Source organism: Scomber scombrus, chromosome 15 (assembly GCF_963691925.1).
Source record: "Scomber scombrus chromosome 15, fScoSco1.1, whole genome shotgun sequence".
Classification (NCBI taxonomy): Eukaryota; Metazoa; Chordata; class Actinopteri; order Scombriformes; family Scombridae; genus Scomber; species Scomber scombrus.
In genome coordinates this window covers 5,045,185-5,117,273 of record NC_084984.1, presented here as the reverse complement: position 1 = coordinate 5,117,273, position 72,089 = coordinate 5,045,185, and the positions used below count along the sequence as shown (strand labels likewise).

The 72,089-nt window shown below is 39.6% G+C and overlaps 1 protein-coding gene across 1 annotated transcript; it reads right to left on the bottom strand.

Moving 5' to 3' along the window:
* Window positions 1–48,109: 48,109 nt before the first annotated feature.
* fgf10a (fibroblast growth factor 10a) lies at window positions 48,110–66,321 on the bottom strand. Its single transcript, XM_062434747.1, has 3 exons — window positions 65,541–66,321; window positions 51,032–51,135; window positions 48,110–48,415 (listed from the first exon to the last, which is right to left on the bottom strand). The coding sequence occupies exons 1-3, from the start codon at window positions 65,989–65,991 to the stop codon at window positions 48,215–48,217; spliced, it is 756 nt and encodes a 251-aa protein (XP_062290731.1). The 5' UTR covers window positions 65,992–66,321; the 3' UTR covers window positions 48,110–48,214.
* Window positions 66,322–72,089: the final 5,768 nt, after the last annotated feature.

The window sequence follows — 72,089 nt, the reverse complement described above, 5'->3', positions numbered from 1 at the left end:
GCAAGACTAATGATATTCCCATCAGCCTCAGCTGCACTTTGTTTGTTGCTAATTAATAAATGTTAACTGGCAAACATGCTAAACTAATATGTTGAACAAGGTATACATTCTCTCAGCATGCTGACTGTAGCATGTAGCTCAAAGCACTGCTCTACAGCCTTACAGAGCGGTTAGCATGGCTGTAGACGGATTATCATAATAGTTTTCCTGCCGATAGACATTACTTGACAGATTCATCTGATTACAATACGATTATTCTGTTACGATTGGGTACAATAACCACTCCAGGGAAATGTAGAAAGCAGCAACTTGTTTTTGTGTGTCAGGTGTAGAAATGATTGAGTTCTGCTTTAGATGCAGAGAGGGGCACAGATGGTCCAGCTTTAAAACAGATGCACTTAAGCCTTATAAAATACAACCTTAACATTTGTGTCTTGATATGCTGAGAAAACCAGACAGTGAAGCATGTGAATCCACACCTTACCATACCCAGATGCCTAAAAAGTCTTTTCAATCTTTTCCAGGCTTTTGGAGTTGTTCCTGAGAGGGGGAATATTGTTCTAGCTCAATAAGTGTGCATTTGAGTTTGATTTTGAGTGCGGTTTGTCTCGGTGCCTGATAAAATATGCACTGAATCATGGAATTCTCTCCAGTGTCTTTCCTGGTGATAGACTGAACCCAGAGACCGCAATCATGTCTTTTTGGTCTGAAGATATTCTTCAGACCAAAGCTACAGTTACACTTGTCTTTTTAGTGTGACTTTTGAGAGGCATGGAAATCAGATTTAGTATAAATAGCTATTGAATCTACAAAACCAGATGCGGAAGTGGTCAGTCTTGCATTCAACAGTCTGCATGCAAACCACCCACAACGCACACAGCAAACAATACAAAAGAGATGGAGAATGTGGAAAAAAACGTCTGCAGACACAGTTATAGATACATGTTGTTACATGAATGGCATTACAGTCATGTTGATTCAAAGTGTGAATGTATAGTAATGTAGGGCCTTTTCACACCTTCCTCATTTGTTCCAGACTTTCGAAACAAAATTACAGTTGTGAAAACCTCTGCCTGACCATGGTATAGACCAAACAGTTGAATCTTTGTCAGGTGAAAAGAGGTGGTCTCTGTCCAGATCAACCTGAACTATGGTTCGGTTTATGTGACGGACGAGTTCAGTAATAAACTAGTCATATCATCTTCTCATAGGGAGCATTTTTAGAGCTTTCAGCCACATCTTTTGGCCTCCATCAGTGGATAAAGTTTGGTCAGACAGCTGATGTCTGTTTCTAGTATTCATTCAGCCTCTTGTTCAGGGTTCTTGCTGTCACATATGATGTCGTGACATCACCAGCAGAGATGTTAAGCTGTTGAATGGTTTGTGTTAAGTGCTGACTATGGTTCAGGAACTTCAGGGCTCTGGTTTGATGTTCTGACAGTTCAGCCATATAAGAGTCCCCAGGGACTAAGAACCTGTTGAGGAACTCAGTTCCTTGACCTGCTTTTCCACCAGAGGGAACAGGTTCTAAATTATATTGTTTTGCCCCCCCAAAGTCCCTGCTGTGGGGGTAGTACTTACCAAAAGTACAGGAACTTTGGGGGTGGGGTTTTCAGGGATGACCATTGCTGATTAGTCAAACAGACACAACTTGAGCACTGCTTCATTCACAAAACAAGGAAGTAGAGATGTACTGATCGATTGGCCACCAATTAAAAATGCATGTGTAGCTGCTGTTAATACTGCTGCAGAATTTGTTTATATTTAATTTAATTTAACATTAACTGACACACTGACATGAATCATGCCGTGTGCTTCAATATGTAGGAAAAAATATAAAATTAAGTTTCGGTTAACACAGCTGAGAAACGTTATTAATGTAGATAGGATGACCAAATAAGTAGAACAGAGTGCTATAAATTACTATTAAATCAAAGTGAGAATTGATATTTTTTATGTTTTATATGAACAATGTTTTATTATGAATATGACAATTGAATTTTCCATAAAGAAAAGACACAACAATTTTGTGTATTTGTTGTGTAAAAGCTACAACAATTTTTGTGTATGCTATGAATTATAATTTATAGAAAGAAAGAAAATTGTAAACAGCCAAAATCAGGTCAGACTTTCACATAAGTGGAAATTGCAATCGGTGCGTCACCACAAGGAAATACTCTAGTACAGATTTAGGACCAGTTTGTGACAAGGAGAGGACATTTCTCTTTGTTTGGTAACAACTTTGTTGTCGAGGAGAGGGAGTGGCAGTAGCAAGAACAAAGCTGGTGAATGAGAGAAATAAAATGTTATTTTCTGATTGTTTCACAGCAGTTACCTCCTGAAGCACAAATAGATAACCATCAAACACTCAACAGATGATTTACTATGGAAACATGCACTATTAGTTTCCTTTTCCTTCTCTGCATTCCTCCTTTTCATTCATTCATTCATTGGATAAAACTAATGCGGCAGTAAATACAAAGGCAAATAGGACAAATCTGTGTTGTTTTGAATTTGGATTTATCTACCTGGGCAGGCTTATGTATGGGGAACGCTGCCCAAAAGTGCTGATGACTTGAGCAGTAGGGTTTGATTCTTTAAACAGGAAAATTCAAACCAAAACATGTGTTATTGCTAGGATTTCAGATCTGTCAAAATGAGCAAAAGCTAGACACAAAATAGGCTTGAATCTGTTTATAATATTTTTAGGAGACAGATAGAGGACTTGTGCAACAAATAGGAATATGATATTACACTGTATGTGATCACAGATTTGATATACAGTATGAAGACTGACAAAGCCAAAATATGATGAGGACTGTACGAACTCCAAGTCTTTGAAAATCACAATTTTTCATCTAAATTAAGAGTGCAGTAAAAGAAAAGTTTGGCCATACTGTACAACGCTTAGTTTGAAATGTCCAAACAAATGTTTTGGTTTACAAAATGCATTCAGCTATTTGTAACGATTAGAGACATCAGTCAAGTCTAATAACTAATACACAGGCCCGATGTTTACGATTTACTGCCAAATAATTTTTCCATCATCTACTCGCATTATTTCCGAAATTATCCAAACACCTGGAATTCAATTTAAAAAAAATACAAATGTTTTTCTAGTGCAGATGTCTGTGTGTGTGTGTGCATGTGTATGTGTGTGCGCCCCAGTAAGTGTACTTCATCTTCGTTTTTGAGAAGAGTTGGTGGCGGTGTGTTTTGAAATGGTATCCCTCACACCCCTAACTTCACGTGGATCTCTCCACATGCCAGCTCATCACTAGGTAGGGAGAGAGTGTGTGTGTGTGTGTGTGTGTGTGTGTGCGTGTGCGTGCGTGCGTGCACTGATGTGTGGGTGTTCCTTGATTACAATGTAGTCTATGGAGGTATAAGGTTAATTACCAGTGCAGAATTGGCTGAAAGACTACCCAGGAAAGTGCATCATCATCATCAAAACTGAGCTGATGACTTCATGATGACAGTAATATGAAATACTGACTTTTTGCTTTCATCTGTTTCTTAGTTCTATTAAAAGAACAGAAAATATGTAAAAAACGGAACAGTTGTTTAATCTTTCCACCAACCCATCATCAATATATATATATATATATATATATATATATATATATATATATATATATATATATATTAATAACAAACATTGTACTTTATTATGTGGGAATTCTCAAATCTCTTGGTGAATAAAATGTTATTATTACCATTAGGACTGATGGCCAAAACCACCAAAATGATTTACTCATGTACGGGCCAGGGCGTTTACTTACCTCAACTGCAGAGGGTACTAGGCTTATATAAGAGAGAGGTCTTTTCTCTATAATCCCATATGTTTGATAAGTATATTTGCTCATAATTTAAAAAAAAAAAAAAAAAAAAAAAAAAAAAGACAGGCACCTTTATTGAGTAGTAGACAGACAGGAAACATGGGAGAGAGAGGTGGGTGTGACATGCAGCAAAGGACCTCCGGCTGGGACTCGAACCGGGGTCGGCTGCGTACGTGGCTCGACCACCTGCGTGCCATTTGCTCATATTTTAGTACAAAGCCTCCTCATTTTCTAGTGTGCTTCTGTTTGCTCTGTTATATTTTTGTTAATACTTTACTGGTAATCCATTCAATCCATCATAGCGCTGTAAGTTATCACGCTCATGGATGTATGCTCACTGGTTCAGCCAAATTACCCATGCTCTGTAGTGTTGCTGCTGTCATTATTATTAAAATAAGCGATGTTATCCCCGTATTTAAACGATATTGCATTCTTCTGGATCGCCCTCCCCTCTCTGTGAGGGTCAGCTGGAAGGCTTTGCATGTGCTCATACTGTAGAACTGAAGTTACATCAAGGTAACTGCACTGAACAAAAATATAACAACACTTTTGTTTTTGCTCCCATTTTTCATGAGCTGAACTCAAAGATCTAAAACATTGTCTATATACACAAAAGACCTATTTCTCTCAAATATTGTTCACAAATCTGTCTAAATCTGTGTTAGTGAGCACTTCTCCTTTTTCTTTGGCGAGGTAATCCATCCCACCTCTCAGGTGTTCATTAGGCAGGCCACAATAAAAGGCCACTCTGAAATGTGCAGTTTTGCTTTATTGTGGGGGTCTGGGGGGGTCAGAAAACCAGTCAGTATCTGGTGTGACCACCATTTGCCTAACCCTAACCCTACTAACCCATTTCCTTCTCATAGAGTTGATCAGGTTGTTGAATGTGGCCTGAGGAATGTTGGTCCACTCCTCTTCAATGGCTGTGCGAAGTTGCTGGATATTGTTAACTGGCTACAATCAACAACCTGATCAACTCTATGCGAAGGAGATGTGTTGCACTGTGTGAGGCAAATGGTGGTCACACCAGATACTGACTGGTTTTCTGACCCCCCCAGACAATATTCATGCTGTCTCATCAGCATCTTGATATGCCACACCTGTGAGGTGGGATGGATTATCTCGGCAGAGGAGAAGTGCTCACTAACACAGATTTAGACAGATTTGTGAACAATATTTGAGAGTAATAGGCCTTTTGTGTATATAGACAATGTTTTAGATCTTTGAGTTCAGCTCATGAAAAATGGGAGCAAAAACAAAAGTGTTGCGTTTATATTTTTGTTCAGTGTATATTTATGTTCAACTGGTGTATATGTCATTATGTACCATGCACCAGCAGTTTATCCACCTTTTGTTTTTTCCACGTTTTGTTTTGTGACCAGCCTTTATTTGTTTGTGTTGACCACACCCCCGGCCATTGTCAGAGACCCGGCTTATAGTTGACAACCGTCTCTTATTGAGGAATTACGGTAATAAAGAATGATTCTGTTTAAAAAACAAAAACAGAATTATCCTTTTAATCCTTTAATTGTATTTCCGAGCTTCACATTGCTTGCCTGTCAGATCCAAAAAAGCTTCACAAGACAGAATGGACTAACGCTTCAGAGGAAACAAGTCCTCGAGGTTCAAGCACCAGCTGTCCCCCGATTTAATATCTGAGATCTGAAGATAAAGAGAGAAATGCTGCAAGAAGAAGAAGAAAGAAAAAAAACTGCGAAGAAATGCTTGAGTGTTTTACTAACGTCAGACTGTGTTACTACATTTCCTCCTTCCATTAAGCAATGTGTGTGCATGTACAGTATGTGTGTATGTGTGTGTTTCCCTGAACAGTCCTACAGCGTCCCAACTCTCAAACAAATACAACCGGAGGTCACGGTTAAAGATGGGCCAAGAGAGACACCACAAGGAGAAGGAGAGAGAGAGAGAAAATGTCAAATAAACTCGCTGCCTCCAACATCTTGTTTATCTATCAGAGTTTACTTGTGACTCACTCTTAATATATTTTTGTAGCTTGCCTGTGTATGTGTTTGCATCTGTGTGTAAGCTCAAGCTCACGACTGCTTGTGTGACACGTGTACCTTTTGTACAATATGTACATTTGCAGTATATGGTTATATTCGTGCATTTTGTCTATGTTGCCAGTGGGTGTCCTCAAATGGAAGTGTTACACTGTGTACACGTGCAACATATCTGTGGTTAACCTGGGGTGGCCTATCTGCCAGTACTGGTATATATTTCAAAGTGTATGTTTAGTTTTGTTTTCTTGCTTCAGCTACTGCTGCTGCTTGACTTGCGGTCACAAAAGAATGTGTTGCTGATGCATTGTGGGCAGTCACCAATCTTGTCCTAAGGAGAATAGTAATGTCACATAGACCTCCAAAAATCTGCCTGGATAATGTTATTAAACATCCATTTTCTGTTTAATGTTGAAAAGTGGTGGACTGGACTCCTAATCCAACATACATTAATACATTATTTCATTATTAGGCAGTAAAATACCACAAACATCACTTTGATTAACTGACAAGTGATAACTGACTATAAAAAAACTATACTAGAATAATGCCTTAAAATAAAGCTTTTTGCATCACTCTTTATTCAACCAAAGAACCCCCCCCCCCCCCCCCCCATCGCCATGTATTATTATATATGATACACTTATCCAGTACTTAACAAGAAAAACAACAAAGGTTTGCTTTAATGATTTGGATACAACATACAGTAGAGGTGATAGCCAAGGGGGCAAAGTTGAATGAGGATTACTGTAAGATTTGAATATTATATTGTCACTATTAGTCAATATAAGTACAGTAACATTTGAGTCAATTAGTCAAGTCGAGTTACAATTTGTTCAATTCCAGTTATTTAAACCTGGTCTGCTCATCCCAGATGTATGAACTATAATATCTGTAATGCTTAAAATGGCTTAAAATGAGTAGAATTAGTTATAGTTCAACAGTTATTGCTTGTCAGTATTAATATGGATCATGTAACGATAATGATTGATAGAAATGTTCCACTCATGTTAAAAAGTTCATCTAGGCTCAATCATAGCCACACACCCACACACACACACACACACACACACACACACACACACACACACACACACACACACACACACACACACACGCAGGTATACACCCCTTTTCTGCAACTGTCCAGCTAAATCTCTTCCGTCTTTGATTTACATTATAAAGCCTATTTTCAAAGGTCAAGTTCTTCAGTGTACCAAACAAGTTTGGGACACTTTGGGCTCATTACTCATGAGCATGTGTTTCTGAGTGGTACAGAGTTACTTTGGGGTGATTGTGTTAACAAAGGGTGAATCATCCCACTCCTGGCTGGATGTCTCCCCACCAGGGACTATTGTAAATATTTGAGAGGAACTGTTGACATGAAGATAGCACTGACTAATGGATATACAAGCCCGGACTCAGAAAAGCACTGATGGGTCTGTGGGAGTGATGGAGAACGGGATGGGTGGAAGAGATATTGGAAGGGAGATGGAGATAGAAGAGGAAGAGATGAACATGTAGTAAAACACAAAAAGTGGAGAAATACAAGAGGAAGGGGAGTGAAAGATGTGGAGCGGAGAAGAGTGTCATAAATAGGGAAAGTTGTGAAAAACAGATGTGATGAAAAAAGAGGTGACAAGGAAAATGCAGGTGGGAGAAAGAAAGATGGGAACTGATACACTGACGAGTATAATTTGGTACTTAGTGGTGCCTAATTCCTAAATCCAAAAAACAAAGAAAAATGAAATGAATACTGTAGTCTTCCCAATAATATGACATTGAACCGTTTTAGTTCTTCCAATAAAATCACATTAAATTAACAATAAAAACTGAATATACTGTATTTTTTGTCTCATTTCTTTCTAAAGTCTTGCCCTTTCACATGTGCGCCACAGTTTCATTTTGACGAGTGGAAAGGAAGAAGCAAAGGGATAAAGAGAGACTGGAAGGGGAAAAATGTTCCATTCCTGCCCTGCTGTTTAGTTTGAGATTATATCAATATTGATAAAACTGTCTGTAACACTGATTTCAGGCAGATTACCTTCTGAGAACTGAATAATCAGAGAGGAGGTGACTGCTGCTATCTAATACACAACTTAATACCAAGCCGGACTAGAGTCACTGTCTCCGGGAATACAATACAGAGTGTTAGAGATGTGGGGATTTATAATTGACATGATAATGATTACAATGACTTCCATTAACAAAAGAAAGGTCAGAGCACAATTTATCCCTGAGATTAAATCGAACACAAACAAATCCTTACTTCACTCACTTCACTTAACGCAAGTCTGTGCTTTTTTTCTTTGCAAAATGTTGGTGTCAGCAATATATTTTATTTGGAGTCTGTGTATGTGAAATGTTTAGTCAGGGAGTCAGTCTGGAGTCAGAGGTCAGGATAAATTCCTAAAAAGCACAGAGATGACAACATGATAATGTATTTCTGCTGCTGCATGCACACACATTCACACGCTCCATGTTGGACCCCATACATACTATCATAGTCAGGCAACAGCTTATATGGAGTATTACTCTGCTGAAAGCAAACAAGCCGGTAGTGCTGTGAAATCAATTAAAACATTTCTCTCCAGGGAAGGTTCAGTGAGTTCAGTTCTGGCCAGAAAGCGAGCGAGGAGTGTGCTTTGTCAGCCTTCAGCTACAGTTATTAGCATTTCCTTCAGAGAGGCTTTAACACTCAGCCCAGAGGATGGTAAAATCCCTCACAATGACTCATCCTCTGCTATAGATGTGAAGTGGGGGGACTGCTGGTACCAGAGGGGTTTTTACCCATTCTGTATCCCCATTTCAATGTTTTCTTTAACAATATCCTCATTATCATTTAACATAGAAAATCAGGACCTGTGTAATGTAACAATAAGCTGATATTATCAGCCGATACTGGCCTATCATATATTGGTATTGGCATATATATTATCCAATATGTATGTTTTTTTCCGCACAGCAGTTTGTGAAATTCACTGTTTCAGTGCACTGCTGTCATTTTATTTAAAGTATAAAATATCTTTATATATATATAAGATTATTTATTTATATATAAGATATAACATATCTTTGTCACTAGTGTTTGATAACCATATTTGAGTTATAATTGCATAAAATGTGTGTTTATTTATATATTCTGTATATTTATACGTTTATCGACCAATATGTCTATCAGTATTTTTCTACTCACTAATACCGGTATCAGCATCAGCTTAAAAAAATCAGTATTGGTCGGGTTACAAATCTAGTAACAATCTTATAGGCTTATATTATGACTGCCAGTTTAAATTAAGTTTTGGAGTAAAACAAACTATTGTCCGTTAGCTTCACATTTGGCTGCCAAAGTGCACCTTGGGAGTCGTAGTGTCTTTTACAACAAACTTTTCATGTACACTGTGGACACTTTGATTTTTTATCAAACAACTGGATATTTTCTGATGCAGTCATTCATCTTTCATACTGATGACTTAACCGTGAGAATTTCAAGCTGTAGAAGGGCTCAAATTGTAAGTCATGTGATGTCTATAGGAAAAATGAATGGGATTTTAACCTGCCCGAAATAGCTCCTCCCACTTTGCAACTCTATTTCAGTGTTGCAATAAACATGAGGCCTACCTGTATATGAGGAAGAAACTTGTTGAGCTGTCCTCGCTTCCCATTTTCAAAGTGGAAAAACATTGTGAAGGAATGAGAAGCTAGCCAGTTACCGGATCACCTCATCAATAAAACCATTTCCCTGGAGTTTGCTGATTCATGCAGCTTTCAGCTCAATAGATTTTATGTGGATGTTCTCCAGATTGATATTTCATAACAAAACTTGAGCTCATGAGATTTGGGACGGCTTCTGCAAGACCAAACAGCAAAGCAGAGTAATTATGTAGTCGCGAGCATGCACAGAAAGCAGCAAAAAGAAGAGTCAAACTTTTGCCCTTAAAAGGAGGAAAACATACTTAAGGTCTATGCAAAGCCCTGTTTCCTTGAATCCAAGACTAATATGCGTGACATTTAGAGGATGGTGGCTCTCTGCTCTGCATATTTGCATTCTTTATGGTGCTGTTTCTGTTCTGGCCTGTTTGTGATCCTTAATGTCACTGCGTATAGCTTTGACTATATCCAGGCCCAGACAGGCCGTTTGTCTGCTTAGTATAATGCTATACATATGCTTTTCCCCCCATATCTGTACGTTGCCTTATAGTTCTTTCTTGCACCTTTGTGCCCTTTTTTTGCATCCGTTTTAGATCTGCTCTGTTTGTTTGCAACTTATCTGGTTAAACAAGTAATCATCTCATCCTCCAATCAGTAACAAGATGGAACATCAGAAGAAAGAGGAAAATCAGAGCAGTGGGCTGCACATATATGACTATTTTTTAAATTCGTACTAGCCACTGAATTATCTGAACAACCGTTAGATTGAAAGACATTTGGAAGAGATTTACGGGTCCTGCTCAGGGTAAAATGTAATAACTTTGATTCCTTAACTTTTCATCCAGGCCCGTCATCATATCGAAATTGTATTTGGAAAAACTTGTGATATTCTCATTTTCTCAAGCTGTCTATCTTTCAATAATGTACAACATGATCAGAATCAAAGAGAGTAAGCTAGCTGCAAGGCGGCCTTAATAACTTCAAATTAAAATTGAATAAATTTACATTCCTGCCCTTACTTAAAATGAGGAAAACACACAAAATATTTTTTTTGTGATTAGATTTTGTGCCAAACTAAGTTCACAACAAGCACTCATTGCCTCTCTATAACAATGGAAAATACAATCATTCTCCAGTGCTCCAACCATGAAAAGAGCATGTTAAGAATTCTGACTATGAGCAGTGCCAAGGTTCAGTCAAATAACCGTCATGGCAAAAGAAAACCACAATGCAAGACATGGAATCTCAACAAGCCATGAAAAATGTACGAAAGTAAGACTGTAAAAAAAGTAGACAAAAAGTCTAGAGGGAGAAGGAAGGAATCTTCAGAAGAGGTCTGGAGGGCACTCTGCACCATTTTATACTAAAGATTCAACACACATGTTGGTTTAACAAACTTTTGAGGACATTGCGTCGATTTGGAACATGGGAATTACCCTGTAACCAAAATAATACCCCAACCCACAATTTTTAAATTGTGCTGAATGAAAAGTGAGACTTTTGTAAAGAAAAACATTCTTTTGAATGATTAGATTAATTTTTATTTCATAATAAAGTAAACCTGGAAACACCCAAGTACTACATGATGCTCCAGCGATGCTCCAACCAGTGATTCATTACAAATGTGAAAAACTATGCTCGCCTCTTCACAGTTTCAAATAAACAAAGCCTTTTGGCATGACTTAGAAATCATCAGCTCAAGTTCCTGTCAAAGATAACTTTGGCGCGTAATTTATTTCACCATGAAATTAAGAATTTTTTATGCTTTCTTGATGATCAAATTTCATTAAAATCAAAGCAACATTCACGTAATTCCCAGTGATTTAGGGGGAGATGGGGGGTGAGTGTGTCACTTATTGAATGCAGCGTTTGAGCTGTTGCCCAACTTGTTGTCAGTAAAGGGTCCATGTCTAGTTAAGTGTGTGTGTGTTTGTGTGTCTGTGTGTGTGTGTGTGTGAGTGTCTGTGTGTGCATATGTGTGCTCATGCATGTGCAATGTTAAGTGTTCCAGGAATCAAAGTGAAATGAGAGGGAAAAAAAGCTGGAGCTCCAAAGGACCTTAACGATGCCCTGCAGGGCAAGCACCCCTCCATTTACACACACATACACATACACACACACACACACACACACACTCTCTCACTCACACTCACACTCACTCACACACATGCGCAACATAACAACCTGTAGCCCATAGGTGAACCCCAGAAACCCCAGAATAAGGAGAGAACAGAGCAACCAGCTGCCCGTAAAGCCTGACTGAAAAAGTGACTTCAAACAAGATGCCCCATGTGAAAAAATGTCTCAGAAATGTCCGCCCTGTGTTAGTGGCAGATTGCTGTTTAAGGTATTAGTGAGACAACGATATGAAGTTATAGATTAATGCATTTAAAGGCTTATCAGATGCCAAAACACCACACAGCCGTTTGTAATAATCACAGTGGCAAAACTTTTTTTTCTGTTGAGATGGTTGTGATGTAAACAGTTGAATATGAGGTTTACATTACAGTATAATACGCTGAAATGTGCACTTGCTGGATGTCCACTGCAGTGTTTTGCAGAGTCCTCTGTAGTTGCACTCCTACTGCATCAATACACTGCGAGGGCATTATTTCATGCAGAGTTAATGTTAGTGTGAACTAGGGGTGTCACTTCCGTTAATTTAGCTTTCAATAGATCGATGCTCATTAACTGGTAACTAACCGGTTAATTTTTAAGAAAAGTTGTCAAGTAAGTATTCATATGTAAGAGCTGCCCAGTAGTTGGTGGTCAGAGCTAGTTTGTGTGCCCTGGTTCTTCTCCTCAAAGTGTTCTCGATAGCATAGCATAGCATACTCAGGCTTGAGGTACCAAACTAGCTCTTTCAATCCTTCGCCCTCTACCACACTGACTGGCGTACTGGCATAATACCTGTGTTTTTATTACAGATAGACAGTAGGATTAGCATGCCAAGCTAACAGTCTGTCTGTTAAACCAGAGAAACCGCAGCTACCAATAGTTTTTATACAATGTATGGGGTACACCCAGCATGGCACGGCTATGCTAACAATACTAGCCATGCTAGTTAACTGCTATCGGCCATGCAGGTTGGTCAAACATATCCGTCATGTCTCTTTGTATCTGCGGGTTGGTGCTCCTGTTAGTGAGACACTTTGGTGTGTTTTTAAAGCTAATTTAAGCCTCAGTCTTAGTCCCACAAGATACTGAAATTTGGCACTGATTCAATAACGTGAACAAGTGCAGGACTCAACACACAGATTCAGTGATTAACTCTGATTAACCATTGACATCATTAGCGTGAACGCCACTTTACAGTGTGTTTCATTCACACCGTTGTACCCAAATAATTTTAAAATAGTTTTTAATTAAATGTTTTATTAAATGTTTTTTCTGTAACATCAAAGCATTAAAATAGTGGGTGACATAAGGTCCTTATAAGGTTGTTTGATCTGAGATGCCTCAAAGGTTTTTAACATTGTGCAGTCACTAATGTGTGTTTGAATGTGCATGTGTGCAAATGCATTTGTGTGGTGTGTGTGTGTGTGTGACTGACTGTGTGTGTGTGTGTGTGTGTCTTTTGGTCAAGGTAGGAGTGTGTGAGTCATGCTGTGTGCAGCTGTGGTCCAGATGAAGGAGGCCACCTGCTCCCTCCCTTTCCTTCATTTTCTTCTTACCTCCATCATTTACACGTTCTCCCAGACATACAAACAACCTCCAATTAGGCCAACCTTGACTCACTCTACGCCTGCACTTAACACACATACATGCACACGTACACACACACACACACACACACACACACACACACACACATACAGTTTGCCACTTTATATTGGTTACATACTCATGTTTATGCAGTTTGTGTCTTTGTGAGACCTTTGATTTATTTCATTGTAAGAGCCACATTTAATTCAGGCTTTAATCTGTGCTTCATTGTGTTATTTGACAGATATTAAACACAGGGCTTCAGAGGTGATACTACCCAAACTGAAATCCCAGACATAATTCTCCAAAAAATCCTCCACACCACCCCGGCTGACACCATTGTGGTTTTTGGCAGGGATGGGACTTAAACTTGTGATCCAAGTCATATTAGTGCAAACATGCCAAATAGTGGGATATCCAACTTGGCAAGGCAGTTGTTTGACTGAACTGCCTAAAGAGACCTTGTATTTCCAAAAAGTCTGGAACAAAAAAAAAAAAAAAAAAACTTTTAGAAAATGAAAAAGTTGCTGTTTTTTTCACATGAATATCCTTGCATTTGATATATCTTTAAAGTATTTTGGATGAATGTGTGTGTACAGTTTTACTACAGTATGTAGAAATAAATTTACGTGCTTACTGCCCCCTGTGATAAATTTGTGCTCACATACGTTACGCATTCTACCAAATCAAACTTTTACATGAATATTTTCTCAGTCAGGAATGACTGAATGCTTGTGGTTTGTGTGTTTGTGTCTCATTCAGTCACGGTGGTCGTTGGTCGGACCACACTAGGTGTGTGTATGTTTCTGTGTGTGTGTGTGTGTGTGTGTGTGTGTGTGTGTGTGTGTGTGTGTGTGAGTGTGTGTGTGTGTATGTGTGTGAGTTAGAGAAAGATATACTGTATTGGTGTTTGTGTGTGTTGTAGAGGCATACAGCTTGCATGCTTACTTGTATTTTTGTGTGTGTGTGTGTGTGTGTGTGTGTGTGTGCGCTTTGTGTAGTAGAGTCCATATCAACCAGCTATATCAAATCTGAGGATAAATAATAGGCATTGCTTTGCCTAATTTCACCCAGTCAACCAACCAATCAACCCAAGTTCAGTCTCTGTCCTGATTGGTGGAGGAGATGTGATCTGATTTCCTGTAGGTAATGCTAATTACCCAGCATGCAGTTCTACTTATGTTTCATCATAGAATTAGTGTTACTAGATCAGGTCTGCATTTCGATCACTTGTCCATTACTGTGGCAGTTTCAGTAACATTTTACACAAGCTGATGGCAACTACGTTAAGTGCATTAAAAGTTCAAGTGCAAAAAACCCAAAAAGTGTCATTTATCAAACCACCTGCTCCAAAAGCATAAACATGTAGAAAAGCAATATTTTATTTGCTTTGCCTGCAGTCTCCATCCACTGCTGACATGTTTTACATAAGAACGAGCCTTTTTAAGCTATTAGCAAAGTGTTGCAAACTAGCTACAAACAAAAGCTATGTGTATGTTACTTGACTGTTTAGCTAAGTTTGTCACATATCTTAAAAATATGGCACATTTTTGTAAAGTTCGCTACAGGCTGAGACAAACCAGCCTGCAGCAGTGACTGACAGCAGCAGCAGAGGGAGGACGACTGAGGACAGGATCAATGATCAATCCATTTTATAGTTGTTAATTAATTAATTTTTTTTAATGATTTAAAAAAAAAAATTTAGTAATGAAAAAGAACTGAGTGTTTATAATGTCTTATTGATAAGAGTCGTAATATATAAAATCCTAATGATAACCATCTGTAATCTTAAAACAGGCATATTCAAATATTCACTGTTTTCCACATTATCTAAGCCCACTTTCTTTTGGCATGGTCTGTGTTCAAAAAGAAAAAAAAGTAAATTAATCAGAATGATCCATGTTTTATAGTATTTACAGCATTGCTCATACTGTTCTTGTATCTAACCTTCCACACACTGTATGTCATCAAAACGTCCATAACGAATGAATTACAAAAAAACAATGCTGTCATATACAAACTATGATTTGTTTCACTTGTTTTGTACCTTTTGCTTTCATTCATTTCTGGATTTGATTCTTTTAATATTTTATAATATGCTTATTCTTACTGAGTATGTGATGCTATCATAAATTCCTACTAACAAAGTAATACAAACCTGTATGCAATCACTCATCAGCTGTGCCACGAACAATACAGTGTTCCTTTGATTATCTGCTTATTTTTTCTTTTCAATTAATTTAACAACTGGAAGGATAAATTACAGATAGCTGCCGATTAAATTTGCAGGATTGTACAAAAGCGAGAGTGGGAGAAAAACCCCATGTTTCAGAGATCAATGAAAGCCATTGAGAAAGCCACAGTATAATGAAAAAGAACGGCTGGTCTTTAAGTCTCTCTCCTGTGGACTCAAAGTTTTTATAAAAGCATATCAAAACGTCTGGTCTATAAATGGTATTTCTGTGTTTATCCCTGTTCTCCATTTCAGCCTCCATACATTCCAGTCAAATGAGCCCTCCCATCGGACCCAGTCAGTAATCAGCCCACTGGCTGACTGCTGCTGTTCTGTAATAATATTCTAATAAGCACTGACTGCTGCTTTGATGAAGGCCTGCTACTCCTACTGCTGATCTACTGATCTACTGAACTTACTCCTACTTGGGTAATTAAATATAGCTGAAAACAAGGAAATGGACCACCAGCTGTCCTGGTTTCTGCTCTGTCCCTCCCTTTCTTTCTCTCACATTTTGGTGCTTTAAATGTACGCTTCTATGTACTTTTTCGTCATGCGTCACCCATTTCCAGTTCTTTCTTCTCTCGTCTCTTGTTTTTTTTTCCTCTCTCATCCCCTTAATTTCGTATTTGTTATTGTTTCTCCAGTCTGATAGAAGCCTAGTGCTAAACTGCTGCTCTGATCTCACTCCTACCCAGGCAATTAAATCAAGAGAGGGAACAGTGGGATCATGGACCACCAGTGGGAGGATGGAGACACAGATTTCTTGTCACGTTTTTTTATTCCCTCCTTTTTTGTTTGTTATCTTTCATAGTTTATCTAAGACAACTTATTTTCTATAATTTTCTCTAGAATACACTCATCTTTTATCTTCTGGTATCCTGGTCTCCTGTGTTCACTGTTCCACCCTCTCTCTGTATGTCTCTGTCTCACTTCCCCCTCAATCTCTTGATTGACTTGAGTGGGTGAAACAGGCCAATTTGTTCCCCCAGGGTCTAAAATTACCTGCCTGTCTGTTTGGATGTGGAGCAGCAGGATGATTTCTACTCTCCCATCAGTGACCACGGCTCATGTCGTTCAAATAAAATCAAAATCAGCATTGTTTGTATAGCTCTTTACACAAGGTCTCTGCCTCAAGAAAGCCTGAGAACTGAAGGGGTTACTTCTTGAAATGATATCAAAGTTGTTTGCATTAACTTTTTAACCTGAAGTACAAAATGGAGCCCCAGTTGTTAGCATAAGAATTACAAAAAACTGATTACATAGACACCAAAATACAAAGGATACAGAAATATAATTTTTTGTAAATTTGTGTTTCCACGGAGGTCGAACCTTGATGATATCCAAAAAACAATTCGGCCAAATATTTATACTGGAAGAGTCATTTAATACTTCATAAAATCAATGACAAGAAATTCATTAAAATGTTTTGCATGTGGATTTAATGTGATATTGGAAGTTACTGACATAAATACAGGTGTGATTTATTACAGCTTATTGTATTTTAATAATCATCATTAAGGTGCTTTCAGACAGTGAATAGTTGTGTCTACTTGGCAACTCGGCTACAGCACAATCAGCCACGTCCAGTCCTACTAACAACTTTTACCATACGCAACAAACTGCTCATATCCACCTACTCAATCTCTACACGTAGCTAAATAAACACTGTGTATTGACCCAGATTGAGTAATCAAACTTTGAAGCTGTTGTTGCTCCAAAACCATTTTATCTTCATTGCTGGTGGAGAGGTGTATAATTCAGGGAACTTGGCCACCAGTAAAATTACCTCCTCTTTCGATTCCCTTGCTGTGGTTTCTGCAGTTACAGGGGGCAAGTTGAAAATGTTAAACCATCATCAAGTCAAATGGTAGCAGCAGATAACCGCCCGCTCTCTCTTTGCCCCCTGCATGTGCCACCAACCTCGGCATGGAATAATCCGGCCGGTCAAATCACAGGTATTGTCTGTAGTAACGATGTCAGCTTCAGTTTATTTAGCTTTTGACAGACTGGCATCCATTAACCAGTAACTAACAGGTTAATTAAGAACATTCGTGATGTAGCTTTCATTTGTGAGAGTTGTCCAGCAGTCAGTGGTCAGAGCTAGCTTGTTATGCCCTTGCTAGCTTTACTTTTAGCTTGTTTTTTAATGTCTTTAGTCACAGTGGCTCTCAATGGCATAATGTACTCAGGCTTGAGGTACCAAACTAGCTCTTTCAATCCCTTGCCCTTTACCACACTGATTGGTAGCATATTGGTCTCAGTCTTTTGGTACACAAACTGAGTGATGGGCCTGAACCAGCACACATCGCCCTTTTCACTCTGGCTAGCAGCGACATGATCTTTGGCTGCGACTGCAAGCCAACCTTCGACATGGCAACTGGGTGCTTTCGCTAAATGTGGAAGCATAGGGCTGGTACTACTACTTAACTCAGTAGTAGCATCACATACTTTACCTTTGATTTGTTGATTTTCTGGAAGAATTGGTCCATCAGTGAGCTTCGTTTCACACCTGCTTCATTTTTTACCTTTAGACTGTTTCACCAGCAGTGAAGCCCTTAGACTGCCACGTATAACCCATCAAAAAATTATATGTGGTTAAATGATTAATGTTTAATTGTTGACATCCCTTGTCTGTAGCTTTTTGATTGATTGGATTACTCAAAAATATCTGTGGCTCGGACATCATGAGTCTCTTTTGGCCTTCACGCACACCTTCCCAAATCTGTGTTTTTAGATTAGGAGACAGTGGTCAAAAGAAAAATTAATTAATTGGACGTCAGCTGCAAAGTTTATACCAACTGATATCCAATCACACATCCCAAGACCCATGATATCACTCCACCAGCTACTAAGACCCACAAGCAGTGTTGGGGAGTACTTATGTTACTCGTTACATTAAAAAAGTAATCCAACGCGTTAGGTCCGCAATTTAAGTACTCAGTTGTTTATTTACATTTTCTAAAAGGTAATCCGTTATTTTTTAACCCACTACTCCTGTACCTCTTGCCACAAGAAAAGAAAATCTGCCACAAATTTGCACCATTACTACTTTTTTGGCAGTGACCTGGCTACCTGCTATGGTTATATCACTGCGTGCGTGTACGGCAGCTCAGAAGGGACAGCGTTCGATTTGTGGAAATATTCGCATTATTTTGAATTTGTGGGAAGAAATAAAGACAAGAACATTACAATAACATGCAAGTTGTGCCAGGGTAACAAGAGCCTGTTGCAAGTGATGTAGGTATGTGTTTAAATATCCTGGATATAGTTTTATAACTTGTATGTGGGCATACGTTTGAGAAGCCACTTAAACACTTAGTATAATAACGATCTGTAAATGAGACATCGTGTCTGTTATTCCTGCTATTAGTGTATAGATTTACAGATTATGGGACAGACTGGGCTGTGTGATGATGGTAGAGTCATTATATCTTAAAGTAGGTCTTGACTAAAACATGTGTGAGGAATTACGAAGTTTTCAATTGGGGTAATGCAAAGGTACTTTAACAAGTTACTTTTCTCAGAGTGTAATGTTGTAAAGTAATTAGTTACTTTTTAATGGCAGTAATTTTGTAATGTAATTAGTTACCTTTAAAAGTAACGTCCCCCAACACTGCCCAATCTAACAATCAAGGGAATTCGTTTATGATGAGAGGGGTTAGCTGGTTGCTCCAAATCCCATTTGACTAGATAAATGTGTTTGTACCCCACCTGAGTGCAGAATGAATAATCAATAATTGTTTTACACAAAGATGAAACAAGGGATTTTTTACATATTTGCATTGGACCTACTGTAAGTGTGATGAGCTTACTTTGATCTATATTTGATATTTGCGTCATCAGTGCTGTGATTTCTGTCTGATCTCTTGTGAAATGGCAAATCTTATAAAGAACATACATTTTACAATAGTGTCTGATTTTGTAGTGGTTGCTAGTTAATTCATCTTTTCAAATATTGTCTCTTGTGTAAATGCTCTGTTCTTTAGTGCAAGGTACCACGAGGAAACCTTAAGATGACCTTCTTTAGTGTCGACCCACCCTAAGTTCAATGATCTGTTGAAGAAAGCTATGCTGAGAGATGGTTTCAAGATCGCTGTAAATATGACAGATGGAAGTGCACCTCAGCGGAGGCTTAGGAAGGTGTGAGTGAGTACTTTTTGGTCTCATTCCTGCCTGTGTCTGGCCCTCGTTCAGCTCCTGTTTCACTGTTCTGTCAGCCCTCATACTGGGGGTCTGGAATTAAACAAAACAAAACAAACATAGTACAGATTCCATTGTGTGTGTGTGGTTTTTAAACTTGGCTTTTCGAGGTCATTTCGGCTATTCCTAGATGTAATTTCGCACATGCAAACACACACACACACACACACAGATACCCAATATCCAGATGAAATAACATTGACTTCGTGTTCTAAGAGGTGTATTAGTATTGGCTCCGCTCTGTCGGATTAGGAAAAAGACAGCAGATATTTCTAGACAGACATTCTAATTTTACTACTTTGCATTAAAACACATCGGGGGAAGATTTTATTTTCTCCAAGCCTCCAAAAAATCTACAGTTATTGTTTTTTGTGTGGTTGTCAGAGCCAGGGTCTTGCGGCTACATCTTCCAGTCTCCAGTATGCCTGGCCTTTTGTGCCGATTCTCTGTGTGAGGAATACTTTTCCACCTCACTAGCCGCGCCACTCTCCTGTTTTCCCTGCTCATTCTTTGGATGGACAGTGTGTTTTTTCGTTGTCAGTGTGAACGTTATTTTATCTTTACCCCAGTCTAGGGAGACTGTGGTGAGGTGGGATGACCTGAACTTCAGTGGAACAGAACATGGCTATGTGCGTGTGTATTTCATTTAAAAAAGAATTAAACTACCTTTCAAACAAAGGAGAAATTAAGTATTTAATCTGTGATGTTAAGACGTAACTATTATTGGCAAAATGGACCTGTGACCAGTGTTAATTGGACAATCATTCCTTGGTAGATGATGGTTTGGTGTAATGAGTTGAAGCATTTTCAATTTGAAACCATTGATGTAAAATATTGTGGATAAAAGTAAGGCTGTTTGCTGCCTTTTGAAGTAAGCAACTGCCTTAAAGTCTTTAGCATTAGCACAGCAAATCTGTTGGTTTTTCACCAGGAATGGATGAATAACAAAGTCTGCAAGTAGTTTCTGATTAAGCTACGTGAGGTGTGTTCAAAAGAATTCAAACTAATAATGAATGTCTTTGTAATAATTTGTTTAGAATTTTTTTGATAACCCTTCTATGTATGCATACAGCAGGAGAAGAGCTTATTCATGTTAAATCATTGTGTTTATTGGTTTTCAGTTTTACATATAACTTCAATATAAATAATATTTTTGTAAGGACAAAAAATGAATAAATGTCAGGGGATTAAAACCAAACAAAAATGCACAGAAAGAGGGGAAGTTCAAGTTACTTAAGAATTCAATAAGAAATGAATTTATGCAGAGGTCTGCAAGTTACAAATGAGGTGATTTGAGCTTAGATTCAGTAAAGTCCAGGAGGGATGCAACAGTGTGTCAAATTTGCCAGGAGAACCACAAAGTGTAAATCTGAGTTTCTCTAAGTGCTGTATGACATCTACTAACCACAACATTTGACTGGGAAGCTGTAGGTTTTTCCATTTTAGAGAATGCATGCTAATAACATAATGGTGGTGATTGTGTAATTAGCTCCTCTAAGAGGACTTTCCTCTCCTGGGATTCTGAACAAGGCAATCAAAGGATCAGGTTCCCTCACCTGGCCAGAAACATTTGATAGTTAGTAAAGCAGACTTCCAGTAGTTACAACATTTAGGACAGAGCCAGACAAGTGTGTCATAGCAGCAGAGACCTTTCTACATTGGTCACAAATAGAGTGTACATTAGGATATATTTTTACTTTGGAATAGTGAAGACGATGTAGTACCAGTTAAAATTTAATTTTTTAAAATTTTAGCCCTTTTTTTTTTTTTTTTTTTGTAAATCACAAGGGGTTGCGTTGTTGTTTCATGTAGTGGTGAGCTGATGATTTACAATCCAGGAAGATGTGGTCCCTGCTACATCCAAGAGTTTCAAGACTTATCGGATGTCAGCACACTGCACAGTTGGTTATAAGACAGGATTTTAATACTGTGGAAATATATTACGGTGGCAATCCTTTTACCATCCGTTGTGAGGATTTCTTGTTAAACGATAGAATATGTTACTAAGTTCTCTACCAGTGATGTTTGCTTGCATGTATTTGACTGGCCACCGCTGTGCGTTGCTAGGTAACATCACATTGCTTTGCAGCATAAGTTGAGTCAGGCTTTTTTGCCAGAAAACCATTTTCTCATTATTTTCTAGATTCATTAGCAATATGAATTACCTTGTTTACAATAAACTTCAGCATTCTTAAAACAACATTTTAGTGTATCAGGGCATTACATTTATTTGAAGTTTATCTACACTTTTTTTTTTTATGAGCTAGTGCGTGTTTTATGGTTAAAAAAAACTGTAAAAATGGAAATGATGAACCATAAGTGTACATTTGTGTCTGAGTGATGATGAGTCTGTGTTTGTTTCTCTTCGTCCTGGAGTTGGTGACACCAGGCGGTCTCATCCCTCTTCTCTTAGAAAACACCTCCACACATTTCCCCCGAGGTCCCAATAAAATCACCTGCTAATACAAAGTTAATTAGTCCACAGTCGCTGCAAACTCAGCATTTTTCACAAGTGACTTGTTATTGTTTTTAAAGCTCTGTTTACTCTGCGCAGCCCCTCAAACCAGCCCCTCTCTGGGCTGTGATCCAAAGCTTTATAAGCGAGATGAGCGCTGGGTGGCCAAATCTGAAAGCGTGATTGTGTGATTGCGTGTGCGTGTTAGGGGTGAGAATCTGGGCGGGAGCAGGGTTTTTGAGTTGAAACAGACTGAGCAAAATGAGTTATTTTCTTGACCTTAGAGTTGGCTTACGTTGTTCAATGCTACAGTGTGTGTTGGTCAGCTGGTCTCATTTGTTACTGCGGGAGATAGCTGCTCCACTCCGCTAATGTTAGCCTCTTGATGCCGGCATAGAAAGTTAACAATATACTTCATGTTCGTCTTGCAATGGTAATTATTTAGTCATGCTTGAATTTATTGAATTGCACTGCCCTCGCAGTTGAGTTCTAACATTTAGAAAATTCATTTTTGACATTTGTCAATCGATTCGTAAAAACGTAACAGAGTTTATACATTATGTGGTAGCCTGCTTGTTTGTAGAATATGTGTGCACATGTATGAGTGTGTGTGTTTGGACCAGCTCTGACCAGCCGCTGTGGCTGTGGTGTGGTTGACTACACCTCATAAAATGTTGGTGGGGAGGTGATTATTGCATTGTTTGTTGTTTGTTTTACAGAGTCTGCAAATGTGTAATATGCACGTGTGTATCTCAGCCAGCTATGTTTTCATCTGCTGAAAGGTGAAACACAGGTGTAGCAATGCACTTTTTGTTGTTTTTGGTGTTTTAAATAGAATCATACAAATGTTGCAGGAGTACACATACATGAGAGACAAACACAAGAAGTGGAAGAGATTGACCTTTCTGTCTCGTCTCTTTCGAGACTGAAATAGCAAATTTACAAAATGGAAAATCAGGATGATAAATATTATAGATAAATTGTAAACATGTACGAAAGGGAGGATGTACTGAAACATTTTAGTGCTGCTTAACAGATAGGACCTGAGCCACACAACCTCCTGTCACCATGGAGACCTGGAAAGAGGACAGACAATACATACATACAAGAGGCAAAACTCAGGCGCACCATTCACACTCAAGGGAGAGGACACAAGAGGAACATATGCAGAGAGAAAGAGATGAGAGGTGAGTCCGAATCTCCTGGAGGATGAAGATCCAGATCCAAAACATCTGGAATTGGGTTCCAACAGCTGAGAGAGAGAGAGGTCTCAGGAATGGTCAATGGTGCAGCACAGGGAAGCCTGAGTGGAAAAAAAGGATGGATGGAAAGATAGATAGAGCTTGCACAATATGTGGTCTCATCTACTACTTGTTTCCAACCAAACAGGACAAGATATGTTACAGGAAAGAAACATTCTGAAGCATTGTCCAGTTATTGTCACAAATTGGAGATTGGTTTTAAATTTTGGCAAATTTTATAGGGTGCATAACATGCTTTTTGTGATTTTCTGTTCTTTTTATACTGTTATGACATTGGCTGCCTATATTAAACATTGTCAACATTCCACAACTTTAGGGTGCCTGAAAGTCAGAAGTCAGGGCTTCAGTCCACTTTGAACACTTGGTTTTATGTATCCTCTACTTCCTCCACGTGACCACAGAAAGCCTGTCTGTTGGTAACCTTTGTTGCTCGGGTTGTTCCACTTCTCTTCTCAGCATTGACCTGGATGATTAATTTCATGCATACCAAAAAAGCCAAAACATAAGTATATCAAGAAGAAGATGGCTGTTTACAGATTTTGAATTAGTCTGAACCTCATTGTCACATATTCTTTAGCATGAATTGTTCAAAAAATACACATCATCTGTGTTCTAGTTGAGATCATTTCACTTCACCTTTTTTTTCCAGGAAAATTCAATATTTGTAAGACATGAAAATATGAATTGGCTGATTGAGTTGTATTTCTTTACATGTGCAGGTGGACAATGAACAAGTAATAGACCAGAACTTGAAAAGTAAAAAAAACTTTAATGAGATTAATTCCAAATTGGTCCCTGACTTGTGAGCAGCTAAGCTTTTCTTTACTTGTATTTTCAGACAGAGGTTAAACACACTTAAATCAAATTCCCACAAACCTGTTATGATCATGAGTAATGATAAGTCAATATTTTTTTCAACTTTAACAAAGCTAACAGTTGCTCCTTTGACAAATAATGAAAAACTGACTTTACAGGCACTGACAATACTTTGGGAAATGTTATGGGGATACAGGGACATTCTCTTGTTCAGAGATGTCAACACCACAATGAAATAAAGGATGTTCAAACACACAAACATCGAGCCTTCAGTTTTTTCTTAATTTCTCTGGTTTTGAGCTTTACGAGAAATGTATTCTTGTTCAAAATGAATTATCTGAGATGTGTAAGATCTTCAGAATAACACATGGTAATTCTGTTTAGAGTGGCTTTTTGACTTACATGCTTCCAACAACTGCTGAGAGATTGGACTATATGCAGCAATTCATCTTATTTGTTTGATAATTAAGTGTTTTAAATGTGTGAGAGGTGTAAAGTGATGTATTTTAGTGTAATCTTCACAGTACATGGTTGTTGTTAGTGTGTCACTTTGAGACTTTGTCCTTAGAGAAACGAGAGCATCAGTCACTTCAGCAATGAGCAATGTTTACATTCAAGTTGATTTTTCTCTTCTGTCAGGAGCAAATTAGGAAATATTGTACCTCTTGTTATAGAACCATGAAGTCTGCAGGTTGAGGAGATTCGGGTGCACGACAAATACACGCTGTCCGATATATCGGTATTGCCGCATATGTTTTTCCTCTATGCACCAATATTTATTTATTTTTTACTTTTTAAAGCTACATAGGCAAGATTTTTATAATTGCATTGTGAGGGATCATTTCAAAAAATGGGGAAATAAATGTGTTAATTTTTTATATATACAGAATATATACATAATCATTGGCCCCAAATATCCAGTATTGGGAACGGGCCCTAATAACAAATAGTGAAGTAACTATTTAACCCAATTTTGTACTTAAATCTAACCAAACCTTAAACATCTCAGTGTAAGATCAGACAATTGTTGTATTTTTTAATTACAATGTTATCCTGCTGATAGTGGAGACGCTTATGTGTCGTTTAGAAGGGCATGATCGAACAGAGTGTTTTGTATAATTTGAAGACTTGTTTGTGCCTTCGTCTGTGTACGTCTTCGTGTTTGTTGGACTGTCTCCCTCTTTTTCCTCCCCCTCTCTCTCTCTCTCTCTCTCTCTCTCTCTCTCTCTCTCTCTCTCTCTCTCTCTCTCTGTTTAGTAGGTCAACATGTCCTGCCTCCTCTCCACATTAATTGTTGTCTTGCTGTATCACGCAACCATTCACAGCTGGGACTCATTAGACCTGTGTCTGTGTTTGTTTGAATGTGTGTGTGTGTGTGTGCGTGCATGTGTTTGTATATATGTGTGTTGTGTGTTCACCACCAGGCCAGAGTAATTCCCCCCTTTTGTCTTTGATGAGCAGGTTGGTCCAAGGATCCAGGCTGAGTTTTGTAAGATGCTTCACACTTGGATGATACTCTGGTGTTTGTAGTTTTCCACGCATCGCTTCTGTCTCTCATGTGTCACGTCCAGGGTCCGAAATTAACACCTGCTAGGCGCCAAATGCGGTTTGGCGAGCAAATCTTGGAAGGCTATCCAACACACTGGCGGGTAAATGTTTGCACCAAAATAGCCATGTAATAAAAATTCTGGCAAGATGGCTCGGAGGACATTACTCAAGTTTGTGCCTACGCAGTGCCGACACGTGCATCATGTGTGTTTTTTACGAACGTTTAAACAGTGCTATGAAACTGTAGGTGTGCTGGAGACGGTCTGAGGTGAAGGAGTGCCAGCCACAAACTGTCTCAAGTGTTCTTAGTTTTGTGGCACTGTTAATCTGTATGGGACATCTGCTACTCAATATCACAACTCTCTGCTAAACTGTCTCTTGCCGCAGTGTATGTCACACAATAAGGTCATTTATTGGGTTTTTTTCATCAACCAAACCCTTTGGCAGGTGAGTCAAGCGTTAATTTCGGATGCTGGTCATGTCAGAAGGCAGCATTATGAGAATATAGAGAATTTGAGGAAACAGTTTGTTTTTAGATCATACCGATATTTGACTAATTAAACTATAATGAAAGGTCTATATTTAAGAACCAACTGCAACAAAAGTCAGCACAAACTTCATTACTGAGACTCAGATTCGACCCTCCTGGGCCTGGAGGATACCAGTCTTGCCCAGATCTGTGGAGAGATGTTCTGCCTTTCTTCAATGATAATTCTCTTCAGCTGCTCTTTGCTGGAGGGGTTTTGGTCTACCTTCCTCTTTGAAATACTCTAAAGGTGTTCCTATTGGATTCAAGTCAGGAGACAAACTTGGCCAAGTTGTAGTTTTTAAATTTTTTCTCCTTTAAAAACACTTTTGTGTGAGTTTTTGCCATGTGTTTGGGATCATTATCATATTGGAAAATTCCTCTCCTGCCAACCTTCGTGAGACTGGGAGTCATCATTTCATTCAGTGTTTGGATGTACAGTCTAAAACATTCATAGTGTACAGTATGTTTTCCTATTCACCTTTTTCACTCATGCAGCCCCGTATCAGGACACTCCCACCTCCATGTTTCACCGTTGGCACTATGCAATCACTGTGGTAGTCCTGGCCAGGTGCTGGACCCCATCTGATCCAAACAAATTTATTTTGGTTTCATCTGACCAGAGAATGTGCCGCCAATATTCATCAAGCTTATTTTCATGTTCTTTGGCAAAGTTTAATCTTGCAGTTTTGTGCCATTTTGTAACTAATAGTTGGATTTCGTCTGTAGAAGTTGGCCTCATGCAATGTCCGTCTTTCTTCTTCTTTCGACTGCTCCCATTAGGGGTCACCACAGCGGATCATCCATCTCCAATTCTTCCTGTCCTGTGCATCTTTTTTTATTTCACACTGTCTGAGCAGTCACAGAAACACCAATTTCCACTGATAATCTTTCTGCCAAGTCATAAGCCTGTCTGTGCAAGTGCAAGGCTGTGCAAATAGTGCCCACTGCATCTTCTGCTATTGGTAGTATGGATCCTCCCGTACCTCCCACTGCTGCAACTATGTTTTGGCTTCTGTTCAGTAGCCTACTCATGATCTTTTACCCTATCCCATCTTTATGAAGTTTCACAGTCTGGTGTGTTATTTGTTCAGGCAATTCCTCACTATGTGGAGCCATGTTGCATTAGAGACAACCTCAGGCCAAAATTGAAAAGTTGTAGAGCTGCAAATGTTGGTCGATTAATTGTAAACTAATAGTTGAAAACTATTAAATGAATTGCTAATCATATTGATAATCGATTGATATGTTAGTCTTGTTTTTTAATGACCCTGGAGGGCAGAGGAGAGTAGCGTGACCATAAATGACAGCAAAACACAGTAGAGACTCTGACACTGAGCTAAAATGAAACAAGTGCACATAAATAAGTTAAATGACATAATAAAGTCTGTATTGTGTTTTGCTGTCATTTATGGTCGCGCTACCCTCCTCTGATCTCTGTGGTCCACCGCAGGCTGGGCTGAGCCCTCTGTGTGTGTGTGTGCCGCACACTCAGCGGAGCAGAAGAGAGACCATGAACCAGGTGAAGTACTCAAATAGACAACGACTATACTCATTACGTTACTGTAAGTGCAATTAAAGCTTTGTGAGTAAAAAGCCAAAGAAAAGTCATTTATTAATACAATCATAAAAAAAAGATGGACAAGGCTCCAAACGATGAAAAATATTAAACGATAGCTGGTTTTCTATCATACGATGTATACGATCATATCGCACAACATTAGTGTGCGATGCTCACCCGAGACCCACTTAGATTCTTCAGGATTTTCCCAAAACCCATAATGTAAAGCTTTAGCTCTTTAACTTAAATAAAAAAGCTCAATTTCTCTCTTTTATTTTTCAAGTTGTTTGGATGGTAGCTGAATGAAAGCAGCTTTTGAATATGCAGCTGCGTATCACTCACATTACTTATAATGATTTAGGAGCAGGTCAGTTTACACTTTGTCTATACTTGATTTTCTTTTGTTGAGTAACAGACATTTATGTAACTTTAACACAACAGCAGCATTGCCAGAGTTACACAACATTTTCACCCACTCCCTTTTTCATTTTGATAACTCCCAACGTCTTGTCTTGTCGCCAAGTCCTCTCCTTAATTCCAGTCTTCCCACACGTACAGACCAGTGAGCCATCACTTGATATCAGGTATATGGTTACCTTGACACACATAAACAGATGCATGGGTTGAATCATCATTACACAAAAGAAATATTTAGCCAGATGGTTCTCTACATTTGCATGTTACCATTGTCATATTCGGCCAACAAACATCTCTGTTTACTTATTACAGTTAGCGTGTGTGTTACTTGGTGCATCAGGGAGGATTTGAATTTCAGAGACTAAAGGGGATCTGCAATCAGGCTTCTGGCCCACATTATTCACATGGGAATGGATGTGTTATAAAACCTTAAATAATCTTATATTAACGTGCAGCTGCAGATCGTAGTTACAATATATATATATTGTAAGACATGATTAGATGGTATTATCTGTTCATTAATCAAAATATTCCACCAGGTCTTTGTCAGATCAGCTAGTGACTTACTTTGTGTACTTAAGTCTAAATGGAAAATATTGTGAGTCAAGGTAGGTGATCTGTGCATTGGCACCACACAGCGGGACATTATTGGAACAGAAGATAAACTGGCATCCCAGAGTATAATAGTTTAGGGTTGAAATCTTCCACTTGATTCCTTCTCTAATGTCCTGTGATTAGTAACAGCTTGGGCCCAGTGTACAACATTGGGAAGATGATCCCTCACTCCATCTCGGGCAAAAAAAAATCCCCCGATCATCTGCTGTATTTCTCACAGAATGACAAAAGGATGAGAAAAGTTGGTGGACTTTCTTTTCAAAACTTCAACCAAATCTGAGGCACAACTCTGTGTGAACAGGTCGGTCCACACAGAGAAGGTGTAAATGAAAGACCTGCATCAATCTGCCAGGCCCACCCACTGCCTCATATGCTTTTTTAAATCTGGGCCCGCAGAGTAAGCTGCAATCTCGCCTACAACCCAAGAGATAACCCAGACTGTGTGGCATCAACCTTGAGCACAGCATCAAGCTAAAAGTCCACACAGCAGCATATAGAGTAATCATGATGTAGGATGTGAGCAAAGCTGCAACAGTCAGAGTGGAATCCATCCATTTACCCTCAGTTTCAATTTTGCTTCCATTCTCCTTGAACAACTTTAAGCTTGTGTTCAAACAGGAATTAGGAGCAAGACCACATCACAACCCTGTGGGGAGTTTCAGTTTGGCGGCGTAGCATGGACCATTCATTCACCCAGCTTTGGATAATTATAGGTCAAAGACACCTCAAGGTTTGTGACCACATGCATGTAACAATTCAAAGGGGGAAACTCCCCCGAGGGTACCTCCCGCACTGTAAATAAAAGGATCCTGCCATTTTTTCTTTGGCGGTCCTTGTGCGTGGATTTATGGATCACTGTACTGATCCATAAATTGTTTTGTGGGGTGTTTTATAAAGCACTCAACAAGCACTGGGGTGGGAAACACATTTATAAAGTGATTTAATGCACAATATTCTGTACGGTTTGTAGAGGAATATAAAAGACTGCAACATTCAGACGTTTGCTGCTTTCAATACTGCATCCAAAATAAAGTGTGCTGGATCTGTGTCTTATCCTGCCCCATCTTGTATCATCAGTATCTTAATAAGTCAGCATGCAGAGGCTAATGTTGAAGCACACATAAATTACATTTCCAGATTTAGTCGGTGTTCCACAGGGTGTCATACTGGGAAATCCTCCACAGGAGCAGCAGCAGCAGTTTATCTGGCATGGAGCCATCCTCTGATGGTTGACGGCATTCTCTAAATGTATTATGTAAATGTAAATATTCATATTCGAATTTGTAACAGATTGTTCACATAAAGACACAAAAAATGAGTCCTTTGGCTAGTGGTCATGTGACATTACAAGTGGTGCTTTCATTACACACATATACATTTTAAGAAACCTGCTTTATTAAACGGTTATGTGCAACACACTCAGGCAAAATGGATATACGCTGTACTTCCAAAGTGGAATGAAGCATTGCTTACTGATACTGGATTGCATGTAGCATTAGTGTGCTAGGTGAATACAAACACAAAAATACATGTATTGTCATCATTAGATACCCAGTCCGTCACTCTTTCCCTCTCTCCCTGTGGTCCTTCATCCCCCTTTCTTTTGAAGTCTGTTCTGAGACCCTGACTCTTTTTAATCATGTGGAGGACCTGAGTTTTAAAGCCAAGGTAAGATAAACTCTGGCTACAGAGTACATCTGGCTGGAAAAGCTCTGCTGGTAAAACAACAGGAGAGAGAAAGGAGGAGAGATGTCAGGTTAAGGGCAGCTGCAGTGGTTTGAAGAAGAGGAGCTGGAAATGTGAGCGAAGAGTTTATAATTGTTCAACCCAAAGCTTTTGAGAGTTTGTCTTTTGTCAGATAATCCTCATTATCTTTTGTAAACTTATCTACAGTTAATCTTGCAATCATCATCTCTGTGTAATTTTATGCCGTTGGCTTAGCCAAGTCTTTGCAAAATAGGTCTCCTCCCTTTAGTAGATCTTGGCTGGTTAAATATTAGTGAACATGAATGTGATGAGATATCAGAATCCATCAAAAAGTTGTTTTAAAACAAGTCCATCTTTATATTTACTTAAAGAAAGATTAGGCTGTTATTTTTTTTTTGTTATTTTTATAAATTCAGTTATAGTTGAACAGAAAATCAATATTTGATTGTGAAAGAAAGCAACACCCCAGGTTGCCTGCTTCGTAAGTTCTCATGTGGGCCTGGGCCGTCCCACACAATGTCAATTTCATTGATTGAAAATGAAATGCAGTTCAAACTGAAACAAGCAAATAAGAGCCATGCGATAATGACGGAGAGTTCACACCTGCCCAAACGAATGGCACCAAGGTAATTCCACTGAACTAAACAAGGCAGGTGTGAAAGTGCCCCAAAAAGCCCCATTTGGAAATACGTTGGATTTTGGTAACCAGTATGAGTATTACCTAACGTGTGTAAAAATGAGGCTATCAATATCAATTACGAATCATTCATTTGATCTCGCTCCAAGAGACAGCACGCTCTCAGTTCTCACTCCAGATTTGTTTTAATTTTATTTACTTTTTTAAGAAGGAATAATAAGACCTAAGGCCTAAGAGAGATATCTGAAAGATTTCTTATTGTTAGAGTCTCTTTAAAAATATCACAATTTTTGATTTTTGATAATTATAAGTAATGTGGATATAATGATTGAGTGGGTAAATGCAAATAAGAGAACAGTCTGAGTTCAGAAAATTCAATCACTTTACTTTAATGCAGCCTCTAAAAGCAGGAAAACACATATGCCAGTTCACGTAACACATAACGATAATATAACAAAATCTAGTCTCATATTACGATATTGATATAATATTACCCAGCCTTAATGAGCTCAGTGTGATGAGGTACAGAAGCGAGTCATTAGGTGATAAAAATATATATGAGCCCCCCCCACACACACACACACACACACTGCAATTGAACTAGGCAGATGGACCGGGTATCAGACACAGTTAGAGGTAGGTCTACCTTATCAGAGACATATGGAACTGAAGAGAATTGGGCCAAACCTGTAATAAACACTGGTTTGTGTTTCTGCATGTAAGTGTGAGCCTTTGCTTGAATGTATATGTGTATGTGATTGCATATGGATGTTAATTATGTGTGTCTGTATCTCCTTGTAGTTTACTGTACATTTGCCAATGTTTGCATGGATTTAACCGTATCAATAACTGTGTGTGTGGGTGTGTGTGTGTGTTTTTGACGTAAAGTACTGTGAAAGCTCTGGGAAAAGCTCAGGCCGTCATCAATTCTATCCGATCCATTTCATGCAAGAAAAAGCACATCATCATAACACCCACCATATGGAGATTGTTACTATGGAAAGCAAAGCAAAAGAGGCTGCTTGTGAATGCAGGTCGCACAGACTAGACTCTGCAGGAGGAGACGGAGTGTGTACTACACACACACACACACATGCACACACACACACACACTAAGGATATTGGACAGTTACCAGGAAGAATCAGAGATAAGGAAATTGAAGAGTCTCTTTCCTCTGTCTCATTCGGCTTGTTTTCTCTCTAAACAAACAGCCGGCAGCAGCACAGCATTTAGGGGCCTTTTATGAAATTGTCTGACATTCTTTATGGGACACACAAAAGTTTTAAAAAAACTCCAGTTTGACACACATGCACAACAGAAGTTAACTCATTTTAGCAAAATAACACTTCCCGCCAAATTTAGCAGCTGCAAGCTCTGAACACTTTGAACTGCTGGAGGTCCCCACCAGACACGACCAGAGTCGCAGTAGGTTACGAGCTATCTCACATCTGGATCTGTGGGTGACCTGAGGCGATAGACAAAGAATGCCAGTCTAAACCACCACTGTCCTCGCACAGTCTTTATGCTATAGTGATCAAACAGTGGGGTGGTTGGTTGTCCAGCTGCAGCTTGGCATGACGGATAAGAGACAAAACACACAAATGCACACATACTGTAGATGCTCACAGATGTACATGCAGCACTTTTACAAACTCATATAAAGCCTTTTTTTAGCACATGCTCTCAGACATACCCACAGAGAGTCTGGGCACAGCACTCCGAGTGACAATGCGGTTGGCCGTCCTACTCATGCTCTGCCATAACCACCGTTCTCCCCACAGTAAAAAGTCTGTGAGGCTGGCTGCATTAGATCCAGGCCACAAAGTCTCAAGTGAGCTGCGGTTCCTATTAGCCGGCCATCATTTTTGACAGTCTAATAAAGCCAAATCTTTTCAGGAAGGGCTTTTCCTTTTGTTTTCGCTTGTTTTACGCTCAAGTTCTGAAGTTAATGTCTGGTGCTATTGTCCACAGTGTCTAGAAAAATATGAGCAAGAATGTACTGTGGGACAGTTTTGTCTTTAGTTTTATTTGTTAAAGCTGTAGCAGTGTTGATTTGTGTGCCTATGTGTGAATCGTGGGTGCCAGATAGTGGGGACGCCCACAGGGCACCAGCCAGCCAGTGTCGCCTAAGGACACGATACTGTAGCTACTGTATCAGCAGGGACACACATTACATTGAGGTCACCTGCCTGTAGCACATGTACAGTAACTGCTAGTCATATTTACAAGTCAATATCTGACTGCTAGCCTATTAAAAAAAAAGAAAACTATTAGGATCAAATGAAGTCTCTGTTTGTGGGGAACATTGCATTATTGAACTCTATAAACTATAAAGAAATATCCAATATCAAAAAATGAAATGACATTATTGAATTTCAGTTTCTCATCCTAAGCCAGTGTAGCAGTATGACAATCAACTTCTGACAATCATATAATAGCAAAATCAACTTATTACTTAGAATACACAAAGCTTTCACACATGACTTTGATTACAATTTCAAACTGTGTGATTAATGGCAAACAATTGTGCCTCATATAACCTTGGGGGCTTGAAAGTACCATACTAAATAATTAAATGCAATACATGTGTTTTAGACAGTCATCGTTGCTATTATCTACGCTCGCCCTGTATGACGGCTGGAATTGGGGACATGGGGCCAGAAGCTGTTTATTGCTTTCATATGGAGCCAACATGTGTTTCACATTTGCCAGAAGATTTTTTTTTTTTTTTACTGTAGCATGTACACTCATGATGATCTTACCATTGAGACATCACACTGCCTCTATTGCAATGTTGTTATTTGTTAGTAAAACGAATACATCAACTAAGAATAACCAGCCATGAAAAAAACGACATGAAAACCGCAGTATTTTATTTTTGTCCTTCTTGTATTTCTACACCGTAAATGGATTAGAGAGTTTCCTTTCATAATGAATTGGTGCAGAACACATTGTGGTACACACTAACAATATTAAAATCTAACATTACACTGTCTGCCTCACCTGCATAAGCACGGTTGAGGTTTGTTTATAATTCATCTAGTGAGTTTATTTGGCTGCTTTTGATTAGTAGATTGTGATTCGACTATCATTTCAGTGTAAACAAATCCAGTTTAGAAATTCAGAGGAACCAAAACAGTGTTTTCTCATGCATTTCACTCTTAAGTGCTCCTGTTCCTCCAAGAATTTTCAAGGAGACTTTTAATTGAGATCAGTTGAAGTTGAAGTGCAGTCCAGTGATGATACACTGTCATGAAGCGCTTGCAGAATATGACATCAATGGGATGTCTTCTACTGTGCTGAAAGGAAAAGTGCATCACGGAAAACCTCATCAGTGTTACTGTGGGCTCTGTGCTGTTAAGACCACATGTATGCATGTGTGTGTGTTTGTGTGCACTCACATACTGGACACCACAACCTAATCAACACAGGACTCATCCTCTCCATCATTGCCATTTTCTGAAGTCCAGTAGGACACTGCTCGGTAGAAATGAAGTGAGCACTGTTTTTATTGTAAAGCAGATGGGAAGGGAGGGAAATTGTGATTTGAAAAAGATATTTTGTCAGGGCCATGTCCTGTCACACCAAGTGATGGCTAGTTAACTTAAAGCTTAAACTAGCTGTGCAACTAATCTGCTCTCAATCAGGTAATGTTTTAACAGTTTGTGAAGATACAGATTTCTAAAAAGCCTTGGCTGAAAACATGGCGTCATCTTTCCCACAGTATCCTGTCAACATTAAATCATTTTAAAGACTTTAAATTTGTAAATTAATTTCAAGAAAACATCCATTCACAATCATAAATGTCAACCTCATTGTGGTGCTAGAGGAAAGTTCCCAGAGTGATTATCTTCTGTGGACCATGAATTTCAGGATGTGCCAGTCTGAAACAAAGGCCAGATGTCAGACCGACCATAGCCGTAGCTACCATTGAGGACACCGAGGTCATGTCCTCTGTATTTTTTTCTTGAAGTTTCGTTTTTTTGAAAATAGCCGATGAGACAATTATCCTTGCATCAACGGACCGTCGCGCGACACGTACTTGCAGATACCGCTGCCATGTAAAAACGAAAGTAGTCGGCTATAACCAGCGGCGGAGTGATTCCTTGAAATCCACCGGGAATTTTTTCACTGGCCCCGGTGTTATGTCCCAACTGGTTTCCAATTTAACTGGTTTCCTTACAGAACAGCTCCAGCTGTGTTGCTCTTCCGTCAGCAGATTCTTCACAAATTCACAAATAAACACAGCATATTACTAGAGATTTTTAAGTCGCAGTTATATAGTGCTCACTTCCAGAAAAAATATTCGCTGCAGTAGATGTAAACTGCCACTTGAAAATCACCAGATATATGTTTATGTCTACATTTGTGAATTTGACTTGACCCGATTTTGCAAACTGTTCATTCATTGGACGAGCCCTTTTCTCCCTTTCCCAGCAGGCCGTGCTCCATTCCACATTTTAAGAACAAACAAATAAAATAATATATTGCAGTTATAATCTTTAAATATACAACCATGGAAGTTGTAGAATACTGAAATAGGAGTTGATTTAAGTTGCAAAATTGGAAGTGATGAGAAAGAACTGGACCACAAGAGTGACCATGACTGAGAAATGCACAGCAAGAAAGTGGTATAAAGACATCATGGATTACTTGTAAATATTATATAGGTTGTGGTTTTCTTTTTGACCTCGGTATTTGAAAAATCCTAGCTACAGCTTTGAGACCAACACTGCCATTCATAGAGTCATGCTGCTAGCACGGCTACAAATCAGCTTTTGGTATTATGAAAAGTGATTTTCCTAATGAAATTGAATGTGTGTTTTATTTATTAAAAAGTAATATTTTTATCTCCAGTGTACCAACCAACTGAAGCCAGAACCAAAAAGATTTTAGAAAATATTTTTCACTTTGTAATACTAACAGAGCATCCACAATATGGGGTGCTCCAGCAGATAAGCACCACTTAATCACTAAATGTTAAATCACCTGTTTCTCAGCAGCAATCATGAGTTGACAGAACAAGTTCATGATAATCTTCCTAAAACAACAGTTTGCGGGAGTCGTGGTGGTGTCTTGTTGTCAATTATCGTCAAGAAACTATGTTGAACTTGGCTAGTGAGACACCCCTCTGGTGTCCATGGCTTTGTGATTCAGTGCAGACTTCCAAAGTGATATATCCTTACATCCTGAGGCTAATGTTTCCAGGCTCCACTATGCCATTTGAAACCCTGATGTGGTGCACCCACATAGACCCCTCTCAGTGCAAAACCTCATATTGCTTTATTACCGCACTAAGTCTGTGTCATACCAGACTATTTTTACACTGATTTCAAACCCAACTGAGACATTCCAACCATTGGGCTGAATCTGGGATTGAGGGACACTCTGGTCCAACAGTCTGTGCAAATGATCATGTATGACAGGTTTGAAGACTACAGAGTACATGAGTCACTTTTCTCAAATGTATAGATTTTCTTTGCTTGTCTGTCATGAAGTAGTCCAAGACTGTCCAAGAATGAGCTCAATTGTAGCAACAGTCAGTAAGAGTTTAGCTCAAAGGGGGGTGGGGGGGGGGTTATGAAAAAAAAAATCACTTTTAATAATTCCCACCCACAAACTTTAGTAACAGATTCCCAAAGTACACGATGTGACGAAAAAATGAACTGGAAAAGACTTACAGTAGAGAGTCCCCGCAGTGTCTTTAATGTGTGTTTATAATTCCTATGAAGAAATAACATTAACAACTCTTCCATGTTTATCAGAATACAAACACAACCTTTCCAAATAACCTTTTTACCTGGAAACGGCACCAATAGTGACATTTTATCGACTTATTAAATTAACCGTGCTCTGTACAAAAATGGGAAAAAAGAAAAAAGTTTTTAATGGTGAGAACAACAGAAGCAGCTGTTCAAGATGCTCAAGAAAGATGATGCAAGGTGGGGGAAACTTTAAAACTCAGTAAATTTGGTCTACAGCCTTTTCATTTTACTTTTCTAAGGCCCTTGTGCCTGTTTTTTGAGTCCCGCACTAAATACATGGGCCGTATTTATCGAAAAGACCGGATTTGTGTGACTGTTCCCAATCTATCTGATACATCTATAATAACATTTTATACATTATGCTGCTCACATTATTTCAAGGTTGTATATACGAGTTGTGAATATTAATAAGGCTGCCACTAAAAACTGTACTGTTCTTGCCCTCTCAGCTAACTAAAGGTATAACACATCTTTGTGTTATAGTTGTATCCTTGAGTTATCACAAATATTTTAATTTGATAAGTTCTATCAAACCCCGTCAGGGAGGATCACATAAGTAAAAGGTTGAGTCACGTTAACAGAGATTATGCTAAACATGGTGCAGATGGAAAAACAAAAAACCTTCCTTTCTGTTTTTTTTAACCCTCCTGTCGTCCTCCCGGGTCAAATTGACCCCATCTCTTTTGACTGTTCCTTCTTTCCCTCCTCCCTCCCTCCCTCCTTACTCCTTTCCTTCCTTCCTTCCTCCCTTCCTTCCTTCCTTCCTTCCTTCCTTCCTTCCTTCTTCATCCCTCCTTACTTCTTTCCTTCCTTCCTCCTTTCCTTCCTTCCTCCCTCCCTCCTTACTCCTTTCCTTCCTTCCTCCTTTCCTTCCTTCCTCCCTCCCTCTTACTCCTTTCCATCCTTCCTTCCTTCCTTCCTTCCTCCCTCCTCTTTACTCCTTTCCTTCATTCCTTCCTTCCTTCCTTCCTCTCTCCTTCCTTACTCCTTTCTTTCCTTCCTTCTTTCCTTCCTTCCTTCCTTCCTTCCTTCCTTCCTTCCTTCCTTCCTTCCTTCCTTCCTCCTTTCCTTCCTTGACCAGAGGACAACAGGAGGGTTAAACGATCAGAAGGGAAGGTGGTGATGCAAAAGAAAAAATGCATCAAATCCAGGTTTGTGTATCACTAAAACCCAATTATATATCTGATGACTGTAAAGCAAACAAATAGTAGCCGCAGTGTTTTGGTTTCTGTTCATCAAACTTGACCAACAACAAACTATAAAATTACTGCAGGTTGCAACTATATATTTTCTTTTCTTTTTTAAGACATTTAAAGTGTCTCTTTAGTGTTCTTTTTACATTTAGTTTAGTATTAACATTCATATCAACACCATCTCCATCTCCACCCAGTCCAGCGGTACACAGACTGACCACACGCACACTGACCACACGCAGATTGTGGATAGAAACTAGTGAAATATGCTGCATACATTTGTGCAGTGCCATTATCTTAGTAAATCTATCCTTCAGTGTCTGAGGCTTTGCATGCAAATAATGAAATGAAAATAGATAGCATTGAGGCATTTTAGGGCGCAATATTTTTAATATATTTCTCTCTCTTTTCATGCACAATTCACATATCTATTTGCACTTCAATAGTTTTAAAAATGTTGTAACACCAACCTCATATAAATCTTAGGTAATGTATCTCCAGCTCACTCACTGATTCCCCCTAAAATAGCACTCTCCTGCCACAGCACCAGTTGTAGGCAGGAAATCTCCCCACACTACCACAAAACCCACTCAATCCTTTTGCCACCTTACCTCATGTAGAGCACATTCAGCCTGTTCTTACTTTACACAAAGCCTCACCACACATATAAAACACAACCCCCAGCCACAACCGCTCACATTATCAACCCTCTGACTAGAAGTACTGTATGGGTAGCTATATTTCCCTGCATATTTCAATGTGGTAAGGGAAAATATACACATATATATGTATATATATATATATGTGTGTATATATATATATATATATATATATATATATATATATATATATGTGTATATATATATATATATATATATATATGTGTATATATATATATATATATATATGTATGTATGTGTGTGTGTGTGTAAAGAAAGGACTCAGAGAAAGCATATTTCCACCAAGTCTATATAATATATAATCATAGTCTTATTATACAAAATGTTTAGTAGTTATTCATTTGGATCTGTATCAAAATATTCAGTGACAGATAATAATTTTGATTATTGGAGAAAATGTAAAACTTTGGGAATATTAGTGCCTTGTACATGACTAATTGTCCATTTTTAACAAATTATAATCACATAAATTAATGCCCATTTAAAGTTGTCATGTTTCTGTAATTTCACCCTTATGGGAAGAATAGGAAGAAGGTTCTGCAGGATAAATTGGAATTGATGTGCACATTTGTCATGGAAACATGATTGCAATGGTTTGGATTTGCTCAAGAATTTCAACAATTTATGCCAACTTGACTAGTGTCTCTGAATCCCAGCCTGGCCTATGTGTGTATTCTTGGTGTTTTCCCTCTGCCTCTCAGTCTGTCTCTGTGTATTTCTCTCCCTCCACACCTGCTGCTCATCCCGAACCTGCACAGCTGCCATGCTTCTTGTCAGTAACTACCTGCTACGTATACCCTGCTCAGTCTACCGTCCGTCCATGCCGGATCTTTGCCAATCAAGTTCCTAGTCTCAGTTTGTCCTGTTGGCACACATTTTTCCTTACTGCATTCTGCCTGTTTGCCTTGCTTGCCTGTGTGCTTTACCTGCCAGTAATTCTGTGTCTCCGTGTGCTTAGTTTGTCTGCCCTTCCTGCCTGTCTGCCCCTGTCTTGAATCCCTCAGCTGTGCACACCTGCCAGCCCTCAGCCCAAAACTCCAGCCAGCTCATCCTCCCACCAACCCTGTGTGTGTGTGTGTGTGTGTGTGTGTGTGTGTGTTAATAAAACGTTTTGTTAACTGTTACCAGTCTGTCTGAATCTGCATGTGGGTTCACCTGTTCAGCCCCTGCATAACATAGTCTTCCATTAGGCTTTGCACTTCAGTACCACTTGCACTGAAATTCAGGTTGTGTAATTGTATATTATATATTGCTATTTTATCTTATTTATGCAAGAGATTACAGGAAAATTCTACAGTATATAAAATGAATAATACTTTTTAGGGTTTCATAGATATATTATGTAGCAAATGATTAAACACATTTGTAGAAAGAGTGAAAAATGAGTCAGAAAAAACAAGAGCAGAACATCTGTGATGGTAGAAATGGGCATGGCCTACATGTATGGATATGTTGAGCTGTAGAGAAGCTACATTTAGCTTCTGCATCTTAGTGTTCACTTGTTATGAATGAAAACATAGTGTTTCATAAATGGCTGTGTGGTCATTAATCAGCTTTTCCTTCCTTGGCTTGTTGCCTAGTAGTTAACCAACTTTACCTGATAAACCTCGGTGGAGGAAAGAAATATGGTTGGAACCCTAAGCAGCACTGGAGTTTCCTTGGTTTGATTCTGTGTAGTCTCACCAGACGATGGCAGATCCCTCCGCCTACCGATCATCTTGGTATTTCTAAATGCACGGTAGTTGTTTGAATGGCGACAGCTAAAAAATCTACATTAGAACACACCTTACCTGAAATGATGTTCTTTCCCCATTCTTATCTTCAAGTCACCCACTCAAATATGAAGGGCCACTTTGAAGACTTTTGATTGGTTCTACAATGCAGGTGTTTTGTTTCCACCCAGTTTTTACAACAAAGCTGTGAAATGGTCATCAGTCTGTAGTTGAGCAGAGCGTTTAGAATATCTGCCTTGTGAGTGTAGATACAGTGATACTAGGTAAATATGGTGCATAATGAAGACTTTACTACAAATTCAATGACCTCGTATAACCCTGTCATTATCCCTTTTGTGAGTGTGACGTAAATTTGGTTCACAGCAGTGATGTTTTCAGCCTACAATCAGCTTTACATTAAGTTTGGAGGTCTGCACAATTAGAAACAAGCCCTGAAGGAGAGTGGGAGTCTCAGTTTGATGACACTTTCCTACATGAAAGTCCTCACTAATCAATAGCAGATGTTAAAGGCATTCTCTATCATAACAGTGTCTAATGCTTTGTATCAGAATCTTTACCCTTTGATGTAAACATGACATTCAACAAAATCCTCTTTTAAATTAGCTAATGCCTTCGAGTGGTGGTGATGGGGGAGGGGGGGGGGGGTCTGGTTGGCAGTAATGCTGCCTTTAAATTAAACCATTATGATATTCACCAAAAAAAAGTATCTAAAATATGTTGGCTGTCAAATCATCTGTTGTTGACCAGTTATGAATTGCAAGAATCCTCATCCCTGGTAGACCATATGTGCAATATATATTTCATTGTTTCCACTCCTTTCTCCATATTCATCTTTATCACTAGTATAAAACAATTTTTCTTCCTTTGTTTTCTTTTGCTCTTGTAAAAATAATTGCCCCTCTTGTTCATTTAGTTCCATTTATTCATTTTAGCTAATTTAATTATTAAAAAACAAATCCAGGAAAGGGAATGGTTAATGTGGTTTTACTATATACAGGCACCCAATAAATTAGTCTTTATTTGATCCCATGTCAGGCCCTAATACTCTGCATGCCATGTCAGGCCCTAATACTCTGCATGTTGACTCTGCTGTCAGGCAGCCAGTGATCAAGGACTAATAGAGGCTTTCTGCTGCCATAGCCGCTTCCAGCGACCCTGGGTCTAAGGCTAAATACGCCAGTGGAGCTAGAGGAGAGAAGGCCAACAAAAACAACAAATATATTTTCATTTAGACTGTAGGCTTATTTCTCTGGAGATTTGGGGGGGGGGTGAAGGAGGGTGGAGGAGTGAAGGTGAGGAAAGGAGAGGAGAGGTAAAGCAGAGCAGAGGGGAGAGAGGAGAAACAAAATCAAAGTGAAGCAGATATGAGAGAAAATGCTGTTGGAGAAGAGAGGAGAGGAGAGGAGAGGAGGAGAGAGACTCATTTTGGGGGTTTGGCTCTGCTTTGGCTCAGGCTCTGGAAAATGTTTCATAGGTTTATCAAAGTCTTGACAAAAATATTAGTACAAAATACAAGTTTACATTCTTGTTTTTATCTCCATGTAGCTAATGCATTAAGATGAAACACACTCGACTTGAGTGACTCACATTTTAGGACCTTTGTGTCAGGGTGACTTTCACTGAGTATTTCTCTCTCCTGCCGACATGCTTTCACTTTATCAGGTTTTTTTTTTTTTTTTTTTTTTCTGTCTCTCCCTCCCTCTCCTAACTCTCTCCTCACTCTTTCCGAATCGATAAACAGAGGCCTCACCTCAGTGCAGGCCAAGGCAAATGTTTGAGCCACCTGTTGCAGGAAACTTGAAGCCCTCAGGAGATGTGAAGTCGGAGCTGGAGCTATACGGCTGCGCTCCAGGTACAGGTCGCCTCTGAACCGGAACAGAGAGGGAGACGGAAAACGCAGAATAGTGAGGTGCGTGTTTGTGTCGGGGGCCAGGCAGGGGATAAACTACCTGATACGACTGTGTGTGTGTGTGTGTGTGTGTGTGTGTGTGTGTGTGTGTGTGTGTGTGTGTGTATAAGCACCTTTACAAATGAGATGCAATAATTCTTATTTCTATATTTAAACTTTAAGAAGATTAAACCTGCTGACACCTTGCTAAAGAAGAAAGAACTGATCTTCAATTTAATAATATCATTTTAGAGATTTTGACCTGCTTTTTGACATAAACATGTTAAAATGTCTAATGACACTGACATTTGTATCTTATTAAAATCCAAGACTAAACAGCTATAAAGTGAAGGTAAGGCAGCGGCTGCTTTTTATCTAATTACAATAAAAAGCACAATTGTTCTTCTGGATACAAGCATCTCAAAATGTACTTATCTTTCTTCTAATATTTAGCACACTGAGACACATTTTTTTTAGATAAATGCTTCCACTAGCACATAATGTTTGTTCTCAACAGACACAATGATAACTATTGTTTCACTCTATTTGTGATGTGTTTAACCACTTGAAAGAAAACTTTTTCTGTGTGTGAATGACGTCTGGCAAACTGATGAATGACTTATTGTAGCTCTGTTTTGGTCACCAGTAAGTGTACTTGTGTGTTTGTTTCAGACTCGGCATCTAACTGAACTCAAAAGTCACCAGAAGCTCCAGTTTTTTTGTGTTAATTACCTTCAGTCTTCTTTTTACTCTTGACTCAGTACATTTATTAAGCTATTCATGCAAATTTTCCAATGAAAGATTTTCAACTCGTGGACAATTGTTTGTGAATTCCTCTTCCGAATTTACGTAAAATGACTATGTATGGAATTGTGTCACATCTAAAATGGGATTCAGTGGCAGCAATGAGACTGGGTTTCTTGGTACTTTTCCATATAGTCATTTGCTTTATTGTTTTTATTTGAATATACATAATATGGATTAATTCATATTAAACATAACTTTAATGTAAGTGGGGTAATGGTGTTATTTATAGGTAACGACAATAAAGACAATGACAAGCAGGTGAAATATGGAAGACTAAATGGTGAAAAAGAAGAAGTAAAAATGAGCTGAGCATTAGAGAAGGAGGAGGAGGAGAGCTCCTGGTTCACCTCCTGGGTTCCAGGAACTCCCTTGGTCTGCTTCCAATGATTGCCCCCAAGCACCCCCACCACCATCACCACCCCCACCAACCCTCTTTACATCTGCAAATAACCCTCAAACCCACCCCCACCCTCCAACCCCAAATTTTCTGGCAAGTTCTTTAATCGCCCCCATCACCCCTTCTTCCTCTCAACCACTCACCTCCCCCGCCGCCGCCCACCCCACCCCCCTCCTCTCACCCTCTGGCATCGTGTCCGTGCTGCTGCCCTCTCAGCAAACACCCCGACTGCCGTAAATACCCCCAGGACTGTGGTTCTTTTCAGCTATTCACCTCTCCTCCAAACCCACACATCTTTCTCTGATTCAATGCTTACAACCCCTCTCGCTCTCTCTCTCTCTCTCTCTCTCTCTCTCTCTCTCTCTCTCTCTCTCTCTCTCTCTCTCTCTCTCTATCCCTTTCTCTGTCTCTATGACTCTCTCCCTTCTCCCCGGGATGTAAAATATTCACAGCTGCTGCTGCGGTCACGTCGCACGGCCACAAGGCTCTCTGAGCAAACAGAGGAGCTGTGAACGTGTGAAGCCGATGGTGTACGTTTCATTTGAGGTCCGACACAGGTCCGATAGATCCTGATGTAGTCAAAACAGAAACCGCATACTGAGCCTCGCCGCATGCCTCAACAAACCAAACACTAACCAAACATACCCAAGCACAACAAGAAAAAATGACATTGGCAAACAGTTTTTAGAAACATGTTAGGCATACTGTAGAAATGGGAGAAATGATGCGTGGCTCGGTGCCGCTGAACAGACTAACTCAGATGTCACTGGGGTTGATAATCAGTGTGAAACATCTGTCTTAAATAAATGCCCTGCTTTTAAAGTCTGGCCTTGTAATGCATTACGGTTAAAGGCAAGACCACATTAAGTCATGTTAAAGCTGCAATAAAACTACACTGAACTATTCCAAGAGGTCTACAGTACACATGATATATTTGCAGATTTGATTCCAAGTTCGCTGAATGAACAAGCAAACTTATTTGTCTCAAATATCTTCCAAATTTCCGTCTCCTCGTGCCGACTTCAACGGGAAGTTTTACATATGTGGAATCTATGAAGTCGTACCACCAAATAATAAGGACATCTTGGCACAGGAATGCCAGCCCTTGAACTTTATGAGGGAGGGCGAAGGTGGGGGAGGAGGAGGGGATCAGTGTTCTTGAACACATTTCAGAGTAATTGTACTTGATATGTCGTTTACAGAACACCCAAGTAATCATATAAACAAAGGACTAGATGCCCTGGGAGGATGAAAGGAAATTTGAATCTCCCACTGATGCTTACTCACGTTTTGACATGAGTGTTAGGCGCTGAGGATTCCTGAGCAAAAAAAAGGAGAATCGAGGACCTTTTTTTGTAATAAACACAGCGGGACGAGCCGAGTCTGGTGGATTTCATCATACTCGGAAATTAACTTCCACACACACACAGAGAGAGAGAGAGAGAGAGAGAGAGAGAGAGAGAGAGAGAGAGAGAGAGAGAGGAGAGAGAGAGAGGAGAGAGAGAGAGAGAGAGAGAGAGAGAGAGAGAGAGAGAGAGAGAGAGAGAGAGAGAGAGAGAGGAGAGAGAGAGAGAGAGAGAGAGAGAGAGAGAGAGAGGAGAGAGAGAGAGAGAGAGAGAGAGAGAGAGAGAGAGAGAGACAGAGAGAGAGAGAGAGAGAGAGAGAGAGACAGAAGAACAGATGGTAGAGAGTTGAAAGTGATGGAATGCAATGAACAAATTACAACTGCTGCAAGCCCTGGGCAGAGGAAGGCTGTGTGTGTGTGTGTGTGTGTGTGTGTGTGTGTGTGTGTGTGTGTGTGTGTGTGTGTGTGTGTGTGTGTGTGTGTGTGTGTGTGTGTGTGTGTGTGTGTGGTCTGTGTGTCGTGTGTGTGTGTGTGTGTGTGTGTGTGTGTGTGTGTGGTGTGTGTGTCTGTGTGTCTGTGTGTGTGTGTGTGTGTGGTGTGTGTGTGTGTGTGTGTGTGTGTCTGTGTGTGTGTGTTTGTGTGTGATAACCTTGCTCCAGGTCTGTTCCCACTAATTGCTGGAATTTGTCTGAACTTAACCAAGACATGACAAAAGTTTGGAGGAGAAATGAAACCAACTGAAAAAGGATGTGAATGTGGCACAGAGAGAAATGGCAGGACCCAGACAGCAACAACACCAGAGAGAGAACACGTTTAAGAAAAAGAAAAAGGCAAAGCGAGAGATGAATAAAGAAAACATGACATCATAGTTAATTAGAATCAGGTGATAAACAAGAGAGTGATATTTACATTATACCATATGCCCCGCTCCATGTGTCTTTCGGTCTCTGGGGGGGGGCGGGGGGGCACAGCAACAGGTTTTCAGACAAGTAAGGTCAAGGAGGAGGCTTTTCCCAGCTGTTAGACCACACTGATGCACACACCTCTTTACCAAGCCGCCCAAGTGTCTATCTGTGTGTGTGTGTGTTTGTGTGCGTGTGTGTGTGTGTGCTCGGCGGCCATTTCTAAAAGCCTGTTTTGTCTTTGTTGTTATCACATAAAAGACAGTGTTTATCCTCCAGGAAGCCATGTTTGCCATGTGTACTTGTAAGGGGAGCTGGGTTTTTTTGCACAGAGAAATGAAAACCCCTGAACTCATTAACCAGGTTGTCTGCTGGGCTTCTTTCAAAAGTCTAATCTCTTGCAGATTTTGTGATTCACGTCTTGGTTTTAAAACTAATCCAAACACTTATTCACAGTTTGTCACGGACCTTGTTTGCTTAGATAAAGGTTTACTTAGAAAAAAAACAAGGATTTTGATGCTTTAGAGTTGGCAACTAGTTTGAACATTTGAAGTGTTGAAGTTCGTTCTTGACATTTTGAAACCGTAGTTTAAAATATTATCTCAAAGGGCAGATTCAGTGTAGTAGAAATGTGCAATTATTTTTTTTAAATTGGTGTTGAAAGGCTGTAGATTCCTCATATCGCTCTTAAGTTGGAATCCTACAACAACCAGAATGCATTGCGTGCTTCCCGTCCAATCAGTCTGCCCGACTCTACTGGCGGTGTGTTTACGGCCAGCAGAGTGGCCTTTTGGTTTTATCTTTTATGAGGCTTATTTTCAGTTACAAAATGGCTTTGCTCATTGAGTCTGGATATAGGTGTGTGAAGATTGATGCAAACTTACAGAGTTGTAATGTTATACAAGCCTGAATGCTGTCAGAGCTGCCAGTGGACAGTCAAAAGCCTCTGCTCTATTTCAGCTTTTTTTTTTGGGGGGGGGGGAATAATCATGGAAGGAGTGAAAAACTCCAGCTAGACGAGTTAAAGTGTGTCAGGTTTAAAAAGCACTGCATGAGGCTAGTGCAGGCGTCTTTCTCTTAACTGCTGCTGTAATTTAACTTCAATCTGATGGTCGTTTCCCCCCCCACACCGTGTCATGTCTGATTCCACAGGGCGATATTCGGCCTCGTATCATCAACCAAATTTTCTTCCAAATATTGTCATATTGTAATTTTAAAGCAATTTTAATAGTATGATATTTTAGCATCTGCTTCTCCATGTCGCAAGCATAGGTGGAGTACAAAAACTGATTATTCATTCATGCAGATACTTACTAAAACAACTACTGCTGTAAAAATATCCCTAATTTGGATATATAGAGATGAGGTTAATTAAATGGTAAATACACCTTGATTTAAGATTATGTAGTCAAATAATCTCTTGATAAAAAACCTTTTTTACATTTGTGTGATTATAATTATATACTTACATTTAAAATGGAAACTAACTACTGAATGTAATGTAGTTATGTCATCAGTTTTGTACTACTGCAGTGTAGCATCGTCACATTATGTTTATTAATTCCCAGCACTTTGCATGGTAATAAAAAAAAAATACAGTCAATCAATTATCTGTGTCAACTGAAGAATTTCCTTGGATGTTTATTTCTCCATAAAACTATGTAAAAAGAATTCAAAGTCAGTCAAACAAGTTAAAGACAAATATATTTTTTTATATTTATTCAGGTTTAAATGATTAGTATTCAAAAAAGAGAAGCATAAATGGTTTTTGTGTTTTTGTTCTTTTTTGTTTAAATATTACACAAAATAAATAAATTTAAAGAAAACAACATGGTAGTGTTAGACTTGCTGTTGTGTTGGTGCTGTCTTGACTCTCATCATTCTTGTCTTTTCTTCTGCTTTCCTCAGTCAGCTTTCTATCACAACTTCCTCCTTACTTACTCTTCATTCTCCTCTTCCACATTTTGCCACATTTATTACATTTACTTCCTAGTCAAGTGTTTCATTTGGACACAAATCTAGAAATGTGAGTTACTAATCACATTTTGGCACAGAAGTCATTTCTTTTCATATTTTCTACTGTGCCAATGTACTTTATAATTTAAAACAGAAAATAATATATACATTGTATACCAATATATCTTATTTCTTTCTTTAAAAATAGAAATGTCTTTATCCAACAGAGATAAAATGTCTATAGGTTTTCCATTCTTTTCCTCCTCAGTGCATCATTCAGATCTGATTGAGATCTGTCCAATGTAGCCATCACTGTCACTTCAATAATGTCTGATCTCCCATGGCTGATATGTCCAGTCATCGCGGTTGTACCACGATGGGCAGGAAATGAGTAGCTGTGTTTTTCCTCCGCGTTTTCTTCCCCTTCATTGGCTTGCCGTTGGCATTGAGTCCCACAAACATGTGCTTCTTCCTGTTGCGCCACTCCGCTGAAGCGTAGGTGTTGTACTTGTTCTCCTCGATGCGTTCGATCAGACGACAGTCCAGACCGTAGTCCCTCTGCAGGGGAAAAGAAAAGAAGAAAAGTGTAAATGGGAGATATGCACATATAAATCAGTACAGAGACAAAGATTTTAGATGATTTACAGTTGGTGTGATGTATTTTCTGCTCTGTCTGGTAAGAGCAGACAATAGGTCATCTGTCAGAAGGCAAATTCATATGTCACTATTTCAATGAAAATTAATGGTTTAAATTCATCCTGCCATCAAAATAGTGGAGAGTTTGACACTAGAAGGCTTTTTCCACATTAATCTGCTGAACGGGGAAAGTGTCTCAGTGCTTGCCTTAAATCTGAGTTGAAGGGTGCCTATGATGATTTGTGACATCACAACTTGATAGGAGCCAATCGATTTTTTAATGTCCTAAAACATGTCTGACGGGGATCTTTTTGAAGTTACTTTTCAAGCAAATTTGCCAAATTTTCTTAAATTCCAAATAGAAATGATTTAGCTGCATTTCTTCGTCTTAAATGTTGATAAACTGAATATCTTAAATTACTAAATGATTTGTGAAGAAAATAATCATCAGATGAATTAATAAATGCCAATAAATAATGAAAATAATGTGGAGCTTTAATGGTTTTTGAAAGCAGATTTATGTAGACGGGTGTAAATATGGGTCAATGACAGCACTTGGATGAGGCTACATGAGATCTGTGGATATTTCAGGGTCATATTTTTTGCCCTTTTTGAATAACTAATCACTAAGTCATGAGGCTGTTACACAGTACAGCTGTGCTTGCTTCATCGCTGCATCTTTTATTAAACTGTTTGACTTGTAAGTGAATAAATCATATCAATAGATGATTTCAATTTGGGGTGAGTCATTCTTTTAATACAGCCTCATCTTGTTGTCTGGTCTCAGTTTATTTTCTTAATTTTTCAGGTCATTATCATCAATTTTATTTATTTTTTAACAGTCATTAGTAGCTGCAAGTGATTTGTCTTACTGGACTGGACATCGAAGAGTTTGTCACCGCTGTTGCTTTTTGTTACTGTTTTCATTCTTATTAATGTTAATGCTTTTTCTTTTGGACCTTGTCTGAGCCCAGCAACATCATGTCAGTATTCTTGTATCAACACATATCAACACATGGTCGGCTATTGCTTAAGACTAATCCCCAGTGTAATCAACGCCGATTGTAAACTGGACATGAAATGATGGTAAATGTTTGTGTGTCAGCGGACTGGACGAGTGAGGGGGGCGGGACGGCGCATGGAGGTTAGCATGAGATCTGATGTCTTAAAGATTAAGGGGCTTTTTGCCAGCAAAGAGCATCGTGACACCATGTTTGTGGCTTACATTACCACAGTGACCACCCACTGGTAAATGAAGAGAAAATGATCTGAGAGAGTAACATTTGTCAGTTTACTGGAAGCTGCCCTGGTGCTTCAGGCGAATGTCACTTAAACAGGCAGTTAAATGGATGCAGTCGATATTCGCAAGCAAAAAATGTACTTGCCCCGAATGCACAACACACACACACACACACACACACACACACACACACACACACACACACACACACACACACACACACACACAATATAACTCTCTTTCTCTCTCTCTGTATCTAGCCGCAGCTGTTCAAATTGGTTCCAGAAGTAAAACTGAATGTTCCCAAAGCAAAATGAGAATATTTTACAGACACTGTGCAGTTTTTTTACTAACAGTGGTCTCTCGGTACGACCAGACTGTGTGTGTCCGTGTGTCTGTGTCTGTGTGTGTGCTGGCAGAATTTCAATTAAATGATTAGAAAAGGGGATTTAAAAAAAAGAAGCTGTAATCATATGTGACATCAAATTATTGGAATGAAAAATAATAATGTCAGTACCATTTGACTTACTGACTTAGTGGGCTAATTTTAAAAGGTATAAAAAGTCTCCACATTTAATAAAGAAGTACAATAAAATCTTTTATTGCAGACAACTGTGTGAATTTGTTGGTTTTCCTTTATCATTTTATACAAATTGAATCATGGTAAGTCCTAAAGGCGATCATAATCCTCTGTGTAACTTAGATGTATTGATCTGGCAATATAATGAAACAATGATTTCATTTGATTATCACTGGATAAAGAAGTCACTGTGTAAACCCATCAAGTGTAATCGAACGCCGGGCCCTTCGAGCGCTGTGTTACTGTGGCCTGTGTTGCACCGAGCAGAAGACGTCATGGGAATTCAGTTTCAGGCCATGCAACAGAATGCCTCTCTTTCTTTTCTACCGTGTGTCATTTCATCTGTGGTGTGGCTCCCAGAGAGACACGCTGAAAGTTAGGTCTTTTCAAAAGTAAGGAAAAAAGAGGAGAAAAAAAAAGAAAAGGGAAGAGAATGAGATGAAGAAAAAAAGAAAGGAAAGAGAGAGAGGGAGAGAGAGAGAGAGAGAGAGAGAGAAAACAGATGAAACAAGGGCTGCTCTCCCCCCAGAGGGACTGAAGCAGAATAGAGAAACTGAAGTATTGTGTTTCCTGTTTCTGAATGGAGGGGAGAGGAGAAGAGAGGAGAGGTAGGTAGCAGCTCTCACTGACTAACTGCGGTTCCTATTTCTGGAAAAGAGTCTTCGCTGCCTCGTCTGTTGTTTTAAAAAAGTATTTCAAAGCTGAAACGACTACTCACCGCTCCGTATAGATCTCCCTTCTTGCTGATTGCCAGGTAGTAGTTACTGCTGACGCCCCTGATGGCCACAACTCCCACATCCACTGACTTGATCTCCAGAATACCTGTGCAGCAGGGACAGAGAGACAAATATGTTAGAACTTAAAGCTAAAGTAATTTTATCAGATCATTTTATCAGTTGTTGCTGTTCTTGATTAAATATGAACGGCCCCAAATTGGGCTACAGATAATGATTATTGTCATTATATATCGCAAATGTTCTTCTTTTTAAGTGTCAGTACAAAACCCAAAGACAAGTGAAAAAAACCAGCAGAAAAGCAAAAAATCCTCACACTTGAGCATTGATTATCAGAATTGCTGTTGAATATTTTTTTGGTCCATTAGCTAATTGATTTATTGACTGATCTTTCCTGCACTTGCTCTCAAATTTATGGACTTTATTGTTTCTTGTGAGTGTAAGTCATATTTTCTTAATATCAAAATTGAGAGATTGTTGGATCTAAAACATCACAAAAGCAGATATTTGAATGTAAGAATATCGGTTTAAAAGTCTAGCCGTTAAACCCTGAAATTCTGCAGGAGAAACCTAAATCATCTCAGTTTCTTCCTCACAAGTGAGCCCCAGTCTCGTCTCCCTCCTCTCTCTCTCTGCCTCACTATGTGACAGTCAGACCTCAGACCGGCCTCTTGCCCCCTGTTCATTTGCTGGTTAGCTTGTGGGCTGCATGCCCTGGGACCGAGGTGTAAGCCAGGAAAAAACATTTCTCCGCTCTATGTTTGTTTTTCTGACCAGGGGAGCGCAGGCAGGCAGGCAGGCAGGCACACGGACAGGACGGAGAGAGGCTTTCTGGCTGCCAGTTTGGCAAGAGGTCAAGGCGTCCGTATCAGTTTTCAAGCCTGAACCAATTACTGGTTTAAGCTGTGGTCTCCGGCCCTTTCTTCTCTCATCCTAAAGTCAGTTACACCAAGCCATAAAACTATCAGGGGTTTGAGAGGATTAGCTAACAGGGGCCAGTAGGAAGTGCAGCAATAGTGGTTGCAGGAATAGGAGGGAGGATGGAGGGAGAAACAGCGGGAGTACATCCAGAGTATCTCTAAAGGTCTGTTATTGTCATTCTTGAGCTTTCAAAGTGTCAGATTCTTGTTCAAGTTATGAACGGACAACCCGAAAATCTATTTAATCTGTGTGTTTCCATCATTAAAAAATTAATTAGTTGGACCTATTAATCCAGTTACCAAACATGACTTGAGGCCAAAATCCAGAACAATTAATAATTGTTAATTATCCATTCTTTCTAGAGTCACACATTTTCATATTTTCCTTAAGTTTGAGGAGGAAGTTGATAAATTGTGATGAGCAGGAAAAGCAGCAAACAATAAATACAGTATGAGAAGATGAAATAGTTGAAGATCAAATGGCTTCTACTTAGTTCTTTAAACTTTAAATCTCATATAAAGTATACCTGTCTGTCCACCAGATGCCATTTGCTGCCATCATTCCTCTTTCTCTTATACTCAGGCAGAAATTCACAATATCCTCCAGTCCTGATGTGATCGTTAGTCAGAGATTTGTAGCTTCACATGAAGACATCTGAGAGCATCGACTCACTGTTGAGCTTTACCGCTCTCCAAAAATCTGTTTCTATCTCTCAGTGCTATTTCAAAACAATAAGAAACACTTCTGCATTTGGAAATGCATTTAAAAAAAAAGGTTAAAAAATGAGCTGTGATGTTTTGAAGTGGCTAAGAGCTTTTCTCTGTGTACTTTATGTGTGCTGTTGGTTTATTTTTAACTGTTTATGGCCTCCGTGTTTTGTTTCTGTTTTGCTTTTCTTTTTGTGTTAAATGTATTCTTTGGCTGAGGTGCACACTGGCATTAATCCATCCCCCTCAATTCCCTTACTTAGTCAATAAAGGGTCGTTAAACTTCTAAACTTCAAGAAGATTTTTGTAGCTCACAGTGCATCATGTTGGCTTGTTTTGTTAAGTCTATTACTCACACAGACACGCATTAAAAGCAGTCGCTGTACCACAACACAGCGCTGATCTATCAGCTTCAAAATGTTCCATCTCACTGCACCACAGCTGACATTTCTGAGCGGTGATCTGTCAAAAAAAAAAAAAAAAAAAAAATCCGTCTGTGCTGTGCTAGAGGCCGGTCCACCTGTTCAAACCCTTTTCCCCCCTCATCCTGTTTGATGTGGTTTGTCAGAAACCAAAGCACAGGGCTCTTTTATGGCCTCCTTTACCAGTTACCAGAAGCAGCCCGTCTGCCTGCGAGTTAAAAGGCCATGCTGCAACAAAAGGCTTAGATTGCAGCAAAAGAGTTTATGGCAAGGAGACGGAGAAAAACAGGACCAGAGCTTAAAACACACATCAGGTTTCTGTGATAAAAGCACACACAGATGCAGGCTAATACACACCTTGAAAAACGGTTTCAATTCTGCTGTTAGACCTACATTACTCTTAAAACCTTTTTTTTTTGTTATTTTACTCTAATATTCCTCATTCAACACCTTGTTATATTGGTGTCTTGAGACTTTTCATGTATTTTATTCCCTTTTCTGAAGAGGGAAAAGTCTGTTTTTTTCCCTCCCTGCGTTCCCTGGATCACAGCCCAACAACTTTATTATAAATTTATGTTTCAAGTGTAAAGGGAAAAAAAAAAAGTTATGACCCAACACTGAAAGTGCAAATAGCACACAGGATTCACTTAATATAAAAGGCACGAACATTTTCCGCTATCAACATTTTTTTAAGAAATTACCAAGGGCAAACACCTGTGTGTAACAGGGCAACACTACAACTTTCATAAAAACAAGCCAAGTGGGTCTCTGCCAGTCAAACCCAAACCGTAACACTGACACAGCCACAAGTACAAATAAACACAACCTGGCCCTCTAACAGTAAGAAACTGTTCATTAACCACTTCATAAAGACCACTACCATATTAAATGGGTTTGTAGCCAAATCCCAACTCCGCTGTGACTGTCAAATCCACAACATGACTAGAAATCTGCCTTTTTGAACGTCTAATACAAAACCAAACATACAGAATGCAGCAACTCAACAGCAGCTTTTGTCAATTTAAACCATTGTCTGATCTATAGCTTTGGCTGTAGTCATGATTATTTGTGGTATTGGCAGGTCAGGAGTGCTGGTGTCTTGAGATTTTTACGCTCACCACATTGTGTGGATAGTTGTTGTTGCTTTGTTGTCTGGTTCCCTTAAACTTTCTAACCTCTGCTTAGTATGTGGTATAATTTCTTAACCTCACAAGCCAAGTTTCCATCCAGATTAACCACTAATTTTGGCAGAGTTTCCAGAATACAGGCAAAAGGAAATGAAAATTAAAGTCCATTTCTATCCTGTACTGTTATGTGAATATTATGCAGAAGAAAAGATGCGATAGTTTGACTTGTTTTAAAATGTAGTGTTTCCATTTTCGCCTCTGATTTCCAGTCACTCTTCTTTTTCTCTTTTCTCCTCTCCTCAATGCTGCTTTTGTCCTCATCATTATTCTCATTAAATCAATTTTTTTGTATGCCGAGCCTCTCAGGTTTACTCTGTTTGGTCAGAATTTCAACGTTCCTCCCTCTCCACTGTAGACTTAAGCCTTTAAAAATGACTAACCAGAAACTGGGGACACTGAGATCTTGTTAGGCTGTTCCTTCATAACACACTCTGGCATTCAGTAACATTCAGTAACAATGGGCTTTGTGGGACAGAGAGTAGTCTTTTGATAATCTATTTGTCTCAATTGGATAAGAACTACAGAGGGTCCCGCTGTAGAGTTATGTGGTTTTTTGCCCAATTAAACACATTTTGGTTTAAAAAGTGTCACTACCAGAATTGGATGTACTTTTGACCTTATGCTACAGAAAATAAAGTCATTAGTTTTAATAAATATAAATTGTCAGTTTTGAGAAATTTAATAATAACTACTACGGAGAGCAGACTGAGGAAGACGATGGCACCAGTATCACAAATTGTGCAACTACAAAACTCCCAAAATCTCACTCGTATGCATAAAAACATGCTGATGGATACAAACAGGAACACACACACAGAGGAACACACACATATGCAGACCTCCCCTCGACCCCCGGCCGGCCTCTTTGGGAACACTGTTAGTGAGACTCCAGCTGAACCTAAAGGTTAAGGGAGGTTGTGAAAATGTTTCCACTGTTTATCCAGGGGCTTTTTTGAAGATTATACTGCGGTTGTTCACATCGTGACCTCAACACGGCGACCAGCTGTGAGTGGGTCGACTGCATGCCAGGATCCCGGAGAGGTCTCGTTCTTTATTGTGAAATATTGTCACTAGCTTGTGTCATGAACTCCCCCCAGTGAGATGAACAGGAGAACGGTCCGCTTCTTTTATTCTAGCTCCAACACTTGGATATTTGGATGAACCCCCCTGACTGTTCCTGTGTTTCTCTGCAGTGACTAATTCTCAAACTCTTTGTTAGATTTAAACATCTGAGACACAATTGTATTATATTGTTGTATAATATTTAAAAAAACAAAACAAATTTAATATCTGATTAGCATCAGTTGAGGTCTAAAACCAAATCATTTTTCTCTTTGAAACTATGGCAACAAAGTGACTGACGGTGACTTGTATTAATGATGACATGAGTGTTCATCCATTCAACCACCAGACACTCAAAAGAAAAGGGGGAAAAAAACAATAAAAGGAATCAGAAGAAAGAAATGGACCACCAATATACTCAAATCAGATACGTTTTCCTGTATTTGATCATTCAAATACAATAACAATGAATGAAATGCATTCACACAAAGGTTTTTTTATGCAGAAAGACTCTTCTTGGCTGCTTTCGAGCCACCCGTGGTTTGACAGGATTCGTCTATTTCTTTTGCATTATTTTTCTTCGGAGTTTGGTCGAAGATTTCCGGCTCGTTATGAAGTCTGAGAGAGAACAAACATGTCTCGGTTGCGCAGTTTGCTTGGGCGAGAGCTGGCGAAGATACTGGGTTGGAGTAGAAACTGCTGTATATTATGTGTTTTGAGGAGCATTGAGGTATTGGTTTAGACTGATGTGGTTGACAACAGTATCATCCTGTGTTAAGTGGCCACATCAAAAGCCTGCGCGGCTGACGGTTTTGACTGAAGATGAAAAAACAGAGGCCTGTTTCTGATTTTCAATATGGCTATTTCTTTTTTTTCCTTTTTTTTTTTTGACAAATAGAAATTTTGGTGAACAGATTTGTGCTTAGAATGTGTTTTGCACACATTACATTTCTGGGTTGTAAATCATGTAAAACAGATACGATGCGCACTACTCTGAATTGGTTTCTTCTCAAGTATTTTTTTCATTAGCTGGGTGGTTCTATTTGACCTGCACTCACTGTATTATTTAACTTTTTCTCGCTCCCATAATGGTTTTATTTCCTACCCTGACAGGAACACTCACATCACTGTCTTGTTGGACTGAAATAGCCGTAACCACACTGTTCAAGCTGTGTGTGATTTCAAAACTGGCAAAGGTACGAAAAGAAAAACAAACCCAGATTATTCCAAAAAAAAAAAAAAAGTAAAAAAATAAAACAAAACGGATCACCTGAGTGAAATCCCTCTGTTTAAAATACCAGAGGTCTATCCGCCTAGCCAACAGATAGCGTTAAGTTTCGTCTGCGCGGGTCATTCTAATCCACATAATTTGAGATCACTTTACCGCACGCAGCAAGCTCACAGCGAGTTATGTCACACACATTTAAGAACAGCTGGGAGGAAACCCAAGAGAAATTCACTGCCATGTTAATGGTGATTTTGATCGGGAGGAGAAAAAAAAAAAAAGAAAAGAAACATTACCACCTGAGTTATTGTGATTCCTTTAACACAGTTGACTTTGTAACATGATAAAGTGCCAAAGCTGCCAGTTTCTGTCAAAACATTTCACAGGCCTGACATGGCAGGAGTTATGTTTTCAGGCAATGTGCTGTGACGGTTGTCTGCATTTCACACATTTTTCATTTATAGTTCAGCTGCCAGTGTGATGTTGCCCAACTGTTGTGGTTTTAGTTGTTGGCGCTGGACTTTCAGCTTCAGAAATCGTGTTATTTTACACCACAAATATTATTATATTTGCACAGACATGTACAAATATTATTCTGTTTGTCAAATGCATCTTTCTCTGTGTATTATTTTATTTGTTTTGCGTTAAACATGCATTTATGATCGTATACATAGTGCACACACACACACACACACACACACACACACACACACACACACACACACACACACACACACGGTAATTAGCTGGCATTGCTGGCTGCTCTGTTCAAACGACCAGGCTGTCCAGATGCTTCTCTGGACTCAGCTCTGAGCTCTCAGCTCTACCTTTGATGACTCCATTAGGAGCCTCACTTTCATGGTGTGTGTCTTTGTGTGTGTGTGTGTGTGCACGTGTGTGTGTTTTTGTTACCTCTTGGGGACCTTTTCCGGTATAAACACCGGCCTTGTCGGGACCAGAAGTCCTCATGGGGGACCAAAGCCTGGTCCTAATGAGGCAAAACTTTATTTTGATGTTCTGGTTAAGGTTAGGTTAGGCTATCCACAATGAATGGAAGTCAATGCAATGTCCTTACAAGGATAGCTAAACAAACTTGTGTGTGTAGGGGCAGGGTTAGGGGTGACTGAGAGCAAGGAGCATGAGGTGTGTGTGTATTTTTTTTTTTTGGGGGGGGGGTTCCTATAGCACATGGTGTCTATATTGAAGCAGCCCTGTTATCTGTCACATATGCTTTTCTTCACCTCCCACTGCTTTACTGGCTGTGAATTCTGCCTGTTCACATGCACCAGGTTCAGACTGAAAGGACACTAGTACAGTATTTAGCTTTGTGTGCATTTTTCAGTGTAGCTGCTTGTAAAAATATAAATTTAAAAAAGTCAGATAAAATGATGCTACAGTACAGTTTGTTGTTGTTGTTTATTTTCTAAAAGGACTTGAGTTGGAATGATTCTATGGATTTTTTGGAATATTTTGATGTTTATTCTCTCGATTAATTGGTTTGTCTCTTATATATCAGAAAATAGTGAAAAATACACAACTTCACAGTCCAAATCCCAAAGATATTTAGTTTTACAGTGATATAAAACATACAAAAGTAGAAAATTCTCACATTGGGGAACCTTGAAGCAGTGAATGTTTGGCAATTGAGATTGAACATATGTATTCTAATTAATAATGAATCAATCATCAAAATATTTACTGTTTACTTTATGGTTGTTTGACCAAATCCTGAACTAGCTCTAGCTTCAGCTTCAGCTTTAAAAACTAGAATTTCTGAAATAGCCTATAACTTCATTTTTATAATTTGAGCTTTAAATTGGTTTGATTTTATCTTTTCATGTGATTTTCATCTTTTTTTGCCTCTTGAACAAAGTAGCGCTGCCTCCAACTTCCCAGTGACCGCCATGATGTTGATATAACAACATAAAGTATTAGAAAATGTAGCATTTGCTGTCAGCAACGTTTTTCTGTATGGCTTAACTGTAAATCCATCTCAAGTGTTTCTGTAAAGTACACCATTACCGATTTAAAAGATTTGTGTACTACGTGCCAGTTACGCAGAAATGATTTAAACTAAAGCTCGATAGTTTAGAAATCAGGTAAATGATTCAGGACTTGTTGTAGAATATCTCCTCCTGTGTCTTTATCTCTTTATCTCCGTCTCTTCTGATCATATTTAGTGAGAATCCTCCACATACCATAAACACTGAAAAGAGCCATTCATCAAAACCAGAAAAAGTCCAACTTTAGATTCTTTGTGAACAGTAATGGACTCTTGGCGTTTTGAGCTCTTTTCTCTTCAGAGAGACGAAGTGCTCCAAAGCTGCGCACGATCTTACAGGATCATGATTTGCTGCTGAAAGACTTTTGTTTAAGGTGGTCCGGGAGTGGTGGGGTTTGCGGCGGGACTGCCTCAGTTTGCCTACAGAAATCTGGCTCTTATTTCAGTCCTGTTGTAGCTGACACATTAATGGACAGGGGAGCGAATTGATGGGAAAATATCAAGCAGCGATGACAGGAAAAATGTAAACGGTGATGGAAAAATGAGACGGATCCTGTCGTTGTCCTTGGTGACTCCTGGCGAAAACACTCAGCGTTCAAAAGTATAAAAACTGCACTTTAACGATGTAGAAACGTCTTAATATCTTGATGGGAAACTTTAACTGTGGAAGGTTTTTGTGATCATTTTCAGTGCTCATCAACATTCCTGACACACCCAAAAGCCTGAACACACACATGCTCCTTTAAAGACCCTGTACGTGCAGTAATGGGGTCAAAGGCACATCTGAACCTCTGGACTCATCTCTGTGTGAGAGATGAGAATTGAAAAGTGCTGCCAAGGCAGGGAGAGGGGAGAAGTTGCATAAATCATATTGCTTTTATTACATCTGATAATGCAACAATTTGACTTTTGTGTTTTCAATTACAATTTATTTCAGAGTCATTAAAAAATTTTACTTGTCATTGTTGCATTTAATAACTTAAGTCTTCAAAAAAAGGCCTGTATATCAGAACATGCTGGTTTTCTCAGTGCAGGAACATTTTTTCTTTCTCGACTTCAAGGACCTGATTCCTGGGGCTCATATTAAATATCATTCCAAACTGAACATTTGAGACTTTGGGCACCAAAGATTTTGCAATGGCTTCTGCAAAGTGCCATTATACGTCCAGTAAAATACAAGTAAATGGCTCGTTAAAGGTTACGACACCTTCACCATCAGTGCTTTGGCTCGGATCCATTAACCATAAAGTAATTTCTAAATGTATGGGGTGAAGCTACAGTGTATGTCAGCTACAGTAACATAACATTACTGTCACGGATGATAATAATCAATATTACGCAAGATTTCAACAGGAAATTGACAGAGTTTCCTCTGTGGATTCCAGTAAAACAAGTCATGAATCAGAGCTGACATGATTTGATCCAGACCCCTGCTGTATCTGAGATTATGAACAAAACATCACCATGAAGAGCCATACACAATGAAAAACCTGCTTCTCCATACATTGAAATTGTGATTGTATTGTGTCCTGACTCATTTCACTCTTCATATCCACGATTTTTAGTTTGTTTCCAGCCAATCAGGAGTAGGGCTGTGGACATGTGATTATCCTTATTATCATTTTTTTTCCCTTTTAAATGTCAAACACAAACGGATGCAGATATGTTGGATATGTCGTTGCCTTGGCTTGCCCCCGCTCCAGGAGAACGACCATCAAGGGGGACAACAAAATGGGTGCCTAAGGAAGCGGAAGTGCTGCACGCGAACCTGCACCTACGCTAGGTTAAAATCTAACCACAGTCCACCAGGTCTCCCGTCAGTCTTCCTCTCCAACGTCAGCTCCATCAAGAATAAACTAGACAACCTAAGACTGCCTCTGACCTCCCGGAGAGAAATGACAAACTGCTGTGCCATCATCTTCACCAAGACGTGGCTGCATTAAAGTATCTCCAACTCCGCTATCCAGGATTGGCTCATTGTCCAGTAAGGACTGACAAGGTCAAAGACTGGTGTACAGACACATCGATCATCTCTGCACACTGCTCAGCTTTCGCACAGGTTCTTGCAGTCAAATCCAAACCTTTTAATCTATTAAAATGATTTTTGGACTCTCTTAAAAAAGGAGGACTGGGCATGTATCCCCTTACGTTTCTTTTTCACTGCAATAACAATAAATTTATACCATCACAGCCCTAATCAGAGGTCTTGCATGAAGTAAAAAGCACCTGTTTGTTATAGCCATAAGTAAAATTACCATCAGTGTAGTTGGAGGGAAGATCAGAGGGATCAAACATAGGAGGGAGTGTGTGGGTAGTATAGGTTTATTGTATTTTTTCAGAGCACAGCTGAATGTGATTGTACTTGGCTGTGGCAGCTTTAGGAGTAGTCAATGATAGGTTCAGTATTTCCTGAACAAGCTTGTAGCTCATGGCGTTTGCACACCGCTTTTATTTACGACTGTTTGAGAGGAGAATCCATGAAGATGTCAAAGTAACTTAGAATGAAAAGCAACTCTGACACTAACCTCTGGTACATCCCGTATCTCCTCATAATTCTCTTTTATGAGCCACACTGTTACCTTTTCCCATGAGAACCTTAAACACGCTCATCAACCACGAGAGCAGAGAAGGAGGAGGAGGGAAAAAGTAAAGTAGACAGAACAAAATAAAAAAAGGATCCAGAAACAGAAAGTGAAAAGACTGGGACTAGATTCAAGAATATGTTGAAAAATTCAAGAAGGTCAAGCACTTGTCACATTTTTGCTTAGTGTCGTAACCCCGCTGGGTTATTAGAAGTTCATGAATGCAGAGGAGAAAGACAACTGTTGGTCAGCCTTATTCAGATGCTTCTTGAACACAACTTTCTTCTAGATTCTTGCTGATGAAAGAGAAAACTGACCAGAGCGATTCTCAATGTTTTTGGTGTGGATTTGTATTTGCAGATTGTGTCACATATTGTAAGAAAACATTGCATTTAATACTCAATAATTGATGTTAAGATGGAGATATTTGTAGTGTAGGAAAAATAATTTCCTTAAGCAGAATTTTAATATAATTTCTCCATCAAAAATTCAAATTTGTTGTAGTCTTGCATACCAAAATCATTTCAAATTACTCAAACTACAAGAAATGTTCAATCCCAGAGTGACAGAAAAGCCCAAAGTGATGCACTATGTGTAGCTGTGACCTTTCCATTAACAAAGCTTCCTGACTCGGGTCAGTAGGTAAGGGTCAGACCAGAGGGGGCAGACCTGTGTAATTAGCCTACACATGGAAAACATGCACTAAGTCAGAATAACGTCCAGTGTATTAGACTATCCATAAATTGCAGTGCGTTTGGATTCATTCACGTTAGTGGGTAATGCGTCTACTGTGATTAATGTTAACAATAAAGATGTGTGGCAGCTTTTACAATCCAGGTGGCCGCAGCCAGATTCAAATCTCCAGCTATAGTCAAGTTGGCACCATACAATACTAATTGAGCGACGCGTTACCGCAGGTCTGCGGTCCAACTGCAAACACATGTCCATTTGTTTCATTGCTTTATTCAACTGTTTGTATACAAGATGTGACAGTCCGTGGACAACGACGAGGGAAGAAAACAAGGAGAGTCTTGTTGCTTATGGTCAGCGGAAGGATCGATGCTAATCACATGGAAGCCTGGCAGGGTTTTTACATTCAGACTGTTAGCGTGCCTTCTTTTAAAGGCTTTATGAGGTGAGATGGATAGATGGGCACTGATCATGTGAATACAAATGGATAAACATGGTCACACACCACTGAGCGCATGTTAACAATATGAGCCTTCAACCCTGAGTGATGCGCTGCACTTAACTCTGACAACATGATTAGAAAGGCTCGGCTGTGGAGGAGAAGCTCGACCCCGGAGCCGGACCTACAACTTCTTCATCACCTCTGACACCGTCTAATGACTCTCATTTGCAATCTGACCTCCTGAACATTACCAGACTATTAGATAACCATACTAACTACTGCCTCAGTGTTTTTCAATGTGACACTCTTCTAAATCAATGGTCTGTTTTTCTGACTAATAAGCTCTTGTAGGAATATTACATTATTCAGTATGTTTATATTTAGTGGATTTTGAAAGCAATGTAGCTCTGCTCAGAGCCAGGTGTTTTTAATGAGCACATAAAGGCCAGAAATCTGCATCAAAGCATTTATTTGCCAAAAAGTCTGTGCAGCTTTGAAGCTGTTTTTGTCCTATCAACTCCACACTTATACAGTATAAATGATCAATGTTATATAACAATGCTATCATCTGTAGCGTTGAAAAATAAGCTTATTGGAAACGTATTGCAAACATGAGATGTAGCATGTCAGATACCACGTCCATGTTCTCCGTCAGGGTAGTTTGAAGGGTACAGTTTGTTCTCTGCTCATTTTTAAAGTGAATGCAAAATTGTGGGAGGTGGTGCATTAGCATACAAACTGCTGCACCAGCGTTTGCACAGATGAATATACTGTAACAAATAGTATGCGTGTTGTATATTTAGTATGATTGTGAGTACACACACACACATCATTTAATCATTATTTCATCACAGTTACATTTCTCCAGTTTCCACCCACTGTCTTTTGTCTGAAACATGTTAAACATCTGCACTTGCTGTCAGGTAGATGCGGCTTGATGAAATGCCTACTTAATATGCTGCCAAGAAAAAATACAGCCTAAAAGTTTGGCCTCCGCAGCCAAGTCTTCATATTTTCGATTGTGTTCCTCTATAAAGTTCATACCTACGATCAAGTTGTAGGAGCTGTTGAAATTGATGGATTGCGCCTCTAATGCCATGACCTGATGCCATTATAGTTAGTGACACGTTGCACCCTAATGGTTGAGCTCTTTATGTGCATGTGTGTAAAAGCTTGTGTGCGTGTGTGTGTGTGTGTGTGTGTGTGTGTGTGTGTGTGTGCGCGCGCGCATGTGTGTGTCAGAGAGGACTGCAGGCAAGGGGAGGGAGGAAGAGACGCTAATTGAAATTCCTTCAGCCATGTCTGGCAGAGCCTTGGTGTCTGAGTGGCACACACACACACACACACACACACACACACACACACACACACACACACACATGCACGCGTACACACACACACACACACACACACACACACACACACACACACACACACACATGATGCACACACATATTCACACTGGCCCCGGCCCTAATAAAAGTGGGCTTTGCCATATGGAGGCCATGTGCAAGACTGGCCTCTCTGTGCTCCAGCTTGTGTGTGTGTATGTGTGTGTGTGTGTGTGTGTGTGTGTGTGTGTATGTGTGTGTGTGTGTGTGTGTGTGCGCTCTCAGCAGGAGAGACTTGTACACACCACAGACCCACAGACAGATGCATACAAACCTATGACATGTGTATGAAGGTGTGCGAGTGATAAACATGCATTTAGGAAGATTACATTCCCAGACACACATGCTTAACATGCTGTGACACATACAATAGACGTAATGCAGCGAGAAGCTGTTGTATAATCTTTTGAGAAATTAGCTCGTGGTTTGGATGTCTCCCATCTAATTCAGTGAGATGGCAGAGAAACTCTGGGCAGGTAAATGTGGGAGTAATGTTCTGTTCTCCCTCAACAACTACTGTCAATGTGCCCTCAGGCAGTGCAGCTCCTCTGAGGCCAAAAGACTGGTCGCCCTGGAGAACTTCCAGATGTGTTTAACTAGAAGATAAAGATGTGGGCTACAGAACGATAACAGCTGATTTCCTGCTCTGGATCAGTCATAAATAATTAATTATGATAACCCTTACCTGTCTTTAAAAGTATTTATATTTTAACATTATGTCGTGTTACAGTTTAGTAACACGAGTAACTTTAAAAACAAAGTTTCACCATTTTATTTTAATAAGCAATCTTAATGAATATCTTAATGAATTATCTTAGAAGAGATTTAAACATAGATGCATTTATACATTATCAACATTTTAATCCACTGCATAGTATTCTAGCTATTTACACTTTCAATTACACATTTCCTTCAAAAACTAGTTGGGGTACATCAACCTGCCTCCTGCCAGTGGAGTTACTCTGCGCTCGGCGGAGGAAGAATTCAAGGTATACCCAGTGTGACAGAGTGTAACTGTGTGTGAATGTGAGGCTGAGTGGTGCTGACAAAAGAGCATGTGTGCTCAGTGACCCTTCTTTGGATAAATAAAGGTTAAAATCACACAACCCGCAAAATGTACAACCAGAAAAAAAGGAGCGGGAACGGCATGGTCATTACTCTACATCTAAGTCTGTTTTAACCTCATACTTAGCATATGCCCACCACTATTATAGCTGTGGCACAATAGCAGCAAGGAGTAAGTGTACTTGTCATTCTCCCCAGGGGTTTGGTAATAGCTGTGTTTTTGATATTTTCTCAAAGAGGAAGAACTTTCTCTGGGCAATTTCTAATTGGTTCCAGTGGATCATCTCTCCTTCTATCTGCCTGGCTTACTCATTTTATTTTTCCTCCTCCTCTCCCTCTCTCCTACTGTCATGCTCTCCTTTCCCGAACTCTCTGTAATCTGGCAAACGTGCCTGCCTCTACACATGGTGAAAAGGCTGAAAAGCACGCAGCTCTGTTATTTGTTCCTTTGCCTAGTCACCTGTCTTATAGTGCACTGTTGCCCAGGGAGGGAAAACAGAAACATTACTCTCCACAGATAAACACAACCACTGCGCTATCATTAACAGATATGTGCATTTTTGGCAAAGTGGATTTCCCTTTGTGTCCAGCTGCTCTTGCATCCCTTTTTAATACAACTAATATGTCTTGAAAATAACAAAATGGCTAATATCATCAGATACTGTCAAGCCCTGATAAATAATACATGATCTTAAGTAACCAGTAAACGCTTAAAACAATTCCAGGATTGCTTTCAAATTCTCATAAGTTGCCATTTTCACAGTTAAATACTGTTTAAAACAAGATATTAGACTTACTGTATGGATCGTCCTCACTTTTGGTGCCATTAACTTTTCCTTTCTTGTCAATGCGAAGGAAGAATTTCTGGTAGGAGAACAGTTTCCTCTGGCGCACGTCTCCTTGTAGGTGGTTGTAGCTGCTCCGCACGTGACGACCGACGACCATCGCGGAGGATGATGACACATTGGTCGCCCGTGGCAACCTCGCAGAGGATGCGTGCAGCGGTGCGGGCGAGGAGTGAGATGGTGGGGGGCGTGAGATGAAGAAGTGAGGAGGGGTCCCTCCTTGTGCATTGTGGTTCTTGTCAGAGTCCGACGACAAAGCGGAGAGGGGCGAGGACGAGGACGGCCCGAGCAGGAGCAGCAGGAGGAGGAAGGTAAGGGAGAGAAGGAGTGAAGGAGGTTTGCGGCAGGGGCAGGAGGAGAACCAGGCGACCGGTGCACCTTGTGTCACTGTCCATCTACACATGGTAGTGGAGCTGGCAGAGCTGTGGAGGTGCTCAGGGGCTGGGGCATGCTGAGCTGGGTGCAAGGAGAGGGAATGAGAGTGGGAGACACCCCCCCTGACTGACCGACTAAACCTCCTCTGTCTGGGGACCCACAACCTCTCTGGGACTGTAGGTGTTAAAACCTGTAGAACGGCTGGTAGTGGTAGTTGAGCTGACTGCAGTAGATGTGATCGGAGCAGGATTCGTGGTAGCAGATGTACACTTATCGTTGATATTCGTGGTGATGTAAATGCAGCTGCTGGTGGTGGTGAAGCCTGCAGTTTTGCGGCTGTCTCTGCTGTAGTCCCCGGTGCTGTTTATTCCTCAGCAGCGCCGCAGGAATGCGTCAACATCCATAACTCAGATCACCTCGCAACGGGAACAACTGGGGGCTCGCCTCAAAGACCTCTCGCCTCCTCCCTCTCCTCCTGAGACAGCCGCTCTCTACTTCTGGTTACCACACACACACACACACACCAACACACTCTCAAAATCCCCTTTAAAAAAAAAAAAAAGTTTGAATACACACCAAAACTCTCGCATCCAAACACAAAAAGTCACAATATCAGTTCATTCAGATACACTAAAATCTACTCCGCACACATGTCCCCAAAACATTTATCCTCTCCAGTCCAGGGAGGTGGAGAAGGTCTAGATAAAAGATGCTAAACTGCTCAGGACAAAATAAATAAATAAAAACAGGAAGTTAAAAAAAAGAAGAAGAGGATTAACGCTGGTACTCGAAAAATGTCCAAAGAAATCCACGCAAGGCAGGTCACAAAAAAAGAGTCAAAGAATCCAGACTTTCTTCCTTTCTTCTCTTCTTTTCTCTCTTTGTTTCTCCTGGTTTGTTGGAGCTGGTTTGAAGTTACTTGAGTGTGTAACTGAGCCCGGGAGCTCTCGTCTTTCTCTTCTCTTGTTGTGCGTCTGTCAGTGAGCTGAGCTCCCTATCTCGCCTCCGTCCTTGCCTCTCGGAGTCTGAGCGCTGGAGCGGTGCGTTGCCTCTCTTCTTTCCTCCTGTGTGTGGCTCCCTCTCCATTGGCCCCCTCCCTCTTTCCTTTGCCTCTCCTTCTCCCCTATCTCTATCAGCGCTGCTCTCTTTGGTTATCTGGAGTTTCTCTGAGGTGACTGAATCTTGTCTTTCCTTTCACCTTATTTATCTGCTGCAGCTCCCCAGATGTCATCTCTTAGTGTAATTGGATGTCTATGAAAACCACTTGGCTTTGAAGAACTGTGTGCATTTATGTGTGCGTGCATGTCTGAGTGCACATGTACGTGTGTGTGTGTGTGTGTCTGCGTGTGTGTGTGTATGAGTCTGTGCGGGGGGGTCTGTCCCACCCCGTTTTCTCTTTCCCTCCCTCTCCCCCCGTTTCTCTGTCTCCTCCCCTTCCCAGACCAAACCCCACCAGTTGAGCAGAGCAGGTCCAAAAGAAGGAAAGAAAACCTTTCCTTCATATCTCTCCTTCCTTTTCCAGAACTGTTGGATCATTTCTCTCATATTCTTGTCCTTTTGATTGGAGCTGGTTATCGTTATAAATCTTTCAATACACATGCAAACACAATGCGAGACTATAGATACCATAATTATACTTCTTTCTTATAACTTAGTTTAAGAAATGGTTTTTTTACACTTTTTTTATTCAACAGACGAAACCAAAGTTGTCAAATGTTCAATTTAAAAATGTAAAATTCATGAACTATATGAACAAAAGAAGTTTAATACACAGTCCACTTTTGAAGGTGCGTTTAATAAATTCTACCAGGTCATGCTTGCATTAGCTGATCATGCTTCACAAGCAGTGGCTCACTCATCGGCTGTCTGGCTGCCAGCTGACCTGTAACTTCCAATCATATTCATGTATATCTCCTCCTTATTTTTTGGTTATGTTGATTTAATTTAAGACTTCCCACTTGCCTCCAACTAAAATCTAATATAATGTGTCATTTTAATGGTCAGTTCATAGACAAAAGTGTCTGAGTGAATTATAGTCAAATTAAATTCTTGTGTTTTAACGATTATAAGAATGTATGAAAATGAAACACTACACCAGTAGTAGACATGCAATAGTTTTCTCGATTACTGTAGGTGTTCATCTCTGACTAAAGGGTCGCTCATCTCTGTGTAAAAAACCCCTGTTAACTCAGCCATTGAAGACACATGATTGCCTATCCCAAGAGTTCTTTCTTTTTCGTTTTTAGCCGAGTCAAGTTCCCCTGAGCTGTTTTGAGAGATACAATCTAATCACTTTTTTACCTGTATCATTTGGAGCTTAACCTTTTAGATAAACATCTCCCTGTATTTGGATGAAATAAGTTGTACCTTACGTGTGTTGCTGCGTTTCACCTTTCAAGAATCTAGGTCTACTGTCTGGTTTCAACATTGTTTAATTTCCTTTTCACATTGTCAGACAACAGCCATATCTCCGCCTCTGCATCCTCTTCTCTTCTCTTCTCTACTCTTCTCTTCTCTTCTCTTCTCTTCTCTTCTCTTCTCTTCTCTTCTCTTCTCTTCTCTTCTCTTTTCTTCTCTTCTCGGTTTCTCTGTTATTGCTGGATCTACTGACTTTTATCCAAGGTATGCAGTAGACAGATTGGAGTTATCAAAGTCTACTGTATTCCTTCCTCCATTTTGTCCACCACTGTCAATCCATCATGGTTTAATACCTCTGTTTTTTTTCTTTTTAAAACAATCCCTTTTGGGGATGCACCAACAGCATAGCAATAACCATGCAAAAAAGACAGACCTGTACACTTAGTCATCCAGTATGTCTCTCTAAGGCGGTTAACTCCTAACTGAGATTATACAGATGTTGGGTGCTGCCAACAATCTGTCAGTTATGTCAACTTTACAGCTTTCTATTTCCCACTGAGGGCCCGACTTTGCAGATGGCAAATATTGATTTGATGGGGGGTATTGGTAAAAGACCAACTACTGTGCAGAATTTCACAGGATGTGCAATGATTTTCAGTGAGTGATGATTTTTATTTATTTATTTATTTTTTTTAAATGACTTTTTTATGTAATTGGCACTTGGACCAAGAAGGAAAAATACTGTGTGTGAGTGTGTTTAATTTTTTCAGCAGTTCTTCTCAAAAATAATGGGGAAAAAAATCTCTGGCACAGTTTCCTAAAGCCCAAGTTGTTGTCTAACCAACAACGATATTCATCTGTGCAATTGAGAGGCAACTAGAGAAAAAAGACATACAAGCATTAATCGATAATCAAAATATTTTCCAATGATTTACACTTTACACACAGTATGATCATATATTCAAGTATCAGAGGGCCATTAACATGTCAACACCTGCTGATCAAATTCAGCACCACGGACAGCACTTTACGATGCGGATCCTCAACATGATGCATGTAATTGAAGACCCTCACCTTAAACGTCGCAAACCCTCCTTAATGCCAAGCTGTTGTGTTTTAAGACTTTTTATTTGTATTGAGTCTGGTGTGAGGAGCTCCTGTGTGGCAGTGTGTTGCAGTACATGTACCAACATGATTGTTGAATCCATCAATCTAGAAGAAAAACTCCAGCAGTGCTCTTGCTAATGCATGCCAAATATAGAACTACTGCAAAGAAATGGAAAAATATTATCTTTTCATTCATAGTCTGTATATAAGTCTTGAATATACAAAGTTTTCTACAGGCTACAGGAGCCCAGACATTGAGCATAACATGGCAGCTGTTTGTTAAGGCAAAACAATGGCTAAATAAATGAAAAAATTGGCCTTTGTGAAGCAATAAAACCTTAGGGAAAGAACACAGGAGTGAGAAGAAGAGACAGGAAAATATCAAGAGATAGAGTGAGGAGGAGAAAGAGAAAAAACATCTGGTCAGTGGCTTGAATTTTGGGTGTAGAATGACAACACACACACACACACACACACACACACACAGGCACACACAAACAAACACTCAAAGTATGTCCCTGACCCTCCTCTTAACGCACTGGAATGATGAAACTGTTTAATCATTGTGTTGTACTAGTAAACACGAATCGTCTTTGAACTAATTATCAGTTACTGATCAATTACTGACTGATCTCTTCATTGCCTCGCCCTGCAGTCTTGTTGTTCTGCGTAACAGTCCTAACAAGACTCAGATGTTGGAAGTCGGTCGTCCATGAGGGGAAAAAAATGTTTAGTCACACCAGAAAACAATTTGTTGGATGCAGCGAAGCACCACATATTCAACTTTTTTTTTTCTCCTTCTTTTCTCTGAACTACTTAGGAAGGCTGAAGGGGCTTCCCTCTCTGGAAAGGATTGTCATTCAAATGATGTTTGCTTTACAATAAATAACACGTGATTCAAAATTGATGATGCAGCAACTAAAAAAATAGTTTAACAATATTACACAGCATGATGTGATAACATGACTCGAAATTGTAAAAAAATAAATAAAAAGAACATGACTGATGTGGCTAAAAATACATCATTACAGCTGTAAGTCTTGTACATTTAGATCGTAATGCAAAAGTAATGCCTCTCTAATGATGAATGTATACTTTTTTTAGATGTGGGCACATTTCTTCAAATGTTTTTTTCCCCCTCGAAGGAAAGAAATGAGTCAGTCTCATTGTCTTGTGGTTTTGGTCCTAACCTGCTGTCGCAATCTGAGGCCCAACTTCAAAGTCCCGCGGGGTGAATGTGCCGATCGGGGGGTCAGCACCCAATGGGAACGGCTATAATTTTATTTATTCCCGAAAGAGCGACGCAGAGTTTGAGATCACTAAACATTAGGGGGGGGTGCTCTGCAGATTCCAGCCTAGATGAGTTGACATGGGTCTCCTCTGGCTCCGTTGGTCATGCCTTGGATAAGTCTTGATTGCTCATGCCTAGAAGGAGAACGCCATTAGGGACCTGCAGTTCGGCTCAGTGATTCTAATTGTTTCATTGCGGTCGAGCTGGTGGCTTTGAACGCATTACAGTCTTCAAACCGGCTCTCCAGAAATGGCTCTGGCAGTTAAGTTAAATTACAGACACATTAAAGCACTTATAGACAAAAAGGAGGTCTTACTCTAAGCTAACTTACAGATACACTACAGTTACGGTCAAGCTGCTGAATGGATAATTCTGGGCGAATGTAAAGCATCAGTGACAATCTTAATAATCCAGAGTGCTCTGATTACAATCTGCTCTGAAGCAGCTTTTCCATTTGAAGCATGAAAGATCTAGTCATGATTTAAAATGAATCAGCACTGAATCCTTTTTTAAAGTGCTGGTTTACTCTTCTCCTGGCTGAGCTTATTATTTTTTCATTCCATCGGAATGTACTACATGCACTTGAGATGGAAACAAACATGGATCAGTGTGTTAACTACAGAAATAAGAGAAATGGAAGTAAACGCCTCTTTCTCTGGCCGCCTCAGAGGGTACGCCAGACTCCTGCGTGAAGAGAAACAACCTTCACATCGCGTAAACAAAGATGCTCAGAGACTGTCACATAAGACCGATGCTTTGGTTGAAGAGTGTTTTATGATCCGCACCGCAGTATTTCCGACGATCTCTGCATGCTCATTTTCCAAAAAGAACTGGTTTATTATCATGAACAAAAGCTACAAACAGCACATGAAGGCTTCGAGTAATAATGCTTTTCAGTTAAAGTCGCTATCAACACATATTAGACTCCTGTCCATCTGGTTTTTGTCTCTGACAGGAATGTTTTGTCATTTAGAAATTTAATTATGCAACATCACATGAGTCACATATGAGTGTTTTTGTGAGGTGAGCATTTCTGGCTTTCAGGTCTGATCCAGATGATTACTGGATGAAGGTATCACATCCAGTCTTTCATAGGGGATTTCTCGAAATTGACTCTGTTATCATTCAACATGAATGAAGGTCGAAGGGCTAAAGGTTCATCTCCAATGGAAACAAACCACACAGAGCAGTCTGGTGCGGGGCTGCTGTTCTTCTTCATCCACAACTTTCCTATGAAATAGACAGAGAGAAGGAATAGTTTATTTCTAAGTGCCTCATTGAAAATTATGACTCAATATGAAGTCATAACAGAGCTAATTATACATTTGAAGGAAAGTGCTGCCATATTTTGGTTTTCAGACACCAAACCT

Coding starts and splice junctions, on each gene's coding strand:
- fgf10a (XM_062434747.1), bottom strand. CDS start 65,991: ATGTGTAGATGGACAGTGACACAAGGTGCACCGGTCGCCTGGTTCTCC. Junction 51,136..65,540: donor AAGTGAGGACGATCCATACA/GTAAGTCTAATA, acceptor CCTGCTGCACAG/GTATTCTGGAGATCAAGTCA. Junction 48,416..51,031: donor AGGGAGATCTATACGGAGCG/GTGAGTAGTCGT, acceptor TTTCCCCTGCAG/AGGGACTACGGTCTGGACTG.